The following is a 72,089-nucleotide window of genomic DNA, read 5'->3' as shown; positions in this document are numbered from 1 at the left end:
TTCGCAGCAATGCAGGCTGCTATTCTCCCATGGAGACGATCGTAGAGATGCTGGATGTAGTCCTGTGGAACGGCTTGCCATGCCATTTCCACCTAGCGCCTCAGTTGGACCAGCGTTCGTGCTGGACGTGCAGACCGCGTGAGACGACGCTTCATCCAGTCCCAAACATGCTCAATGGGGGACAGATCCGGAGATCTTGCTGGCCAGGGTAGTTGACTTAAACCTTCTAGAGCACGTTGGGTGGCACGGGATACATGTGGACGTGCATTGTCCTGTTGGAACAGCAAGTTCCCTTGCCGGTCTAGGAATGGTAGAACGATGGGTTCGATGACGGTTTGGATGTACCGTGCACTATTCAGTGTCCCCTCGACGATCACCAGTGGTGTACGGCCAGTGTAGGAGATCGCTCCCCACACCATGATGCCGGGTGTTGGCCCTGTGTGCCTCGGTCGTATGCAGTCCTGATTGTGGCGCTCACCTGCACGGCGCCAAACACGCATACGACCATCATTGGCACCAAGGCAGAAGCGACTCTCATCGCTGAAGACGACACGTCTCCATTCGTCCCTCCATTCACGCCTGTCGCGACACCACTGGAGGCGGGATGCACGATGTTGGGGCGTGAGCGGAAAACGGCCTAACGGTGTGCGGGACCGTAGCCCAGCTTCATGGAGACGGTTGCGAATGGTCCTCGCCGATACCCCAGGAGCAACAGTGTCCCTAATTTGCTGGGAAGTGGCGGTGCGGTCCCCTACGGCACTGCGTAGGATCCTACGGTCTTGGCGTGCATCCGTGCGTCGCTGCGGTCCGGTCCCAGGTCGACGGGCACGTGCACCTTCCGCCGACCACTGGCGACAACATCGATGTACTGTGGAGACCTCACGCCCCACGTGTTGAGCAATTCGGCGGTACGTCCACCCGGCCTCCCGCATGCCCACTATACGCCCTCGCTCAAAGTCCGTCAACTGCACATACGGTTCACGTCCACGCTGTCGCGGCATGCTACCAGTGTTAAAGACTGCGATGGAGCTCCGTATGCCACGGCAAACTGGCTGACACTGACGGCGGCGGTGCACAAATGCTGCGCAGCTAGCGCCATTCGACGGCCAACACCGCGGTTCCTGGTGTGTCCGCTGTGCCGTGCGTGTGATCATTGCTTGTACAGCCCTCTCGCAGTGTCCGGAGCAAGTATGGTGGGTCTGACACACCGGTGTCAATGTGTTCTTTTTTCAAAAATGGTTCAAATGGCTCTGAGCACTATGGGACTCAACATCTTAGGTCATAAGTCCCCTAGAACTTAGAACTACTTAAACCTAACTAACCTAAGGACATCACACACACCCATGCCCGAGGCAGGATTCGAACCTGCGACCGTAGCAGTCCCGCGGTTCCAGACTGCAGCGCCAGAACCGCACGGCCACCGCGGCCGGCGTTCTTTTTTTCCATTTCCAGGAGTGTATATTCATCTTTTCGTTCTAAGAATGCAGTGCTTGTAGTTTTACCAGGAGATGATATGGTCCAAAGGCGTTTATTGTCCAAAGAGCGAATTGCACATAAGGTTTCTGAAAACAAAGACGTTCTATAGTAGTTGTCTTTATAGAGCACAGCCTGACTAACGACTTCTGGTAGCCTGATCACAGACTAAAAGCAGACTAACTGTTTTGGTGTGTATTCACTTCTGCAGTGTGTCCCAGAAATGTTGTCACAAACTTCGAGAGGTTGTAGAGAGTGTCTTGAGGAATAAATCGACGGTAGGAGCCCGTGTCCAGAAACGTCATCCAACAACGCTACAGAGCGCCGAAGTTACTGACGCAGGGGCCTGCATTTGCCAGCAAACGTGACTTTGTACGCTGACGGACCGTAGGTGAAACGTCTCACAGTTTATTTTTATTGTGGAACCGTCTAAAATCTATGTTTTTTAGTATACAGCAGAAATATAATTTGCAGTAGGAGACCCACGTCTGAAACCGTCGTCCACCACGGCAACAGAGCAACTCATTCATATAAGTCAACGCCTTTCTACATAGCAGCTATCGTCATCTTTTCCGCTGGCGATTGTGGCAAAGCAGTCGCGATCACTAAATGACACGTGTGCGAGAAGTTCCGCCTGCGGTCTGTCAGAGTACAATCACGTTTCGTGCTACAGGGGTGGCCTAGTGGCAGGTGCCAGCGCCTGTAGCTTCGATGCTCTGTTGCATCTTTGGATGACGTTTCTGAATACAGATTACAATCCTAGATTTGTTCCTCAAGACACCCTCTTCCACCCCTGAAAGTCTGTTGTAAGATTTCTGAGACACCCTATATATATAACAGATGACGTTTTTCCTGAATGTCATTTTTTTAAATTGGAGATTACTATAATATCCGGTTTTACAAACAGTAATAATCGAAGTAAACTTTTGTTTTTTTTCGTATATACAGAAATCTGTGAACAACAGCAGTAATAAAAATAGTTTCATGTAGTCATAAAATAATACTGTAAAATTTTAAGGTATGCCACATCGCAAAGCTAGCTTACACCGAGACTTTACACTGCCAGAAAGAAAAAAAAGGTAGTACGTCGTTTTAGAGGTTTCCAATTCACTCAAGACACCTGAACATTAAAACCTATAGGATAACCAAGATTTTGTACTGCAATTCATCCACATAATACTTCACAAAAATGTGTAATGATTCCAGAATGATATTTTCACTCTGCAGCGGAGTGTGCGCTGATATAAAACTTCCTGGCAGATTAAAACTGTGTGCCGGACCGAGACTCGAATTCGGGACCTTTGTCTTTCGCGGGCAAGTGCTCTACCAACTGAGCTACCCAAGCACGACTCACGACCCGTCCCCACAGCTTCAGTTCTGCTAGTACCTCGTCTCCTACCTTCCAAATTTCACAGAAGCTCTTTTTGCGAACCTTGGTAGAGCACTTGCCTGTGAAAGGCAAAAGTCCCGAGTTGGAGTCTCGGTCCGGCACACAGTTTTAATCTGTCAGGAAGTTTCATGTGTAATGATATTATAAACAAATTTGGAAAAGTGTACAGTTCCATAAATACTTAGGAGTGTAGCGTCGTTGTATCAAGACCATGAATTTAGTACTGTATGACCTTGGCCAGAATAAAAATGGCCAAAGAACGAGATGGAATCGTAAATTTTCGGTAAACTCTTGATGATACTTTAAGCTTTGTTTGATTTATAAGACCCATAATCCCGGTTTGTTACAGCTTCTAGCCCAAAAATATGCACTCATCAATTACAATCTAGCTTCAAGAGACTGGAAGAATGGTCTGCTAGAACATGTTTTAAAATATTCCCTGAGGGAAACAGTATGTATTGATTTCAATCGTGGTATTTCTGTTTTCAGTTCACCTGAACTAAAGATAAGTTACACTGTTTCTGGTTTTAAGGGCTCTGCGTGGATCCAGGTCTTTTTATTTGATAAGAAACTGATTTGCTTACTGTATATAAGCGAAAAAGAGCCGTTAAAGCATTTGACTTATGAAATGTTTGAATGGGAAGAACTAGAGGGCGCCTGATGCTTTCCGAAATGTATGAAATATTGTTCCTAATTATTTGCTGGATGAGAATCTCATGACATCAGCTACAATGGGTAGAGATGTATTACCCAGCTGAGGCATATAAAAATTTGCGCTGGACCGAGATTCCAACCCGGATTTCCTCCTTATTGCTACCGCCCACTTTACAACTTCGTCTGTCCGTGCACGCTTTCCGACCCAACCCAAACCTCCATATGTCACAGTCCACGTCCTACATCGCAGTCTTATGTATGTCTCCCTTTAAGCTTGCAATGTTACTTGATTCCTTCTTGGGGAGAAGTAGACCACTACAAGGAATCGAGGCCATTTTCATAGTTTTATGCCACGTCTCGTCGTATAAAATTCACATATGATTTGACAATCAGTAGCTATATGAAATAATGTTTCAAGTTATCCACTGAAGGTGAGACCGGGCATACGACAATAAAATTTTCCGCGATTCCTATTTGTGGTGTCACTCTCCAAGCAGGAATCAATCAAGTAATGCTGAAAACTTAAATTGCGACGCACGTAAGACTACGATATAAGGACGTGGACCGTGACATATGGAGATTTGGGTTGGGCCGGGAAGCGTTCGTAGATAACTCAATTGGTTAAAGTTACCACTCGCGGTAAGTGGGAAATACGTGTTCCAGTCTTGTCCGGCACAAATTTTCATATGTCAGTGGGCCACTGCAGCTGATGTGATGAAATTCGCATTCATCAAACAATCTGGAATAATACAGAGGCAATGATGGAGCTAATCATGATGCAGAATGCTATTAGACTTGCGAAGTGCAACAAGCTGCCCACTCAAGAATATGATTTTGTTCACAAAGTTTAATTTGAAATGAGCACCATGATTCATGCTGAACACTCTATAATTCTGATTGCTGTGGATAAGATTTAATGCGATTAGGTACTGAAATTCCTTATCTGCCCCGATTTCCACACTGCTCCGGAGGCAGCATGTGTAGTCATCACATAAAACAGTCCAGAATACCTAGGACGCCCTTTCCCAGTTGCAAAGACAGGCCAACTTGGTGACAGGCTCTTGAGCAGTAAAAGATGTGTGAATTCGTGGGAATGAGGTAGCTAGTACAGCAGCCTCTTGGCATATACCCTACCAAATGTAATCAAACGTGCTATATCTCCGTGGACCCTAATGACGTTGCTTAGAATTTTCGTAATGCCTCTATGGGAAAACGAGTAACTTGTCGTGATGTACACTCCTGGAAATGGAAAAAAGAACACATTGACACCGGTGTGTCAGACCCACCATACTTGCTCCGGACACTGCGAGAGGGCTGTACAAGCAATGATCACACGCACGGCACAGCGGACACACCAGGAACCGCGGTGTTGGCCGTCGAATGGCGCTAGCTGCGCAGCATTTGTGCACCGCCGCCGTCAGTGTCAGCCAGTTTGCCGTGGCATACGGAGCTCCATCGCAGTCTTTAACACTGGTAGCATGCCGCGACAGCGTGGACGTGAACCGTATGTGCAGTTGACGGACTTTGAGCGAGGGCGTATAGTGGGCATGCGGGAGGCCGGGTGGACGTACCGCCGAATTGCTCAACACGTGGGGCGTGAGGTCTCCACAGTACATCGATGTTGTCGCCAGTGGTCGGCGGAAGGTGCACGTGCCCGTCGACCTGGGACCGGACCGCAGCGACGCACGGATGCACGCCAAGACCGTAGGATCCTACGCAGTGCCGTAGGGGACCGCACCGCCACTTCCCAGCAAATTAGGGACACTGTTGCTCCTGGGGTATCGGCGAGGACCATTCGCAACCGTCTCCATGAAGCTGGGCTACGGTCCCGCACACCGTTAGGCCGTCTTCCGCTCACGCCCCAACATCGTGCAGCCCGCCTCCAGTGGTGTCGCGACAGGCGTGAATGGAGGGACGAATGGAGACGTGTCGTCTTCAGCGATGAGAGTCGCTTCTGCCTTGGTGCCAATGATGGTCGTATGCGTGTTTGGCGCCGTGCAGGTGAGCGCCACAATCAGGACTGCATACGACCGAGGCACACAGGGCCAACACCCGGCATCATGGTGTGGGGAGCGATCTCCTACACTGGCCGTACACCACTGGTGATCGTCGAGGGGACACTGAATAGTGCACGGTACATCCAAACCGTCATCGAACCCATCGTTCTACCATTCCTAGACCGGCAAGGGAACTTGCTGTTCCAACAGGACAATGCACGTCCGCATGTATCCCGTGCCACCCAAGGTGCTCTAGAAGGTGTAAGTCAACTACCCTGGCCAGCAAGATCTCCGGATCTGTCCCCCATTGAGCATGTTTGGGACGGGAAGAAGCGTCGTCTCACGCGGTCTGCACGTCCAGCACGAACGCTGGTCCAACTGAGGCGCCAGGTGGAAATGGCATGGCAAGCCGTTCCACAGGACTACATCCAGCATCTCTACGATCGTCTCCATGGGAGAATAGCAGCCTGCATTGCTGCGAAAGGTGGATATATACTGTACTAGTGCCGACATTGTGCATGCTCTGTTGCCTGTGTCTATGTGCCTGTGGTTCTGTCAGTGTGATCATGTGATGTATCTGACCCCAGGAATGTGTCAATAAAGTTTCCCCTTCCTGGGACAATGAATTCACGGTGTTCTTATTTCAATTTCCAGGAGTGTATATTGAGCTGCGGTCTATAAAATAAGAACCTGGAGCACCTCCTACCGAGCACTTAGACGTGACGAATTCTGCTGAAGACGTCTGCTAGTAGTATAATGTCGCATGACGCACAGCTTCCCTCTCAGACGGGAAGACTTGCAAGTTCGTTACGCTTGTGACGTACTGATTACAGTTCACCACTTTTCAAATAAGTGTACTTTATATTATAAAAAGAGGTCAAAATCCTAGTTATTAACAGAAATACTCTTAATTTGAGGTAATAGGGATTGAATGTGGTACCTTTTTCAAGATTTTTTGTTGTGTCTGACATTTAACCAAACTACTAGACAGTAGATATTAGCGTGTGCAGACGTTTGTTGTCTCACGCAGTTATTATGCAAGTTACCAGCCAGCCACCATTTCCAGGCACGCTTTTTCGTGTCTTTTTTGGTTTGGCAGTATCTCTTAAGACAGCCTGTCTCAATAGTTTCCGGTTTGGTGCGCTTGAGAGAAACTATGTCTGCTAATGTGAGAAAGAGTGGGGAGATAGAAAATGAGATCTTATCTAGCGTTAGGACTGTGTGTATTTTATATGTTTTAACCACATTCATGTCTTAAACTATTTGTAAGAGCGCTGGTAATCACGATGTTGACCATCCTGAACACACACACAGCAAGAACAACTACTACTCAAAATCAAATAAACTAAAGCAGATATTTTTATTCGATATTGGTATAATAATTAAAAAATTTTGAGGAACGGTTTTTTTTAATTATAAGCTTTTATTTCTGACAACGAAGTAGTCGTTCTTGTTGTTGTTGTTGTTTTTGTTGTTCTTCTTGTGATCTTCAGTCCGTCGACTGGGTTGAGGCAAGTCTCCGTGCTACTCTCCTTTTTGAAAGGCTCTTTATCTTCGAGTAACAACTGCAGCCGATTTCCTCTTGAATCCCCTTGCTGCATTCACCTCCTGGTCTCCCTCTTCAATTTTTACTACCCGCATTTCCCTTCAGCACTAAATTGGTGGCCCTTCGATGTCTAAGAAAGTGTTCAATCAACCGATCCCTGATTTTAGTCAAACTGGATCATGAATTTCCTTTCTCCACATTGCTATTCAGCATTTCCTCTTTAGTTACATGATCTACTCATCTCATCTTCAGCATTCTTTTGTAGCACCACATTTCAAAAGTTTCTAGAATCTGTAAATATTATGGCCCCAAATTACGTGTAATTGGAGGAAAGGGATATAATGTCGAATATCCTGAAAGAACTTGACAGTTTGTTGTTCCTTTTGGTCTTTGGTTTAGTTTTCATATGCAGATACTGGTAAAACAGTGTTAACCGAAATTATAGAGAAAAATTTATACCTAGACTGGGACAATATAGAGATAGGTAAAGAACTGTCCCTCTACTCTTGAAAGAAACTATCACTGAAATTCTAACTCAGGATGAACAAAGAGGGATTTGAAATCTCGAGTATGTGTCCTGTGTCTTACCATCGCTCCACCTCACCCAGCAGGAATCTTCAAGATCTACGAAGAAAAAGAAAACAGAATTTCTTCGATTTTGACACGTACATTTTAATTCGTGGTAGTATAACATGGAATCATTTATAGTATGCTCCAGCTGTCGCAGACGATTTGGATGCAGTGGTTCTCACGGCATGCTGTGTTTGTTTGGCACACTTTTTACAATATTTTTAAAGTTACCAGTCTTTCGAATAGTTGAATGATATAGATAATTCATACTAAACAGCAGTGCATGCCGTTCTGATGTACATTGCAGTGTCCTTCAGATATGCTTGAATGTCTGAAAGACGTTGCATAATACATTAAAACAACACAGGCGCGGCTTTATTATTTCATGCTTAATGACTGCGCTTCGATTTTAACCATACGCCTCTTCCTGTGCGAATAATAGGATGTAGACGAAAGTGATGACATATGGAAGTTAGGGTCAGTCTGGGCAGCATGCTCGGGAGGCCGAGGCTGGAGCCGTCACGGTAGCTCAACTTGTTCGGTCAGAGGGTTAGCCGACCTCTGTAGTAAAAAAACTGAGTGAATGGATCAACGATGAACTTGAACGGGTTTCATGGTATGTCCGCCCCAGAAAAGTGCAACGAACACTAACGAACAGAATGAGATCAACATAAATAGGCGGTGGCATTAAAGGCGGCCGCTCGAGTCAAGCAGAAGATACGGGTCCGAGTCCCAGCCCGACACAAATTTTTATTGTCTTCAATGCATAGTGCAGCCAAAGTTTATATATTCACAAATGTTAATGTGATTCTTGTAAGGAGATAATTCAAATAGTAGGTTGGAAGTCATCAGTCGGACACTGGGAAATGCATTTTGTATATAAAAATGATCAATTGCATGCAAAACAGTTGGACGGGCCACAACTGAATATAGCTGAAGTGCATGGGACTTACATCAGGTCTTACAACCAGAGAACAACAAGCATACCCAAATAAAAAAAGAAAAGGACGGTGTGAATGGGCCCAGACTTGTCTGATTGGAGACGGTATATTGCAGAAATGTTGAGAAAAATTATCTGGCAGACATTCTAAGAAAGGCGCCGCCCATCTCGTAAGAACCTTCTTAGAAATCTTAAGGAACCGTCTTTCAGAGAAGACATTACGAATATTCTGCACACCTACGTATCCATCCCGTAGAGACTGAACAGATAAAATGAGGCATATAACAGCACTCATAAAGATAATACAAGCAGTCATTTTTTCCAAGTTTCATCTGTGAGTGGAGCAGGAAGAATTATAGTGTACCAGTAAACCCAAACTTCCTGATTATTTAAATACTCGAATTCCCATGTGTAAAACAGCTCCAAACCTGTGATTAAAAATGTTCAAATGTGTGTGAAATCTTATGGGACTTAACTGCTAAGGTCATCAGTCCCTCTTAACCTAAATTATCATAAGGACAAACACACACACACCCATGCCCGAGGGAGGACTCGAACCTCCACCGGGACCAGCCGCACAGTCCATGACTGCATCGCCCTAGACCACTCGGCTAATCCCGCGCGGCAAACCTGTGTTTAGTTTAGAGATGATTAATGTATTAAATACTTGACGTTGAGCATGTAAGCGAGATAATTTTATTAGTAGTTGCTAAGTGCTCACATAATCGAACGCTAAATGAATATAGTCTGGGTAATTTTGCGACCCGCTTTAAGAAAAGTGTAGTTTTTCACTCATTTTACTCTTCAGGACGTCGTTAACTCCTGAAATAATTATCGTACAAAATGGTTCAAATGGCTCTGAGCACTATCGGACTTAACATCTCAGGTCATCAGTCCCCTAGAACTACTTAAACCTAACTAACCTAAGGACATCACACACATCCATGCCCGAGGCAGGATTCGAACCTGCGACCGTAGCAGTCGCGCGGTTCCAGACGGAATCGCCTAGAACCGCTCGGCCACAACGGCCGGCCTGTGTCGTACTATGATGTAACTTTACGGAAACATTCAGTGCTTTACGTGGATACCGTCTCCAAAATGTTCAAAATGGTTCAAATGGCTCTGAGCACTATGGGACTCAACTGCCGAGGTCATTAGTCCCCTAGAACTTAGAACTAGTTAAACCTAACTAACCTAAGGACATCACAAACATCCATGCCCGAGGCAGGATTCGAACCCGCGACCGTAGCGGTCTTGCGGTTCCAGACTGCAGCGCCTTTAACCGCACGGCCACTTTGGCCGGCGTCTCCAAAATGTGTTATGAATAGAGTTAATGTCAAAGAAATCATTGATTAAACTGTCATGCATTATGGTGAAGTTTTACTGCATGAACAGCGAATACATAGTAAGAGACGAACTTTTTTCTTTTCGTCATTTTGTGAAGAATTTCGATGATAAGAAGTTCATAAAGGTTTGAATTTGTGAGTATAGTTTGTTGTGGGGACTTGCTAAGAGCTCTGATTTGCCATACTATATGAACGTAGGCCGGTGTAATTTGCGCGCCCTGATTTGCGCTGTATCTAGACATATACACAGTTTCCAACTGAAATAGTTGTCTTATTTAGTTAATACTTTCACATTATATTATACCTCTTACTGAGTATATTATGACAGCATATTAAATTTTTCATTTTGGTCAATAATTGTATGGAATATTGGAAAAAAATTTTCTTTTGTCCGTGAAAGTCATTAGGAAGACAATCTGCAACTGGAGTCGTGTACCGTGCACCGGGTTAACGTTTATTAATAGAGATGTTTTAATAAAGTGAATGTTGTGCCATTTGCTTCATAGTCTTAAATTAGCCCCCTTTATAGCTCATTTGTATCCAGGATCGGCCGGCCGAAGTGGCCGTGCGGTTAAAGGCGCTGCAGTCTGGAACCGCAAGACCGCTACGGTCGCAGGTTCGAATCCTGCCTAGGGCATGGATGTTTGTGATGTCCTTAGGTTAGTTAGGTTTAACTAGTTCTAAGTTCTAGGGGACTAATGACCTCAGCAGTTGAGTCCCATAGTGCTCAGAGCCATTTGAACCATTTGAACCATATCCAGGATCTCTCGCGGATCATTCCGCGTGACTAGAAGAGAGGCACTTCATTGTTGTTTATAGAAAGGATAAAAGAATGAAAAAAGAAAATTATTGCTTTAAAAATGCGTGCTGTATTAATATGTTTCTATTATTACTACTGGTTTCAGTGATATAATTTCTTCTTTTCGGTATGAAAAAATACTAATATTATTCACATGTCAATACAGTTACTGACATAGGAAACCACACTTTAATTGTAGGCTCTTCTTAACTGTGCACATTTAGCAGGATAATAAATGCTCTAACATAACAATCAATGACCTATTTCGTAGCAAGAGATAAGTAATCGTCATATAGTGAGCATACAGACAGAGCTGATCTGCTTTGTCTGCGTGCTCACGATCAGTTATCACTTACTATCTTTGCGAAGCCGTTAATAACAGCCCTAGCAAAATATTACCACAACGCTTTCCTAAAAACCAACATTGTAATATATGTAAACATTACCGGTATAACAAAAAATATTTTCAGAAACTTGTTTAGAGAAGAGGTGGATGGTGAGTCCTACGAAACAACAATAATATAAAATTTTACAACGAACTGATTGTTAAATAACAGGATTTATGCAGCAGTAACCAGGTATTTATGTAGGGAGGTTAACTTGCTAATATAGAGGAGTGTCGTATGTTTTACTAACTGTTTTTCAATTATTTATATTTATCTAGCTAGGTATGCAATTCGTAATAGTCCTAATAGGATGACAGATGTAAAATGAAAGTACATATAATAGGTTACGTGCGTTACATACATAATAATATCTTATTATAGGTTAGTGTCAATAAGTTGTAAACTATACACATCAAAAAAGTTCTCCATCACCCCAGTTCCCAGAACTCCTGAAGATAGACGTTGACTGTGGATATTGTATCACAGACACAGTACCTTTGACTCTTCAGAGATGGCACTAAACCCGCCCAAAGATGTAAACAACCATGCATGAGCAGCGCTTATTAGACGGAGGGGTTCCAACAGCCGATCAGTTCCAGTCATTCCACCAGGAGGGAGGTACACGGCTCATGTTGTCTGTAATTCAATCATGCCTAGATGGTCAATACCGCGGTTCGATCGCGTCCGCATTGTCACTTTGTGTCAGGAAGGGCTATCAGAAAGGCAAGTGTCCAGGCGTCTCTTAGTGAACCAAAGCGATGTTGATCGGACATGGATTAGATACAGAGACAGGAAATGTGGATGGCATGCCTCGCTCAGACCTTCCAAGGTCTACTACTGCAGTGGATGACCACTACCTACGGATCGTGCCTCAGAGGAACCCTGATAGCGACGCTACCATGTTCAATAATGCTTTTTGTGCAGCCACAGGACGTCGTGTTACGACTCAAACTATGCGCGATAGGCTGCATGATGCGCAACTTCACCCCCCGACGTCCATGGCGAGGTCCATCTTTGCAATTACGACACCATGCAGCGCGGTGCAGTTGGGCCCAACAACATTCAGGATTGGCATCACGTTCTCTGGACCGATGAGTGTTGCATATGCCATGAACTAGACAATCACCGAAGTCCTGCTTGGAGGCAACGTGGTCAGGCTGAACGCCTTAGACACACTGTCCAGCGACTGCAGCAAGGTGGAGGTTCCCTGATGTTTTTGGGGCGGCATAATGTGGGGAGGACGTACGGCGCTGATGGTCATGGGAGGCGCCGTAACGGCTGTACGATATGTGAATGCCATCCTCCGACCGATAGTGCAACCATATTGTCATCATATTGGTGAGGTATTCGTCTTCATGGACGACAATTCGCGCCACTATCGTGCACATCTTGTGAATGACGTCCTTCAGGATAACGACATCGCTCGATTAGAGCGGCCAGCATGTTCTCCAGACATGACCACTATCGAACATGCTTGGGATAGATTGAAAAGGGCTGTTTACGGACGACGTGACCCACCAACCACTTTGAGGGATCTACGCCGAATCGCCGTTGAAGAGTGAGACAATCTGGACCAAGGGTGCCTTTATGGACCTGTGAATAGTATGCCACGACGAACACATGCATGCATCAGTCAAAGAGAACGTGCTACTGGGTATTAGAGGTACCGATTTGTACCGCAATCTATACCACCACCTCTGAAGGTTTCGCTGTGTGGTGGTACAACATGGAATGGGTGGTTTCCATGAACAATAAACAGGGCGGGAATGATGTTTATGTTGAGCTCCATTTCAGTTTTCTGTACAGGTTTCGTAACTCTCGGAACCGAGGTGATGCAAACTTTTTCTTGATGAGTCAAAGAATTGTAAGTAAACGAAGTGCTTTAAGAATATGAACAAGAATTAAATTTGATATTCAGGCCACAGAATTCAGTGCTTTTCAAACCTATGTTATACATACGGAATGTCAGAAACGCTAGTTCACAGCTTAGTTTCTGTTATGTGCATTGCTCACTAGATAGTTCAGCACATCGGACATCTAAGAAATGAATAAAATATTGAAACATTTCCTTACAATATGTACAGATGAAGGCTATGAGTCCATCAATGGTCCGTGATAATTAATAGCTAAATTGTCTTTACACAAACTACTGAACTTGATAGAGATAAGGTACAGTCACTGGCTAGCTTCAAAGATTAATAACATAGTACCGGCTATTTTCACTGACAGTCTTTCCAGATATGGCACGAAGCTCCTTGAACGACGTCTCAAAAACACTTGCTCCCGGAACAAGTGAATGCGCTGGCGGGATGTTTAAATCTAACGTCCTGCAGTTGTCAGCGGCGCGCCGTGTTTGGTTGGCTAAAATACCTTAGATACCGTAGTAACCACTGCCTCGTAATTTACTATAAATGTACGAGGTTGGCACGTTTAAACTTGATATAATCTGTCAAGTACTTATATAATTGATACATAAAAAAATTTCAGTTATTTTGTGTGCCAGAGTTGGAGCAACCGATATTCATCGGGTCTTCGTAGTGTGCTGAACAGTCAGTGTAAACTGACAACAGCTAACGAATATACACTATCTAGAGACAGCTGACGCCACTTACTTCACCAAAAACACTGAAGAGCCAAATAAATTGGTACACCTGCCTAATATGGATTAGGGCCCCGCGAGCACACAGAAGGGCCGCAATACGAAGTGGCATGAACTCGACTAATGTCTGAAGTAGTACTGGAGGGAAATGACACCAGTAGGGCTGTCCATAAATCCGTAAGAGTACGAGGGGGTGGAGATCTCTTCTGAACAGCACGTTCCAAGGCATCCCAGAGTTTGATTACGCATGCCTATAACAGCTTGTTGGAGCTTCAGTGTATATGTAAGTTGTTTCTGTCCCGGCCAAGGAAATCATTGTCCTAGAAAGGTAGCAAAGAGTCTCGTGTTTGCGGCCAGGTTCTTGCTGCTACCAAAAGAGGAATTTACTAAATGTTGTGTTTTACTGTTTTACTCTTGTATGCGAGTATGGAAAGTAATTGAGGAAACCTGGGACAGGCACTTATCCTGCTGCTGTCGAATAGTACGAAGAGGATCACCGAGCTTAGCATCTCATCTGAACGATGGATTACCTATGTTACATGCCACTGCGGAAATGTTTCGCATTTAATACTAAACATTCTGCGCAGTCTAATGACAATAAACTGATTGCTACCATATCTCTTGCTGGAGCAGACCAAACTATGGATATAAAACTATTGCCGGCCGGAATGGCCGAGCGGTTCTAGGCGCTACAGTCTGGAACCGCGCGGCCGCTACGGTCGCAGGTTCGAATCCTGCCTCGGGCATGGATTGTGTGATGTACTTAGGTTAGTTAGGTTTAAGTAGTTCTAAGTGCTAGGGGACTTATGACCACAGGAGTTGAGTCCCATAGTGCTCAGAGCCATTTTTTATAAAACTATTTCTGAAGACTGTAGGATTGTGACTACTTTCGTAACGAGCACTACATCACGTGCATTCTTCTGGGATTTTGAATTCAGAGTCAAATTGTCTACTGCTGCATTCTCAAAACATTGAGTATCTGAAAAGCGCTATAATTAATGTCATACTGTCGTACGTCAAAGTTCCCGCAGCGAGGAACTACACGCTATCCCTTTCAGGCAGCTGCCGCGCGTCATTTGTAACAATACTCGAGCTGACAAGGAAATGCTGATGCTGTTGTACTTGACTGTGTTTGAAGAGTTTGGTGTGACATCATCAGTGAGAAAGTGCGACTACACTCGTATGGTAACATCCCGTACTCTGAACAACACACCGCCATAAAGCCTGCATGTGGATAGACAGATATCATCAAGATAAACGCGCAAGTTAAAAGAACAATAACTATAGACACTTTTGAACGGAAGATGAGTTCTATCGACTAACGTGGCCTTAAAAACACTAAGAAGAGAACTCCTTACCATGGAAACACTTGACGACGAAGAACAAGTTGGTAGATGAGGAGTTGCGGAACCTAGCGTCTCTTAGACAATGACGTACTTCAGACAGAGAACTACACTATGCAACAGAATTAAAGGATTCCTTTTTCGGAACCCCGTGATTGCGGCGCGTAAGTTTCGAGTTTCGTTCCAAAGCTACGACCTTCCTCTCCAACGACCCAAAAGCGTGGCGTCCTGCAACGTCACGGTCGCAAATGGGTTCCAATTGTGTTACATCCACAAGAAGGTGGAGATTAACATTATTGGCAGTGTAGATTGTATTAACTGAGAGCGCATATGAGAACACACAGGCAAGTTGGAATGTTCTGTGTGTACTAGTGTTTCAGATCCACAGTTTGCAGGTAGTAGCCAATAATCCCCGCCCATACACTGAGACTTAACCAGTGCTGACGGTTCGCTGACACCGTACCATGGAGATTCTCGGTAGCCCACATGTGGCATTTGTGAAGGCTGAAGATACCACACCTCTTAAACGTAGCCTCATCATCTGTAAATATGATGGATGACAGGAATCCCAGGGCCGTGGTGGCCTCTTCGACGTACCAGCTACAAAACCGTGGTCTCGGAGGCTAGTCCGTAGGTAATAAGGTCTGGACGCGCTGTAGATGATAGGAATAGTGACACTTTCCGTGGAGAATGTTCCAAACGGTCGTCTGACTTACCCCATGTTGATGGACCACCTGACTGGTGCTGATATCGGTTTGATATTCTGTGGTATTCAAAAGCTTTATCCCCACCGCGAAGTGTGTGTAACTCCCTCGGAACGCATTTCCGGCCATACGTCAATTCGATCTTTTTTTGCTCCTTTCCTCCCAGGGATCATTTTATGCAGTTTGTTCCCATCTAGCAAAGAGACCTTGCATACATATCAGATTGTCTCGAAGACGTTTGGCGAACCTAGTACATTATAATGTACGTAAAATGTCAAAGAGAACCGATAATAACTTCGGGTAAAACCAAAGAAAGCATAACAGAATCGCTAATGTGCTCACTAAACATAAATATTTTACCAGATGGCGTCATCAGCCCTTTCTGTTTACTCTCTATCGTTTCATTTGTCTACAAGACACAGTCATAGCTGTGTTGTTGTGCAGGAATCTGTTACGACGCAGACTGTATTTCCATTCGATGTACCTATACTGAGTATCGCTCTTCCTATACCAGCTTCACTGTAGAATATTATCCATAATAAAGAAACAACCCATTGTGTCTGATTACATGATCAGTGGTATATATGTGCAGCTTGCCACAGAGTTAAGACTAACGCTACATATAACTGAAACACTACAGATAATCGAAACTAGTAGCAGGAAAGATGAATGGAAGAGTTAAATTTGTTTAGAGGGTTCCGAGGAAATATTGTTCATTTGTCATGGAAATCACCTAGAAGACAACTCCCACTCTCTCTGGGACAGGCCTACTGCTCCAGCGTTGGGAATGGTGACAGCATCTCACAGCACGTATTCAAAGGCCTGCTGCTGTAATTGCACATTTTGAGTCTAGCCCATGCATAAATACGAAAGGGAGGTTAAGTGAGCATATGCCGAAGAAAGGTGATCTTATTTTCACGGGTTGCTAATTTGAGACAAATGATATTCGAGGAAACTCTGCAACAGTTCTACTGCACCCATCGCTTATCTCACGATGCGGCATGATAATACGAAGACAGATATCAAGGCATGTGCAGGGTCACATACTAAGTCATTTTTCCTCGCTCAACCTCAGATGACATGTGCTAGGAAACTGCTAAAATTGGAACAAATCATATCACACGAATTACTGTACGTTTTCATGTGAGTATATACGTAGATGTAGGCGTAGAGATCCTCCCTTGGTTTTGAAATCTTTATTCGAGGCGCAAATGGAAAACGAGACTGTCAGTGGCATATTAAAATACAGCGAACCTAAATCTGTTCTTATTTCCAAATCTATAATGACGTTATGAAATACAAAATATCTTACTTGGTCCCAATTTTTCCTTCGGACGTTCGCATTATCGCCATGAGCAGGATTTATGGTGGCTTGTTGTTCTGAGAATAGGATTTGCCATACGAGTGTGGTAGCACTTTCTGATTGACGGTGTCACTCTAAACTCTTCTTAACTCAGCCAAACACAACAGCATCAGCATTTCCTTGTCACCTGGAGTCTTGTTGCAAATTATTCGTAGAGTATACTTTCTTGCTGTCGTGATCCTCGACTGTAGACAGTATCGCATCCATACATATAAAAATGTATGGCTGTATGTACGCTCCACATCTCTTCCTAAACTACTTTCAACCAAACTTGCTACACATATCCCTTACTTTCTGGAAACAAGCGATATGGTGATAAAAACCACTAATCTTCTATTGGGATGAGGGTGATGTTCATACATGTGTGGGAGACGAGGTGATGGACACACATAAGGGGAAGAAGGAGGCGGACAGAGAGACAGGTGAAGAGGAGATGGACTGATAGGAGACTTGAATACACAGATACCTGGGCAACGCCTAGTACTCAGCTAGTCAATCAATCCGTCTGCCTATCTGCGCATACATAATCTGAAGTCCCCTGGCATAATTATGTCAGTATATTCAGGCTGATCGCAGGAACTACTGTAGGGGTTTTGATACTGGTTTCACTAATAGGTAGACTCATTTACGAGGAATGTTTGTGCATTTAATTTATAGATATTTCTTGCAAGTTGGCTGATGAAGTAACATCCCTCCCCACTGTGAAAACTATGCCCTTGCCAACCATCTTACGGAAAGTAACAGAAATCGTCGGAAATGCGGTAGGTCGTAAGGCCTGGTGAAGGTGTCAGGCAGCGTTACTTGGCAAATGGAGCCTCGTACTGATGTTGCGTGGCGTGAGGTACTTCGTATAATGTTGCAAAGTGAAGGGCCTTTGTACCAATGTTGCACGGTGGAGAGGGCTTCATACCAGTGCTTCATGGGAAAGAGTACTTCTCACAATTGTTGCATGGATGAGGATGCATCCTACAGATGTTACATGGTGGAGATGTGCTGCAGATGGTGCTTCGTGGCGATGTTAAACTGCGTAGGATGCCTCGTAACTATGGTACTTGTGGAGGGTGATTTTATGTGGCACACGATGGTTTTTAGTGATTTTTAGTGGCAGAGGGTGCTTCATACTGATATTTCATAACAGATAGCGCTGCATACCGTTGTTGTGTGGCAGAGGGTGCTCCTTACCAAGTTTGCATAGACCAGAGTGCTACGTACTGATGTTAGGTTGGAGGGGGTGCTTCTTAGATATATTACGTTACGGAGGGTATTCATATAAATGCTGCATGGTACATGATGTGTCACAATTTTATGCGACAGAGAGCGCTTCGGCGTAATGTTACACTGCAACGTGAGGTTCATACCAGTGCTATCTGTCGAATGGTGTTTCTTACCAATTTCGTGGTACAGGGTGACTCATAGTGATGTTTTATGACAGAGGGTGCTTCGAAATAATGTCGTGTAGCAGAAGGTGTGTCATACCTATGTTTCGTGGCAGAGGGTGCTCCACATCAATGTTGCATGTAGGAGAGTGCTTTGTACCGATGTTCCTTGGCACTGTATGCTTCCTATTGAAATTGAGTGGCAGTGGGTATTTTATACCATGTCGCAGTGCGAAGGGTGGTTCATATCAATGTTGCGTGGCAGAGGTTGCATCCAACCAATGTTTCATGTAGATGAGACTGCATAGAAACGTTGTGCGGCAGTGGGAGTATGATAGTGATGTTCCACAGTAGAGGGTGCATCATACTAATGTTGCATAGCGGAGTTTGCTGCATAATTCTGTTGCATGGCAGAGTGTGTTCCATACTGAAGTTACATGGCAGAGAGTACTTGTACGGATGTTGTGTGCCAGGGGGGTGGGGAGGGGGGCGACGACTGCTTTCTACTATGTTATAAGGTGGAGTGTACTTCATACCATTATCGCCTAGCAGAGGGTGTTTCGTACTAATATTACATAACAGATGAGGCTTTGTACCGAGGTTTCATGGCAGAGGGTGCTCCATACTAATGTTGCGTCGCGTACAGTGCTTTGTACCAGTTTTACATTACACTCAGTGGTTTGAACCAATTTTGCAGCAGAGGGCTCTTGATACAGATGTTGGAAAAAAATTGTGTGTGAAATCTTATGGGACTTAACTGATAAGGTCATCAGTCCCTAAGCTTACACACTACTTAACCTAAATTATCCTAAGGACAAACACACACACCCATGCCCGAGGGAGGACTCGAACCTCCGCCGGGACCAGCCGCACAGTCCATGACTGCAGCGCCTTAGAACGCTCGGCTAATCCCGCGCGGCAAATGTTGGAGGGCAGAGGATGTTTCGATCACGTTGGAGGGTTGAAGATGCCCTGTACCATTGTTGCGTGGGAAAGGGTGCTTTCGAACAATGTTTGTAGCTACTGATGTTGTGTGGAGGAGGGTGTTCTTTTGCCAATTTTATGTGGCAGAAGTTGCTTAATAATGACGTTTCGTGGCAGATGGTGTCTCATTCCAATGTCTGCGTGGCAGTGGACTCTTTGTTCCAATATTGCATGGCAGAGAGTTCTTCGTATCAATGTCAGCAGGCAGAGGATTTTTCCTATCGATGCTGCAAGGCAGAGGGTGCTTCATACCATTTTTGTTTTCAGAGTGTACATCTCACCGACGTTGCGTGGCAGAAGGCGCTTTATACCATTGCTATGCAGCAGATGTTACTTCGTAGCGACGATACATTGCAGTATGTCACGCTGAACGATTCTCTTCAGTCGTCGTTGGTACCGTTATTGCAGGATCTTTTTCCTGTGGCAGCGATGTCGGAGATTTGATGTTTTACCAGATTCCTGATATTCAGTGCACTCATAAAATGGTCATACGGGAAAATCTCCACTTCATTGCTACCTCGGAGGTGCTGTGTCCCACCGCTCATTCACCGACTATAACACCACGTTCAAACTCACGTAAATCTTGATAATCTTTGTTTTAACCTACTAGCAGCTGTATAATCTTCATCACAGGGTTGGTAAAAGGAACCAGTTATTAATTTATTCCGATTGTCAAGTATGAACTGAACTCATACTAACGCAGAGGATCTCTCTACTTCAGTTTCACTGCAGGATAAGTTACTTCTGCAGCTACAAACGCTCCACAACCAACTATGTTCCATTTATCCTTTCTGAACACCATTAGGTACTTCGTACAAATTTTGTCTGAGCTCACTTCCGTTTTAGGCAGTTTTCAGTACCTATAAAGATTTCAGCTGCAGTGCATTATGTTTGCATTTGGAGCACTGGTTCTTTCCCATCACAGCTATCACATTTTGCGACTCTGTTACTGATTGTTCCTACTTCTACCCTCGCCTTGTGTTTGGGCTGCATGCTTTGAGAGTGAAGCCCGTTTTGTATTTTCCCGAGGCACTCTAACCTAAAATACCGCAGAGTCCACTTCACACAGCCACCCGCTGTCCGTGTAGCCGCCTCCTGTTTGAAATGGACGTCTGACCTATTAATCAGAGTCCTGTACCCTATCACCCTGTGGTGTTCGTCTTGTTATACAGAACAGCCGCGTCAGTCTAATAGGGTATTCCAGCTTGATGCAGATAAGAGAATCTATTTACAAAAGTGAGGCATTGTGGAGAAAAATTTAATCTAAAATTGATACTTCTCACACTTGCCTATATGTGGCTGGACCGATCCAACATCCGGAAGGCGAAGCACGTGACAACCAAGGTTGATTCACGATTTAACTACAGTATCATTTCTGCTTACATTTCTGTCCGAGCCTTGAAAAAAAAGTTAACGTCAGAATTTTTATGTATTTGTAATACAGGGAGCTGAAATATAAATAGTGGTAAAATATAGCTTCGCTTGATAAGTTTGTCATCATACTCAGTTGCGTTACTAACAGCAGCAAAAAGGAATCACAGAATAACGTGTCATAAACAATTGCTTAAACATTTATTGAGGCCATTAAGTGCTCGAAATGGTCACCGTCTACTGCAAAACACATTTTCAGTCGTTGGCGCCAAGACGGCTGGACAGACGGAAGATATTCCTTCGATATCCTCGGACATGCTGCAACAATGTGATATTTTACTTCCTGTTAGGTCATCGGGAGCTGTACATAGACATCATCTTTGAGTTTACCACAGAGCAAAAATGTCCACTGGCACCAAATCAAGGGATCAGACAGGCCAACAGATAATGCCTTCACGATCTGTCCAGCGACTACGAAAGGGTTCAAGGAGCGCTACCCTAGCCACAAACGAGTAGAGCTGGTTATCCATTGTGCTGATACCACTTACATCTACGTCTATCAAGTAGAACTTCCTCTGGTTCAGCGGGTAGCACTTCGGTAAAAAATTGTACAAACATTTTAACCGTAAAGGTACATTCGATGAAGTAAAGACCATTCACGTAGTCTCCAACAATCCCGCACCAAAAGTTCATTCTTTACTACTTCTAATTTTCGATCTGCCTCAGCTAACACGGATTCACAGCGGCCAGTAATGCATTTCTCTTCCTTGAGATTTCAGTGATTCGTAAATGTAGCTTCATCGGTATACAAAATTCTCTGAAGGAACAATCTTTTGTTCTGGTGTCGCGCCAAAACCGAGCGACATTTTTCGTTGCGTCTACTCCAATCCTGTTGGTTAATCTGCTGATGAAGTGACTCGTGATACGGCTGGAAGTGGTTTGCTTCTAAAATGCGAACAATACTCGACTGACTTATTCCAGAGGCACTCGCAGTTACATTCTAAACAAGAAGTGGACTATGAGCAAAATGTACTAGAATGTATTTCGTTCGCTCCACTCGTTGCAGGTTTGCTCCTAGCTCTGCTTAATATTGCGGCGCTCTTCCAATAACAATTTTCACACATACGCTGAGTTATCATTCCTTTTGGGATACCCTGGTGTGTACAAATCAACAGTTATCTCTGTATCCGCCGTAAAGCAGTTTCATGTCTAGTTTCTCTTGGTTTCTGAAACACATTTATTTTTCAAAGTAGCCACCACTCGACACAAGTAAATGATATAGACTGAATCTAAGCTACATTTTCTCTGTGTCCCTTTATGACGATATCGCGGCAGTGCAACACTCTGTTTTCCTTTTATACGACGTGGCGTATTTCGTTATATGGGTATGAAATCACGAACTTCCACATAATAAAGCAATAACTTTTATGATCAAAACAGGTAAATCGTAAGTTCTAAGTATTGTTGTTTCTCCGGAACTGGTAATGGAATTTTGGAGTGCAAAATGCCGCTGAATCCTTCTCTTGGGGAACTACGATACTAGGAACAGAATTTACTACAATTCCACTTTAGAAGCGACGTTGATAGCGATATCTCAGTAATTAATGTAGTTGTGTAAGTGAATACTCGTAGTTTATTGAGTACTTTCTTTCAATTGATCTGGGTGAAAACAGAAGGACAATATCTCAAACTGTTCTGCAAGTAGAGAAATATCTATATATTTCTATGGCATTTCTGGGTATAAAAAAGCTTTCAACAATATGAAACCTGAAATGATTGTTTGTAAAGTACAAAGAAAGACGTACAACTTACTGATTCTACAATAACGATGTTGGAGTAATAAAAGCGAGAAAACCACGAAGAAAAAGAAAAACTCATACTAAGCCCAGTTTGCAACTTAGCTCCACTATTGCTTAATTTGTGTCTGAAAAAGTAGTACTCGAAACGAAATAAAATGTGAGATCGATAATAAACGACCAAGGAAGTATTTACGAGCGCTAAGTTTCAGGATGCATAACCCTTCTGATAGCAAGTAAAGACGACTTAGAAGAGCCTTGAATAGATTGATAAGAACAGCTAACATATGTTCGAATGAAGCTAACAAAAGAAAGAACAATTCGTGAAGAGTTGTGAAAATCGGAATGGTGACACGTTGAATATCAAACATAGAGAAGGTATAGTACAAGAGGGGAACAGCTTAAAGTTCAAATAAGGAAGCCATAAAAGCGAAGTGACACTGGGGAGGTAAGCTCCGTTGGGGTTAATAGATTTACTGATGGAAAAATTTCGACAAAATTTTAGAAGCGAGTTTCTGTAATTATAGATACGTATATACTGACTTGAACTGAGCCACGTGCAAAAGAGAGAAGAGAGCAAGGAACCAGTTAATATGGAGCTTTTGAAGTATACTAAAATAAAATAAACGAGTAATATATGAATTGAAAGGTTACGTACTGCAAAGAACAAATTAGGAAAAAGTCTACGGAAAATTCTTTCCAGAAGAGAAGACAGATTACTGTGGTATTTATTTTGGCATCAGTCACAGTTAACGTGATTTGGGAAGGAGCAGCTGGAGAGGGAAAACTGCAGGGAGGACACAGATAAAAATTTAAGAAAAAGATTGGCGAGGACGCCGGTTAAGATGCACGGGAATCAGCAGTTCAGGCTGAAAACTTTAGTGTCGGACAAAGATGGGAATCGGCATCGCAGAGATTAAAAGATTAGCAAACAAGAGAAAGGAATGGGTTATGACATAACTCGATTCAACAGATTGACGACTATAAGATACCACGTGTTAAACGAAAACAAACGCTAAAATAAAAGAATGGAAGTTGTTGTTCAGATAGAAGCCTCATATTAACTTTCTTTTTATTGTTAATGACGAGGAATAAACTTTGTGAACCGCATCGTTCCATTTGCACTGTGAGTCCTATGTTCGATAGTCTGTTCGATAGATTAATGGCAGCGGCAGGAGCACTGCTCGTTCGTTGGAGTGGTCTATAAATCGAGAACTTCTCCGACAACTTTTGAAACCCTTTTCCTAATTCTCGTCGCTCGTTACTTCATCAAGCACATTTATAATCACGCTTTCTTCCAATTACGTCATGTATTTATTCACCGAAAGAGTCAATCTACTGTCGTCTTTTATGTTCAGTCAAGCGCCACCCATGGTTTATGAAATTCAGCAATGAAGGACAAACAATAGCTGAGACTAACAAGTTGTCAACGACGAAGCACAAGTCTTCCCTAAATATACTCCACTGCGAGCCAAGTCTGTTGCTGAACTAATTCACCAGCAATTACAGTATTCCTCCAGTAAGTAGCTAAGCGATAACCAAATTAGCATGTAAGTCTTGGTAAATAAGGTTCGACCAATACAAAAATGGTTCAAAGGGCTCTGAGCACTATGGGACTTAACATCTGAGGTCATCAGTCCCCTAGAACTTAGAACTACTTAAACCTTACTAACCTAAGGACTCACACACATCCATGTCCGAGGCAGGATTCGAACCTGCGACCGTAGCGGTAGCGCGGTTCTAGACTGAAGCGCCTAGAACCGCTCGGGCACCGCGGCCGGCCGACCAATACACATTGTTCGAGGTGGAATTTGCCAGTAAGCGCAAACACAGGTTTTGATGACGGTCTGAGCTAGGGACTCGGCCCATGGAACAAGTCAAACACCGTGATGTTGGTAGTTGAGACACACCCAGCATGTCACTGCCCTATAGCTCATTCAACGAAGACCAGATAATGTCGATTACGTGAAAAATTATTATACCTGAAAATTTTTGTATATTGGTAGGGCAGAACCTCATGAACAACATACTAAAAATCCTGTTCGTTGAGGTGAGCCTGGGGGTGTGAAGGACGTGTGAAATTCACGTTTTTAGGTTTTTCTTGAATATCTCGAAAAACGTGGCATCTAGCGAAAACGTTTTCCAGTTCAAAATGAAACTACAATAAATTTTCTACAGAACAGATGCTACTTGTCTTTCCCCTGTCTTGTAGTTTTCGCGTTGGAGGGGATGGAAGAACCGCAAATTGTCAAAAATAGCATTTTAATGATAAAAAATTCATGTTTATATTTTTATGAAGTGGTGAAGAACAAATATTAAATCTGTGTATCGCATCTACGTGCAGTAGAACCGTTTGAAGGCATAAATTGTGTTCTGTGGGTGCATAAGGGTGTTAAGACGAGGGTGAAGTTTAGAAGCGTGAAGGAAGGTAGGTCGCCAGATTGTGGTCACGCACTTCTCTTCTCCATACGTCTGTAAACTCAACAGCGAGTAGGCAATTCCCAATTCTCTCTATCGCACTACGTCACAAAACGCAAATATCCTATTTCATAAAACTGTACCTACCCTTCTGTCTCTCGCCTTATGAATCACAAGCGAAACAGTGTGCAAACACTGTATTTCCAACAAAGCGTGTTAATACTACATTTAATATAGATACGGGTTGCCTGTAATACAATCGCAAGGATAGCACACGCACAGATTCTGAGTAAATCTCTGCACACTGTTCGACACTGCTACGGGAGGAAAGCGATACTTACGAGGGGACCTTCTGGGAGGTGCATCGAGTTATGAGCTCCCACCTCTCCTGCTTATAGTGTGGGTAGGTACCATCACACAGTAAAATTTTAGGTGCCAATGCGGCCACGTTTTTGAAATATTGCCTGTTAAAGTTTGGGCAGCTCTTTATATACAGAAAAGTTTCACTATTGTGGCAAGTGAGCGAGTAGCCGACGGATGTCATGTGACGTCCGTAACGACCAAACACAACGATCAATAAAAAAGGTGGCGACCCTGGTTCGAGACCCATCTATGCTACTTTTGTTTCCTCTTTTTTTCAAATGCCTGTTTTAATTTATAATTAATCATGAACATTCCGCAAGGAATTGATTAAAAAGAATTACAAGCCTCTCTGTAAATCAAAATTACAAATTGAATGTCACATTTTGTTTCAATGTTTTGCGTTTTTTTATTTTAACAGGAAATTAACCGTAATGTAATTTCTTGAAATGTTTTATTATTGTACAATTTGCTTTCGTTGTATTTTTAATTTTGTTCCGTTGAGGTAGGGAGTATTAAAAAACCAACGAATGAAGGATTAAAAATGTGTTTCATTTAAGGGAAAGTTAATTGATATTTCCAGTATTTTGGCGAGTACATTCCGACGGATGATACTTGTTATAAAAACAATCAAAACATTTGTACTTTCTACACCACGAGCATTGTACGAATACACATTCATTTTCGCCGCAATCGCATCTGTATTTTCTCAAGACCGCAGGAAACGTCACTGCATTGACGTTATAGAATACTTCTTTTAGCGATGGATCTAGCATCGTGAAAACAAAAATAGGATAGACGGGTCTCGAACCAGGGTCGCCTAGACGAGAGTATAGTTCGCTTACCACTCGGCTATTCGCTCACTTGCCACAATAGTGAAACTTTTCTGTGTATAAAGAGCTTCCCAAACTTTAACAGGCAATATTTCAAAAACGAGGCCGCAATGGCGCCTACAATTTTAGGGCGTGATAGGTACCTACCCACACTACAAGCAGGCGAATTGGGAGCTCATAACTCGATGCACCTCCCAGAAGGTCCCCTCATTAGTACTCCCGCACGGCTGTTATAGTGTTCGTTCGGGGAAGTCAATTTCGTCCATCACAAGTACTGCTCGCTTTTCAGTTAACAGAGAGACTATACCTCCCCAGTATTCCCTGTCCAATTATGTTATGTAAGTGGACAAAATAACTTCACTGATCTCGGATTTATGAAGTGGAGCTATTTTCAATTTACCTCTTCAGATACTGGGAGACTTGAAGTCGGGTAGTTGCATTTGATACCCTGTAGCTGCAAAAAATATTGCAGCCATTTATATTGAAGATAATAAAATCGACACTGTCGAATACATACTCACGGCATGTTACGCTTGGGGCAGGCATTTCAGTGTGGTAAGCCGCTGACAGCTGCAGTTGTCAAGCTTCTTTACAAAATAGCTCATTTGACAACCGCAGATAAATACTCGCATAAAAAAATTAAAGTAACTCCATTATATAAACACGAGCTCGGTGAAGTTATTTTCTCCATTCACGGGAGAGAACAGGACCGGAAATACTGGTGAGGTATAGTACGTGAAATGAAAAACGAGCAACGCTGATGGTGGTGAACGTTGCCTTTCCCACGGAAACACTGCTGTTGCCGTACAGGATGACTCTAGCATTGTAGGACAGTGTGCAGAGATTTACGGGAATTCTGTTCACATGCGTTTCTTGCGTTAGTATTATTAGTATCATATTTGTATTCCATGTAATGTTAACGTACTTTGTGGAAAGTAAGCAGTCCCGAGCATGTCTGCTCAATGCGTCGCCAGTGATCCATAACGCGAGCTGCAGAAGTATCGGCAAAACTTTGTGAAATATCAAAAAAATGGTTCAAATGGCTCTGAGCACTATGGGACTCAACTGCTGTGGTTATCAGTCCCCTAGAACTTAGAACTACTTAAACCTACCTAACCTAAGGACATCACACACATCCATGCCCGAGGCAGGATTCGAACCTGCGACCGTAGCAGTCGCACGGTTCCAGACTGCGCGCCTAGAACCGCGAGACCACCGCGGCCGGCTGTGAAATATCCTGTACTTGCTTCTTGTGACGTATTGCGGTAGAGATTATGGGGAATTGCCTGCTCTCTCTTCTCTCTTCATTTTGTAGGCCTGTAAGGAGGGAAGTGCATAACCATAATCCGGTAGCTTAACCGTTCCTCTCGCTTTTAACCTCCTCCCCCCCCCCTCCACTTTCAACGATGTTACATCCCCAAACACAATTTATGCCTTAATAATGTTCTACTGTTCTGCTACACAGATGTAATATATCTTCTTCGCCCCTTAATACAACAGATGTGGACAGAACATTACATATCAGTAGACAGGTTGATTTTTATTAACGGTTAAAAAGCTCTGAAGCGACATAGATGATAGTAGGAATAAAGCGCCGCTTCATCGACAGATAACGATCTTACCTCAAGATTACTGAAAAGCACATCCGTTGTCGCGTTACACACTTGGTCTCTTTCCATCCTCCACTGACCCTTTCCTCCAGGGAACCACAGGGAACTGATCAAGGCCACCCACGGGATCACCCAGACATTTGTGTCATGTAACATAAAAATAGCGGGAGTCCCCTCTCCACATTCCCCTCCCCCTAATCGTCTTACATATCTGGGACACTTGTGTGGGAGGAGTTAACCTGCAGATGGATAACCAACATAGGCAGAAGATGTGTCTATTTGTAAATAACAAGTTACATCACTCTAGGCCTATTTGTTAATACAAAAATTACGTGTCACCATCAGAGGCCACTCTCAGACAAATATGTAAGTACTCTCAATTTTTATGTATTCTACCACAGTCTTCCCAGTTTTACATATTTTCCACAATTTTCCTACTTTGACTAGATGCACTCTTTAGCATAGGGAGAGGTTTTGCCTGTTTGTTTATAACGAATTACGTCACATTAGCTCTGTTAATAATAATTTTACGTGGCACCGGCTGAGATTCACCTAGACAGATATGTAATAAATTACGGCCAATGCTGACCTTCCTTCTAATTATATTTATCGTATGGTCGTTGTGCACACAGCCCTCTATGGAGTCGCCAATCAATAAAATTTTGCCTAGCTAGGCATGTGCAGCGTATTTTAAGTACAAAATCAAAATACGGCCAATGTTGACCTTCTTTGTAATTATATTTATCATATGGTCGTTGTGTACACAGTAGTCTATGGAATCACCCGTCAACAAGATATGTAAGTACTCTCAGTTTTACATACTCTACACAGTTTTGCACAGTGTACCCAGTTACAGGGAGCGAAAGGCTACTTACAATTTGTACAGAAACCAGATGGCAGTTATAAGAGTGGAGGGGCATGAGAGGGAAGTAGTGGTTCGGAAGGGAGTGAGACAGGGTTGTAGCCTATCCCCGATGTTATTCAATATGTATATTGAGCAAGCAGTAAAGGAAACAAAAGAAAAATGTGGAGTAGGAATTAAAATCCACGGAGAAGAAGTAAAAACTTTGAGGTTCGCCGATGACATTGTAATTCTGTCAGAAATAGCAAAGGACCTGGGAGAGCAGTTGAACGGAATGGACAGTGTCTTGAAAGGAGGATATATGATGAACATCAACAAAAGCAAAACGAGGATAATGGAATGTAGTCGAATTAAGTCAGGTGATGCTGAGGGAATTACATTAGGAAATGAGACACTTAAAGTAGTAAAGGAGTTTTGCTATTTTGGGAGCAAAATAACTGATGATGGTCGAAGTAGAAAGGATATAAAATGTAGACTGGCAATGGCAAGGAAAGCGTTTCTGAAGAAGAGAAGTTTGTTAACATCGAATACAAATCTAAGTGTCAGGAAGTGGTTTCTGAAAGTATTTGTATGGAAGTGAAACATGGACGATAAATAGTTTGGACAAGAAGAGAATAGAAGCTTTCGAAATGTGGTGCTACAGAAGAATGCTGAAGATTAGATGGGTAGATCACATAACTAATGAGGAGATATTGAATAGAATTGAGGAGGAGTTTGTGGCACAACTTGACAAGAAGAAGGGACCGGTTGGTAGGACATGATCTGAGGCATCAGTGGATCACAAATTTAGCATTGGAGGGCAGCGTGGAGGGTAAAAATTGTAGAGGGAGACCAAGAGATGAATACACTAAGCAGATTCAGAAGGATGTATGTTGCAATAAGTACTGGGAGATGAAGAAGCTTGCACAGGATAGAGTAGCATGGAGAGCTGCATCAAAACCAGTCTCAGGACTGAAGACCACAACAACAACAACAACTACAACAACAACACCCATTTCCGCGAATTATGTGTCCACTTCTCGTCGTGTCGTGCCACAAAGTCGCGCCACAATGGCGCCTCACGTCGCTTCGCGTCACAATGTCGCATCGTATCCCGTCGACGTCATGATGATGTCAGCATGGCCATGGTTCATGTATCATTACTAGTGTATGACATCATAGTGTTAGAAAGGAACACGTTGGAAGAAACAGTGGCATTATAGAGAGTTCTATAAGCCAAAGACATTGTACAAGAAATATCACCCTAAGTTACTGGATTATGTGACGTCATAGAAAAATTGTGATGTCTCTAACCAAAGATACTCCAGTTGTAGCACATCTCGAGAGAGAGTCGTTCAGTATTTGCGACAACCCCAACGTAAGTCATGTCGCTTGCTGGAGGGTATTTCACATCCCACAGACTCTGACGTGTGGGTGTTCAGTCACGAACACCACTGATCGTGGACACTGTGCTTAGCAGTTAACGAGAATGTTGCGGTTGATGCGTAGCATTGATAGCCGTGAGATCTCCCGTTCGCGGTAATAAAGACAGACACCAAGACTTAGGTGGAATTATCAAAGACCGTTATACGCATAGGTTACAAGGAACTCCTTCCCCGTCTTCACCCGATAATACCGATACGGTATGGAACTCCACGCAATCATTTAGTAGCTGTCACAAATGACGCTCAATTGGCCAGGGAGAGAGCGTTCCGCCACAACGAAACGTGCCGTAACCTATGGCTTTCCAGATGAACACTGCTAACAGTTTAAACGCCAAGCACTCCCCTCCCTGCCCATTCATAATGTCTCTATATAACACCTAGACACGTACATGATAATTAGAGAAAAATTGTGTACTTGTTTTGTTGCAAACCGTTTAAGGGTCAGGACGATCCCTCCCCACCGAGTTCCTCTCTCAGCCAGAAACATGCTCTCCTTCTCGTCCCTCCAACCGTCATGCTTTTGAAACTAGCGGGGGGAGGGGGGGGGACTCCATTCTCAGCCAGACGGCCTCCTAGGTGGAATGAAGACCCGTAATAAAATAAACGGTGCAATTATATGCCTCATTACTATAAGCCTCGTGGTGTTGTGGTTTAAAGTCGGAAAACTGGTTTGAGCAACTCTCCATGATGCTTCTCTGTCCTGTGCACGCCTGTTCCTCTCCGTGTAACTGCTGCAACTTATATCCTTCTGCATCTGCTTACTATATTCATCTCTTGGTCTCCCTCTACGATTTTTACCCCCCACGCTTCCCTCCAGTACTAAACTGGTGATGCTCTGATGTCTCAGAATGTGTCCTACCAACCGATTCCTCCTTCTAGTCAGGTTGTGCCACAAATTTCTTTCGTCCCCAGTTCTATTCAGTACCTCCTCATTAGTCACGTGATCTACCCATCTAATTTTCAGCATTCTTCTGTAGCTCCGAATTTCAAAATGTTCTATTGTCCTCTTGTCTAAATTATTTATCGTCAATGTTTGACTTCCATGCATGGCTACATTCCATACAAACACCTTCTGAAAAAAAATTTCCGACACTTAAATCTACACTCGATGTAACAAATTTCTCTTCTTCAGAAAAGCCTTTCTTGTCATTGCCAGTACACATTTTATAACCTCTCTACTTCAGCCATCATCAGTTATTTTGCTGCCCAAACCATCTTGTACTTGAACTGTCTCATTCCCTAATCTACACTCCTCGAAATTGAAATAAGAACACCGTGATTTCATTGTCCCAGGAAGGGGAAACTTTATTGACACATTCCTGGGGTCAGATACATCACATGATCACACTGACAGAACCACAGGCACATAGACACAGGCAACAGAGCATGCACAATGTCGGCACTAGTACAGTGTATATCCACCTTTCGCAGCAATGCAGGCTGCTATTCTCCCATGGAGACGATCGTAGAGATGCTGGATGTAGTCCTGTGGAACGGCTTGCCATGCCATTTCCACCTGGCGCCTCAGTTGGACCAGCGTTCGTGCTGGACGTGCAGACCGCGTGAGACGACGCTTCATACAGTCCCAAACATGCTCAATGGGGGACAGATCCGGAGATCTTGCTGGCCAGGGTAGTTGACTTACACCTTCTAGAGCACGTTGGGTGGCACGGGATACATGCGGACGTGCATTGTCCTGTTGGAACAGCAAGTTCCCTTGCCGGTCTAGGAATGGCAGAACGATGGGTTCGATGACGGTTTGGATGTACCGTGCACTATTCAGTGTCCCCTCGACGATCACCAGTGGTGTACGGCCAGTGTAGGAGATCGCTCCCCACACCATGATGCCGGGTGTTGGCCCTGTGTGCCTCGGTCGTATGCAGTCCTGATTGTGGCGCTCACCTGCACGGCGCCAAACACGCATACGACCATCATTGGCACCAAGGCAGAAGCGACTCTCATCGCTGAAGACGACACGTCTCCATTCGTCCCCCCATTCACGCCTGTCGCGACACCACTGGAGGCGGGCTGCACGATGTTGGGGCGTGAGCGGAAGACGGCCTAACGGTGTGCGGGACCGTAGCCCAGCTTCATGGAGACGGTTGCGAATGGTCCTCGCCGATACCCCAGGAGCAACAGTGTCCCTAATTTGCTGGGAAGTGGCGGTGCGGTCCCCTACGGCACTGCGTAGGATCCTACGGTCTTGGCGTGCATCCGTGCGTCGCTGCGGACCGGTCCCAGGTCGACGGGCGCGTGCACCTTCCGCCGACCACTGGCGACAACATCGATGTACTGTGGAGACCGCACGCCCCACGTGTTGAGCAATTCGGCGGTACGTCCACCCGGCCTCCTGCATGCCCACTATACGCCCTCGCTCAAAGTCCGTCAACTGCACATACGGTTCACGTCCACGCTGTCGCGGCATGCTACCAGTGTTAAAGACTGCGATGGAGCTCCGTATGCCACGGCAAACTGGCTGACACTGACGGCGGCGGTGCACAAATGCTGCGCAGCTAGCGCCATTCGACGGCCAACACCGCGGTTCCTGGTGTGTCCGCTGTGCCGTGCGTGTGATCATTGCTTGTACAGCCCTCTCGCAGTGTCCGGAGCAAGTATGGTGGGTCTGACACACCGGTGTCAATGTGTTCTTTTTTCCATTTCCAGGAGTGTAATTTCCTCAGCATCACCTGATTTAATTTGACTACATTCCGTAATCCTTGTATTGATTTTGTTGATGTTCATCTTATATCCTCCTTTCAAGACACTGTCCATTCCTCTCATCCAAGTCCTTTGTTGTCTCGGACAGAATTACATTGTCATCGAAACACCTTAAGGTTTTTATTTCTTCTGCCTGAACTTCAATTCCAACTCCAAATTTTTCTTTACTGCTTGCTTAATAAACAGATTGAATAACATCGGAAATAGGCTACGACCCGTTCGCACTCCCTTCTCAACTACTGTTTCCCATTCGTGCCCCTCGACTTTTATGACTGCCGTATGGTTTCTGTACAAATTTTAAATATCGTTTCCCTCCCTGTATTTTACCCCTGCGCCCTTTAGAATTTAGAAGAACGTATTCCAGTCAACATTGTCGAATGCTTTCTGTAAGTCTACAAATGCGATTAACGTAGTTTTGCCTTTCCTTAACCAATCTTTGATGAGAAGTCGTAGGGTCAGTATTGACTACATTTCTTCGGAATACAAACTGATCTTCCTCGAGGTTGGCTTCTATCACTTATTTTCATTCTCCTGTAAAGAATTCGTGTTAGTATTTTGCAACCGTGACTTATTAAACCGCTAGTTCGTAAGTTTTACATCTGTCAGCACCCGCTTTCCTTGGACCTGGAATTATTATATTCTTATTGTAGTCTGAGGGTATTTCGGCTGTCTCATACATCTTGCCCATCTGATGGAAGAGTTTTGTCATGGCTGGCTCTCCCAAGTCTATCAGTATGCTTGTTTCGATGTAGGTCTTTCAGTGCTTTGTCAAATTGTTCACTCTGTATCACATCTCCCGTCTCATCTTCATCTACGTCCTCCATTTCCATAACACTGGTCTCAATTACATCTCCCTTGTACAGGCCATCTATATACTAATTCCATCTTCCTGCTTTCTCTTCTTTGCTTAGGACTGGTTTTCCATCTAAGCTCTTGATATTGGTACATGTGGTTCTTTTTTCTCCATAGGTCTCCTGTAGGCGGCATATCTTTTTCTTCTAGAGATATATGCTTCTAAATCCTTGTATTTGTCCTTTAGCCATTCCTGCTTGTCCATATTGCACTTCCTGTCAGTTCTATGTTTTAGACGTTTTTATTCCCTTTCGCCTTTTTTATACTTTTTCCGTTCATTAATTAAACTCAATATCGTTTGCTTTACCCAAGGATTTCTACTATCCCTCGTCTTTTGACCTGCTCGATCCTCTTCTGCCTTCACTATTTCATCTCTCAAAGGTACCAATTCTTCTTCAACCTGTATTCCTTTCCGCTGTTCTTGTCAATTGTTCTCTAACACTCCCTCTGAAACTATCTACAACCTCTGGTTCTTTCTGTTTATCCAGGTCCCATCTCCTTAAATTCCTACTTTTTTGCGCTTTCTTCAGTTTTAATCTACAGTTCATAACCAATACATTGTGGTCAGAGTCCACATCAGCCTCTGGAAATGTCTAACAATTTAAAATCTTGTTTCGAAATCTCTGTCTTACCATTATATAATAAATCTGATACCTTCCGGTGTTTCCAGATCTCTTCCAGATAAACAGCCTTCTTTCATTATTGTTAAACCAAGTGTTAGCTATCATTAAATTACGCTCTATGCAAAATTCTGCCAGGCAGTTTCCTCTTTCATTCCTTTCTCCCAGTTAATATGAACCTACTATTTTTTCTCCTCTTCTTTTTCCTACTATCGAATCCAAGTCCCGCATGACTATTAACTTTACGTCTTCCTTAACTATGTGAATAGTTTTTTTATCTCATCATAAATTTCTTCAATCTCTTCATTATTTTCGGAGCTGAAATGCTCTGGTGGGTGTGGGCTTCGTGCCTGTCTTGGCTACAATAATGCCTTCACTATGCCGTTCGTATTAACTTATCCGCGTTTCTATTTTTTTATTCATTGTTAAACCTACACCTGCTTTACCTCTATCTGATTTTTCATTTATAATCCTGTATTCATCTGACCAGAAATCCTGTTCCTCCTGCCACCTAACTTCGCTGACTCCCACTATATCTAACTTTAACTTACCCGTTTCCCTTTTTAAATTTTCTGCCCAGTCGAGTTATCACATCTTACCATTACCGGATAATCCACTAAAACAACAGGGTGAACATTAATTAATCCGAAAAATTGGAGGGATGGATTCCTGACTGGAAACGGAGGAAAAATGGTCCTATGAACAAACGTCGAGAAAAGCATTTTTGCCATGCGAGATGGTGCAGACGAATGACAGTTCCTCTGACCATGTGCCGTGTGTTCTTTGTGTGTTGCAGGCTGTGTCATGGGCTCAGAATACTGTAAGCACCAGAACTGTCTGGTATTCATAGTAGGAACAGACCGAGACGGTGTTTGTGTTCGGCTAAGCAGATGGAAAAGGCAGTACGGCTATATCAAATCAAGTGTCCCCACTGACACCAATCACATCACACAACATTTCAAGCCCTTCTTGTGCGTTTGTTTGATCACAGGTCCTCACAGACAGAGGAATGTGCAGTGAGGCGGAGGACTGTGAGTACACAAGATGTTGACGACCGGGCTCTACAGGTTATTGATATGAACCCTAGTATACGTCCCAGGTCAGTGGCCCGCCAACATGGTGTAAGCCAAAGTACGATTATGTTTATCTTGCATGACTGCCGCTACTGCCCCTATCACATGCAACGCACAAGGAACACACAGCACGTCGTCGCTTGATGATGATGTTTGGCGTCTGGCCGGCAGTATTTTTTTGCATTTCGTTAGAAAAATACGTTTTTACATTGAGGTAAGATTTATTAATTTATTTATCAGTCTTCCTGTCCCCGCTGCTTTACTGTTAAGTTCAGTACCACAAAAATCCACCGTATTGCGTCACAAGCAAACGAATGTAAGTATCCGAATTTCGTCGTTTCCACTAAATGACCTAAGTTGTCTTTACTTAATAATGTTTGTAAGAAAAAAAAGGGACAAAAGGAAAGAAACACATAATAAGAATATACACTACTGGCCATTAAAATTGCTACACCAAGAAGAAATGCAGATGATAAACGGGTATTCATTGGGCAAATATATTACACTAGAACTGACATGTGATTGCATTTTCACGCAGTTTGGGTGCATAGATCCTGAGAAATCAGTACCCAGAACAACCACCTCTTGCCGTAATAACGCCCTAGAGACCCTTGGGCATTGAGTCAAACAGAGCTTGGATGACGTGTACAGGTACAGCTGCCCATGCAGTTTCAACACGATACCACAGTTCATCAAGAGTAGTGACTGGCGTATTTTGATGAGCCAGTTGCTCGGCCACCATTGACCAGACGTTTTCAATTGGTGAGAGATCTGGAGAATGTGATGGCCAGGGCAGCAGTCGAACATTTTCTGTATCCAGAAAGGCCCGTACAGGACCTGCAATATGCGGTCGTGCATTATTCTGCTGAAATGTAGGTTTTCGCAGGGATCGAATGTAGGGTATAGCCAGGGGTCGTAAAACATCTGTAATGTAACGTCCACTGTTTAAAGTGTTGTCAATGCGAACAAGAGGTGACCGAGACGTGTAACCAATGGCACCCCATAACATCACGCCGGGTGAAACGCCAGTATCGCGATGACGAAGTCACGCTTCCAATGTGCGTTCACCGCGATGTCGCCAAACACGAATGCGACGATCATGATGCTGTAAACAGAACCTGGATTCATCCGAAAAAATGACGTTTTGCCATTCATGTACCCAGGTTCGTCGTTGAGTACACCATCGCAGGCGCTCCTGCCTGTGATGCAGCATCGAGGGTAACCGCAGCTACGATCGCCGAGCTGATACTCCATGCTGCTGCAAATGTCGTCGAACCGCTCGTGCAGATGATTGTTGTCTTGCTTGGCTGCACGATCCGTTATAGCCCTGCGGATAAGATGCCTGTCATGTCGACTGCTACCGATACGAGGCCGTTGGGATCCAGCATGGCGTTCCGTATTACCCCACTGAACCCACTGATTCAATATTCTGCTAACAATCATTGGATCTCGACCAACGCGAGCAGCAATGTCGCGATACGATAAACCGCAATCGCGATAGGCTACAATCCGACCTTTATCAAAGTCGGAAACGTGATGGTACGCATTTCTTCTCCTTACACGAGACATCACAACAACGTTTCACCAGGGAACGCCGGTCAACTGCTGTTTGTGTATGAGAAATGGGTTGGAAACGTTCCTCATGTTAGCAAGTTGTAGGTGTCGCCACCGGCGCCAACCTTTTGTGAATGCTCTGAGAAGCTAATCCTTTGCAAATCACAGCATCTTCTTCCTGTCGGTTAAATTTCGCGTCTGTAGCACGTCATCTTCGTGGTGCAGAAATATTAATGGCCAGTAGTGTACTTGGTTACTGCATGGACAATAATTTTGTAACTTTGAGGCCGGCCACGGTGGGCGAGCGGTTTTAGGCGCTTCAGTCCGGAACCGCGCTACCGCTACGGCCGCAGGTTCGAATCCTGCCTCGGGCGTGGATGTGTGTGATGTCCTTAGGTTAGTTAGGTTTAAGTAGTTCTAAGTTCTAGGGGACTGATGTCCTCAGAAGTTAAGTCCCATAGTGCTCAGAGCCATTTGAACCATTTTTTTGTGACTTTGATGTTAACAACAGATACATTTACAAAAGGTGTTCGAAATTTGCAACGTTGGATCGCGCTCATGTATTGCATCTCTCAATCATCCCTCCACGCCAAAACTCAATGACAGCGCCTGCGACGACGAACATCATCTGGTGACGTCACGTTTTCAACATTTCTCATCCATTTTGGGGGTATTTCCCGACATATACGATCCCATGAGTGTTATATTAAATTACTTGTCTCGTCGTCATCTACGACGCTTCGGGGTTTTTCTTAACGTTAATAAGAATCACCCTGTATATACGAGCGAAGACGGCTGTAGTACTTCCAGTGTGGTCCCTGTGGGACTTAGTGAATGCTATGTGCAGTGAAGCTAATGGAAGTGGATCAACTTGCGGATGACAGGATGAAAATTTATGTTGGACGGAAACTGTGTCCGTATGGCCGATGCAGTTAAGGCGACCGTTCCAGAGAAGCAGAGCACCCGGATTCGAGTCCCAGTCCCTATCCGTCTTCTCCCTTCCCTCGCTGTTCGTCTCCTCCTGCCTTCTCTCTCTGCTCATCTCCTCCTCTTTCCTTTTTCTGTCCGTCTCTTCCTCTTACTTCTCTCTGTACACCTCGTCATCTTCCCATTTCCTCCTACCCTCTCTTTTTACATTTCCTCCTCCCCCTCTCTCTAGCCATCTCCTCCTTCCCCCTGTCTCTCTGCCTCTATTGTTTTCATCCCTTCTCTCGCCACGATGTCACCTCCACCCCAATAGGAGCCTGGTGGTTCTTACCGGCACTGCATTTCTTTCCAGATCGTAACTACCATACAAGTGTATGTGTCAAATTTGGTTGAAATCGGTCAAGGGGTTTAGGACGAGCTTTTTACTAGTGACTTTGGTCACGTAAACACATTTCAAATATATTTCACATATATTTAACGTATTTCACATGTATTTGTGCACATATTTCACCTGTATTCTTAGCAAATTACTCCCTGCAATTTCATCTTCACGTTGGTCAATATCTGTGACATCGTATCTCGTGGCCTGTGTCGTACAATGAGATAATTTTGCAGGTACATCCAGTGCTATATGTTGTTACTGTCTGTGAAATGTATTGTGGATAGAGTTAGCAGTAAGGAAGTAATAAACTAAAAAGTCGTGCACGATGTGTCAGTTTTCCCCACAGCTCAGTATTTGACGTATAAACGGAACTATGTGTAGTAGTAAAGAAGTGATATATTAAATCGTGAATCACGATACGACAGGTTTTCACGAATGTCGGTATTTGACATAATATCTCTTGAACTGTGTGTAGTACAGTGAAACAAAATTTTGCTGGTACATTCAATGGTATATATGAATACTGTCTACAGAATGTATCGCGAAAACAGTTAGTAGAAAAGACGTAATAAATTAAAACTTGCTTCGTGCGGAATTTTTATTCATGAACAGGGAAAAAGTTGTAAACGATAAACTTTTTTCCTTTCATCGTTTTGTGGGATTGTCAACGAGAAAATTTTCGCAAGGTTTTGATATTATATGTAAAGTTTGTTGCAAGTGAGTAAGTGCTCTCATTCTCACACGTTGGCTGAATAAAGTATGGGTATCCGCAAGTCATGGGCAACACAACTTTCACCCGTTTGGTAGGTACGTGGTTCTTATCCCCCAAAGCGATTCGTTCCAGACAATAAGTGATATGTGTATCGTAGTTTAGGAGAAGATGTAGAACATATATAGATACTTATATAAGTACAGTCATTTGTATAATAATATCTATAGATTGTTGCAAACAGGATGTACATGGCGAATTAAAGTCCCCCGCCCCTGTGAAAACGATGCCATAGCCATGTAAATGTGATCGGCGAGCTCATTCGGTTTGCAGTACCTCGTGCGGCCTGTCGATGCAATCAGACTACTTTACGTGGCAGTGAGTGCTCCGTACAGACATTGTGTGGCGGAGGCTGCTTCGTACAAGAGGCAAAGTGTGCTTTACATCAATGTTTCATGGCAGAGAGTGCTTTGTACCAACGTTCCGTGGCAGAGAGTGTTCCATACCTACGTTGCGTGGCAGAGGTTGCTTCATATTCGTGATGCGTGCCAGACGTTGTGGAGTACCATTGTTGCCTGGTAGAGGTTTAGCAATGTAGCTTGGCAAAGGGAGCTGCATAACCATGTCTCGTGGCAGAGGTTGATGCGAACCGACATTGTGTGGCAGAGGGTGCTCCATACTAATGTTGCATGGTATAGGGTGAATCGCAATCTGTCGTGTGGCGTAGAATGCTCTACACCATGGCACAGAATGCTTTGTATCGAAGCTGTACGCCAGAGGATTTCGTGGCAGAAAGTGCTCTGCACGAATATTGCTTGCCAGAGGATTCTTCGTAAAAATGCTTCGTGCTAGAGGGTGTTGTGCACCGATTTTGTGTAGCACAAGGTGATTCACACCAATTTTGCGTGGCAGAGTGTGCTTCGTACCACTGATATGAGCCACAAGGTATAGCGTGCCGATATTGTGAGGCAAAGTGTGCTGCGTACTATAGTGTGCCGTGTCGTGGAGAGTGCTCTACACAAATGTTGCATGGCAAAGAATATTTCCTGCCAAATTTGCGTGGCAGAGCTTGCTTCGTACTGTTGTTGCCAGGCAGCGGCATTGTTGTACAACTGTTGTGTGGCAAAAGGTGCCACGCAGCTACGCACGAGTGGTGCGTGCCAGAGTGTGTCGTCTACTGATGCTGTGTATCGGAAGATGCTTCACCCGAATGTAGCGGCGCAAAGGGTGCTTTGTGCTATGTTGTGTGTCATAGGCTGCTCTACACAAATGTTGCATGGTAGAGAATGATTTGCCCGAATTTTTGTGGCAGAGAGTTTTTAGCACCGATGTTGCATGTCAGAGGGTGTGTTTAGCGTTGCACGTCAGAAAACAACGTACCAGTGTTGCGTAGCTTAGGGTGCTTCGTACCAATGTTGCGTGGCAGAAAGTGCTTCGTAGCAAAGTTACATTGTGAAATACACGAAAACGTCATACAGAAAATACGAGGGGCATTCAATAAGTAATGTAAACAATTTTTTCTCAGTTAAATTATTCCCACTTCAGCCCCTATAATTCCGTGACGTTCCGATAGGTGGCGGCGCTGTACGTAGCTTTCAAAATGGTGTCTGTAACGGAGGTGCGCTCAAAGCAGAGAGTGTCATTAAGTTTCTTTTGGTAAAAACAAGAGCATCGCAAAAATTCATAAATGCCTGCAGAATGACTTCTAAGTTCTGACAATGAACTAAAGAAGGGTGAATCGTAGGGCGAGGCGTCTTTCATCACTGCAACAAGATCGCGCAGACGTGGCCAGCAGCACACAGCTCAGTGTCCTGCAGTTTTAGAACGTGCGGACACTCTCATGCGAGGTGATCTACAGATCATAATCAAACACATCGCTGCTCGACTGGACGCATCTGTTGGTAGTACTGACACAATCGTCTACCAGTTGGGGTGATCCAGCGTATGTGCCCGCTGGTGTCTTCGCCGCCTAACAGAAGACCATAAAGACCATAGATCTTTCGTTAAGAATCATCTGTGCGGAATTGATAGCACGTTACGAGTCTCACCGTGACAATTTTTTATCGAACTTCGCTACAGGCGATGAAACGTGGGTTTATCACCTCGAACCGGAAACAATGCGGCAATCCGTGCAGTGGCGCCGCACCACCTCTCCTCCGAAGGAAAAGTTCAAAGCCGCACCATCACCCGGTAAATTCATGGCGACTGTCTTCTGGGACTCTGGAAGTATTGTTCTGTTTGATGTCCTCCCTTATGGTGCAACGATCTACTCTAAAGTGTACTGCGCTGCCTTCAGGCAATTCAGGAAACGACTTGAGCGTGTACGTCGCCACAAAAATGCAAAAGGACACCTCTTTTCCCATCACGACACAACGCACAACGCCTCACACAAGTCTCTGCACCAAGGAGGAGAGCACAACACTTCACTGAACTCTTCTTCCTCATCGACCCTACAGATCGGATCTCCCACCTTCCGACTTACATCTGTTCGCTCCAACGAAGGGTGCTCTTCGCGGGAAGCAGTATGTGGGTGATGGGGAGGTTATTGACGCAACAAGATGTTTGCTCCGACGACGACCAGTGGAGTGGTATAATGCGGGCATACGGGCCCTCTCAGTAAGGAGGCGTTAACACGGTCGCACTGAACGGAGATTATGTTGAAGGACAGGGTTTTGCACCCAAAAGAATGAGCAATAATATGGTGCATGGAAATCTTGACTAAAACCAACCTGCTTTCAGAAAAAAAACACGTTGCGTTAACTGGACGTAGCTCCCGCCAAACTGGCACTTTCGTTGGTTGAATCAGGCTGCCCGGTAACTGACAGCTCCCGTCATTGGTCTGATATGTCACTCTAAATCCCAATTAAATTTGGAACAGGCAACATTAATGCTTCCTGAGAACTCTCCTGGTGTGCACTGCTTAAATTGTCTACGTTATATGAACGTGACGATATTCAGTAACCTAACGTTCTTCTCTGAGTTTATATCATAGTCCTACGCAGTGGTCTACGCCAGACAAATCGTCTGGCCGTAGATAATTAGTGCTTAGTAGTGTGTCTGCGAAGCTGGGGTGGTTTCCTAGTTACATTACATTTGTAGCTCTGGTTAAGACTAGGCTATGTCCTCTCTGAAATCTGAGTTTTTCATTTAATTATTGAAATATCAATTCTGAAGAGGTATCAGTTACCATGCTGACAGCTTTCTGCGACTCTGATAGTTAACTAATTAACTTTATTTCTAATGGAGAGTCTATTGTGCTTCTACATTTGCGGAGTTTCGCATTCTTATCATAGATGTACTCTGATGTATTCGGCGAATACGGTGCTTAAATGAATCAATATGTTCTATGTGGAGCTTCAAAAGATGGTTTCTACGAAAGCTGTTTATGGCGAAGAGTGGAAATATAAAGTTTTTACAGGTATTACTTGAAAATTTCACCACAGACTGTACTGAAAAGCGAATCTCTGTTCAGATTTTTGAGTAAATATTCATATCGTCAATATGACTCTAATTTTATTGATAATGTTTATTATGTGTAGCTTTGTTGCTGTAGAAAATAAAATGATAGGAGCTGCTTTATTAATCGTTAATAGGAAATTTTACCATTGGCAGCGGATTCCCCAGGAAAGCAGAGGTGGTGATATAAAGGAGCATTATAAACAAAATCCATCGAATTTCTTTAGTACAGCTATTTTATTACCTAATGTAAATAGGTAATTAAGATTGTCTTAAGGTTTATCCTTCACTGATCGTCAGCAAGACAGAAAGGTATATCTGCAGAATGTTCGATGATCTTGGGAACGTTCAGCGGAATTAGGACCCAGGAAAACATGGCATACTGTTTGAGGCGACACTTCCACCCGTTTACTAGTCATGTATGAAATGGGTTCCATGGGGATCGGCAATTCCGTGCACATAAAGCTAAAAACCGTAATTGACATCGGAGAAACACATAATAATACGTTGTAGGATCACGTTTCTGTACCCTTGAGCACTCAAAATGATGTTACATTTGACAATACAATTCGTGCCGAAATTATCAGTTCGTCATTATCATGTCATGATCTTACATGCAGATATTTTGACGACTTCTTGATCCATGTCCTCCAGACGTAAATGTATCTGTTCTCAGGCTCAACACAAAATCAGTAAATTGTACATGTCTGTATTTGGTATGTTCTATTCATCGTTGTCCTCCATCCAGTCTCCTGTTTATTTAGTTGTGTATTTATCGTAAAACTGTCCAAAATCTTGATATTACAGTTTATGACTGACCAATGACATTTTATTCCTTATGCTCAATCTGTCCAGATCATCTCATCTCCAGGTAACAGATTTCGATAAATTACTTTTGTGAGATATTTTCCATGGTCCCTTGTAGCGGCGTGATTACTGTCTCCCGACACTGAGGATCCCTAGAGCTGTAATAATGCATCCTGACCGCATGTATTAGTTACGTGTATATGTTTATGTGTCTGGATGAATGAAACGACCTTTTTCGTAATTCTATAGTGAGTCTGACGGCATGGGGGGGAAGAACGAAAGATGACAAATTCATCAGAGATGGGGCACAAGTTCGGATTCATTCCACCATGTGCCTCAGACGGTATGGTTCAAATGACTCTAAGCACTATGGGACTTAACATCTGAGGTCATCAGTCCTCTAGACTTATAACTACTTAATCCGAACTAACCTAAGGACATCACACACATCCATGCCCGAGGCAGGATTCGAACCTGCGCCGTAGCAGCAGCGCGGTTCCCGACTGAAGCGCCTAGAACTGCTCGGCCACAGCGGCCGGCTCTCAGACGGTATAGGGTCACCACGTAAAACCAAAATCTGCATGGCCCGAGGGGTATTTTAACCGCCCTCCATCTAATGTGAAACTAATTTTATACCAATGCGTCACCTCACTCAATATCACCTCTTGGTTTCCACTGAGACAGATCTAGCAATATTCCGCAGATGTATTATTATGTCTTCAGTGCACGCTTAATTGTTTTCATCGGTGCATCTCAAATTATTGTTGTCTTCTTCTATTAGGGATACTTCTTTTCTTAATGTTTTTATCAGTAGACAACGTTCAGAAGAAACAACAACATCTGTATACTTTTTCAGGTGACCCAATGGCTGGCCAAAGAGTTTACAATAGTTTTTAACATTCCTGAATATATTGTACTAACTTTTTTGTTTTAGGTGAATATGTTGACAAACTCATTTGCAGCGACTGACTGTTTCACAGTTGTATTACAGTGGTGGAAGTCCTCCAAGAATTTACTGGTCTAGTCAATAGTAATTGACAGTAGTTAAGCTTTTCCTTCAGTATTATGAAAATAAAAAAAAATATTCATCTGACAGTGTTGGCTGGGAAAAGCCGATGGGAAGATAGAACAGCCTAATCGGAGATGGTTTTCTTCCTCCGCGTACGAAGTATCTTTGGGAGATGAGTCTTACGATTATCTGTGGACTGTAGATGACTGTAATGAACGGTGTCTATAATCTGCCGTCATGGTCGTGTTATATCATGGCGACAGATGTGAGAGAATCAAACTCGGTGACGCCACAGAGCTGCTCCTCTCTAAAAGCAACAAAGGCTCCGCCGAGCTGAGACTAGTACGGTTATCACGTATTCTTGTCTCTCTTTATGTCCACATACTTGATAATCCAGACTGGTGGAAGAAGTTTACACAATTTTTAATTGTCTCTTATCTCTGCAGTAACTCCATTATAGTTTCTACTGCGCTGCGGCTATTCAAACATACAGTCACATCGGCGATCATGGACCCTGAAGATCATGCGCCAACAATACAAAGTTCCTCCATAGACCGCGATCTCGGACATTTTGAATCCATTTCTAATGGACATCTAGTTCTTGAAGGTCCTATCGCTTCCTTAGTCTTCCAATTGGATTTTTGCCAGCAGGTTTATCCGTAGACACAGCTTTGGCCCAGAAAGTGTCTAGCGTTCTGGCAATATACCCTGCCGGACTTATTCTCCGCGCTTTCGTTTTCTGCCTGATGTTCGGTCGTTACATCAGTTCGTAGAGTTGTTGGCTGTTTTTACATTTCCAGCTGTTCTCTTCGTGGATTGGTCCAAAGAGCTTTCTCACGATTTTTCTTTCAAATATCATCAAGTTCTCTTCGTCCTTTTGATATTGCTTAAGGTTTCTGTTCCTTATAACAACACTGGTACTATCACTGGTTTACAGCCCTTAAGTCTGGTCTTAAGTGGCAGAATTTTTGATGAAATTATCTACTTCAGACTGAAATAAGTGTTATACCCACTGAAAATACGTCATTTAATTTCCTGTTTTAAGATGTTATGCCTGTTAGACCAGGTGCCAAGGTACAGGTATTTAAAATTTGCCACAGTGGCTATGTTCAATATTCCTACCTGTAATGGGAAATTCTTAGGGGCTTCTCTCGGTACTTCTATCATTACAGTCTTCTCCACATTAACCCACAGTTCAGTCTTACTGGCAAGTTCGCTACAGCTTCTGCCATCTATTACTTTGATCGCGCTATGGCTATAATGTTGTCTGCATGTACCAATAACTGTGTTCTTCCATTCATCTTCGCTCCTTTGCCTTCTCTTTTCGTTTGACGAATTACTTTTTTCAGCACTCCTCTCCTGTACGTCTTGCCCCTGGTATTTCACCTTGGCTTTTTTCTCTGTTGTAGGCACCTTCACCAAGTTAATCAACTTCGTTTGTATGCCAAGCATGCTCAGGATGTTGCTCAAATGGCTCTGAGCACTATGGGACTCAACTGCTGAGGTCATTAGTCCCCTAGAACTTAGAACTAGTTAAACCTAACTAACCTAAGGACATCACAAACATCCATGCCCGAGGCAGGATTCGAACCTGCGACCGTAGCGGATGTTGCTCATATTTAATGTGCATGTACTGTTATAAACCTATGAGAAATGCACACGTGTTACCAGAAACTGATATTTGGATTATCAGCACTTCTCCCAGTTTTGTCTCATGGCAAAAATCTGATCCACAGCTGATCCTCCCTCCTGAAAACCTGCCTGCCTGAAAACAACTCCAAAAATATCTTCCATAAGTGGCTTCAGCTGTTCAAGAATTATTAGTAATTTCACTTTGCACGATACATTTAGCAGAGATACACTTCTGTAGTTGCCACAGTTCCTATTGCTGTTCTTTTTGCCAGTGGGATAACGGTAGCCATCTTCCAGTCTTCTGGGACCTCCTCCTTGCTCCAAATTTATGAGATTATATATATCTTAATTCCCCCTCCGAAGTGTTTCACCCCTTGCCTTCAACATCTCTACTGTTATCCTATCGTCCCCAGGCGTCTTATGATTCTTCAGTTTCTTAATTGCTTTTTCTACACACCGTTGCTCAGTTCAGTTTCACATTTCCTTACAACCACGGGAATACTGGGTAGACATTCTAGGAATCTTCAGTGTTCAACTAGTCTTCAGAACATTCCCACTAACTTTCTAGAATTCTTTCCTGGTATGTAAGCACATTTCCATCCTTACCATTAATACACATATCAAAAGAAGTTTTGCATCACCTCGGTTCCGAGAGTTCCGGAACCTGTATAGAAAACTGGAATAGAGATCAACATAAACATCATTTAAGCTCTTTTTATTGCTCATCAAAACCACACATTGCATGTTGTACCACCATACAGCGAGGTCTTCAGAGGTGGTGGTCCAGACTGCTGTACACACCGGTACCTCTAGTACCCAGTAGTACGTCATCTTGCATTAATGCATGCCTGTATTCGTCGTGGCATACTATCCACAAGTTCATCAAGGCACTGCTGGTCCAGATTGTTCCACTCCTCAACGGCGATTCGCCGTATATCCCTCATTGTGGTTGATGTGTCACGTAGTCCATAAACAGCCCTTTTCAATCTGTCCCAGGCATGTTCGATAGGGTTCATGTCTGGAGAACATGCTGACCACTCTAGTCGAGCTGTGTGTACAGCAGTCTGGACCACCACCTCTGAAGATCTCGCTGTATGGTGGTACAATATGCAATGTGTGGTTTTGATGACCAATAAAGAAAGCGTAAATGATGTTTATGTTGATGTGCATGATGGCGGCGCGAATTGTCATCCATGAAGACGAATGCCTCGCCAATATGCTGCCGATATGGTTGCACTATCGGTTGGAGGATGGATTTCACGTATCGTACAGCCGTTACGGCGCCTTCCATGACCACCAGCGGAGTACGTCGGCCCAACATAATGCCACCCCAAAACAGCAGGGAACCTCCACGTTCTTGCACTCGCTGGACAGTGTGTCTAGGCCGTTCAGCCCGACCGGGTTACTTCCAGACACGTCTCCGACGATTGTCTGGTTGAAGGCAAATGCGACACTCATCGATAAAGAGAACGTGATATCAATCCTCAGCGGTCCATTCGGCAAGTTGTTGGGCTCATCTGTTCCATGCTGCATGGTGTCGTGGTTGCAAAGATGGACCTCGCCATGGGCGTCGGGAGTGGAGTTGCGCATCATGGAGCCCATTGCGCACAGTTTGAGTCGTAACGCGACATCCTCTGGTAACACGAAAAGCATTATTGAACATGGTGGCCTTGCTGTCAGGGTTCCTCTGAGCCATAGTCCGTAGATAGCGGTCATCCAGTTCAGTAGTAGCCCTTGGGCGGCCTGAGCGAGGCATTCCATCTACATTTCATGTCTCTCTGTATCTCCTCCATGTCCGAACCACATGCTTTGGTTCACTCCGAGACGCATGGACACTTTCCTTGTTGAGAGCCCTTCCTGGCATAAAGTAACAATACGGACGCGATCGAACCGCGGTGTTGACCGTCTTGGCAGGGTTGAACTACAGACAACACGAGCCGTGTACCACCTTCCTGGTGGAATGATTAGAAATGATCGGCTTTCGGACCCCCTCCGTCTAATAGACGCTGCTCATGCATGGTTGTCAACATCTTTGGGCGGGTTTAGTGACATCCCTGAACAGTCAAAGAGACTGTGTCTGTGATACAATATCCACAGTCAACGTCTATCTTCAGGAGTTCTGAGAACCGGGGTGATGCAAAACTTTTTTTGATGTGTGTAACTAACGGCTCTTTCATCTGACCGTTTTTCATATGTATTGTACTCTGAAACGTTTTCCTGTTATCAAATGCCGGTCGGGGTGGCCGAACGGTTCTAGGCGCTACAGTCTGGAACCGCGCGACCGCAATGGTCGCAGGTTCGAATCCTGCCTCGTGCATGGGTGTGTGTGATGTCCTCAGGTTAGTTAGGTTTAAGTAGTTCTAAGTTCTAGGGACTGATGAGCTCTGAAGTTAAGTCCCATAGTGCTCAGAGCCATTTGAACCATTTTTTGTTATCAAATATTGCATTACCTTCTGTGTTTCATCAGTCATGTTGGTCATGGATTTTCCTTTCTCTTATTGCTTTGGCACTCTTCCGTCGTCTATTTGTGAAGCAAAGAGTGCCAACACAAATTAGGGCATCATGAATTAAATTTCCCCTGACTTCTCTTCATATGTAGTACAGAATGGTCCTTCAACAGAGTCACAGACTAATCTTCTTGTGAGAAGCGGTTCCCTCTCTGGTTACTTAGACAATGACGGGATATGAGAATATAATACTTCTCGTTTCTTTTTCCCCTTCTAGGTATCTTAATGTGAACCAACCGTTAAACTCTAGCCATTCTTCGCTACTTCGCATAACGGTCCTGATTATTAGTGTGCCTTTGACAAATATATACACTCCTGGAAATTGAAATAAGAACACCGTGGATTCATTGTCCCAGGAAGGGGAAACTTTATTGACACATTCCTGGGGTCAGATACATCACATGATCACACTGACAGAACCACAGGCACATAGACACAGGCAACAGAGCATGCACAATGTCGGCACTAGTTCAGTGTATATCCACCTTTCGCAGCAATGCAGGCTGCTATTCTCCCATGGAGACGATCGTAGAGATGCTGGATGTAGTCCTGTGGAACGGCTTGCCATGCCATTTCCACCTGGCGCCTCAGTTGGACCAGCGTTCGTGCTGGACGTGCAGACCGCGTGAGACGACGCTTCATCCAGTCCCAAACATGCTCAATGGGGGACAGATCCGGAGATCTTGCTGGCCAGGGTAGTTGACTTACACCTTCTAGAGCACGTTGGGTGGCACGGGATACATGCGGACGTGCATTGTCCTGTTGGAACAGCAAGTTCCCTTGCCGGTCTAGGAATGGTAGAACGATGGGTTCGATGACGGTTTGGATGTACCGTGCGTGCACTATTCAGTGTCCCCTCGACGATCACCAGTGGTGTACGGCCAGTGTAGGAGATCGCTCCCCACACCATGATGCAGGGTGTTGGCCCTGTGTGCCTCGGGCGTATGCAGTCCTGATTGTGGCGCTCACCTGCACGGCGCCAAACACGCATACGACCATCATTGGTACCAAGGCAGAAGCGACTCTCATCGCTGAAGACGACACGTCTCCATTCGTCCCTCCATTCACGCCTGTCGCGACACCACTGGAGGCGGGCTGCACGATGTTGGGGCGTGAGCGGAAGACGGCCTAACGGTGTGCGGGACCGTAGCCCAGCTTCATGGAGACGGTTGCGAATGGTCCTCGCCGATACCCCAGGAGCAACAGTGTCCCTAATTTGCTGGGAAGTGGCGGTGCGGTCCCCTACGGCACTGCGTAGGATCCTACGGTCTTGGCGTGCATCCGTGCGTCGCTGCGGTCCGGTCCCAGGTCGACGGGCACGTGCACCTTCCGCCGACCACTGGCGACAACATCGATGTACTGTGGAGACCTCACGCCCCTTGTGTTGAGCAATTCGGCGGTACGTCCACCCGGCCTCCCGCATGCCCACTATACGCCCTCGCTCAAAGTCCGTCAACTGCACATACGGTTCACGTCCACGCTGTCGCGGCATGCTACCAGTGTTAAAGACTGCGATGGAGCTCCGTATGCCACGGCAAACTGGCTGACACTGACGGCGGCAGTGCACAAATGCTGCGCAGCTAGCGTCATTCGACGGCCAACACCGCGGTTCCTGGTGTGTCCGCTGTGCCGTGCGTGTGATCATTGCTTGTACAGCCCTCTCGCAGTGTCCGGAGCAAGTATGGTGGGTCTGACACACCGGTGTCAATGTGTTCTTTTTTCCATTTCCAGGAGTGTATTTAGCCGACAACCACACGACGACACGGGTGTGAAGTTTCGGTTGTCACCCATTATCTACAGTTTTCACTCTTGGAGGGAATGTGTAATATGAGCCCAGCCAGTCAACCTAGCGAAAAGAGGATAAAAACCTGACTGAAGAACGCGGAATCACTTCCCAGTGTGGATAACGTTTCTTGTTTTTCCCTAAATCAATTTGGAGATGAAACTACGTTGCATGAGTCCAGTTCCTGGACGCTATCTAGCGTAAGTGCATATTATTCACCAGTGATCATGTATTGACCAATAAGTCACTGAGAACGTGAGAAAACAAATAAAAATTTAAGTCATAACTACATCTATATCGTTACTCCGTAAGCCACCTGACGGTGTGCGGTGGATAGTGCTTCTCGTACCTGTCGCTGATTCCCCCTTCCCCCTTCCCCCTTCCCTCTTCCCTGTTCCATTCGCTAATAGCATGTGGGAAGAATGATTGTCTGTAAGCCTCTGTATTAGCTCTAATTTCTCGGGTTTTCTCGAAGTGGACATTTCGCAGTACATATGTTAGGGGAAGTAATATGTCGTTCGACTCATCCAACAAAGTACCCTCTCGAAATATTTATAGTAGACCTCTCCGTGATGCGAAACGCCTGTCTTGCAGCGTCAGCCATGGAGTTCGTTGAGGCATGCAGCTCTTCTTGGACCTTCTCTATCTCTCCTATCACTCCTACCTGATAAGGGTCCCAGGTTGATGAACACTACTAAAGACTCGGTCGAACAAACGCCTTCTAAGTCACTTCTTTACTGTATGGATTACACTTCCTTAAGATTCTTCGTATGAATCTCAGTCTGGCAGCTGCTAAAACAGTTGTTAAACACGTTTCTTCTATTAAGAGAGGTTACTAAAGACAGGAAGAGTATCATTTTCGAATGAACATATAGGCTTCTGAACTATCACAGTGATATTATCAGAGTTACATGTGGCATAATTTAGTAAGAAGTTGTAATATGAGAGAGCTACCGCAATCTTCTCACTTGCAGTGAGACTGGAAGAACAGTTAGCAACATTAAACATTCTCTCAATAATTTAAAATTCATTCATTGAGATGGAAAAGACTTGTTTTACACTTGAATAAAAGGAAATGAGAAGAAGATGAGAAGGAAGAGGAAAATTTGGAAATGTAGGATATTTTGTCAGGTGCCTACTTTGACTGATTTCCTCAGCATCCTCGGTCAAATGGTTCTGGAACTTACTATAAGGGCCACCAAAATACGGAGAGCTTAGACTCCGGGAAGCACGTTCCACGAAAATGGATACAGCTCGACCGCTGTGAATGAGGCGTTTGAAATTCCAGTGCTGTGCTCACCGCAATGAGACGTGGGCCAGCGCTTAGCTCTGAGACACAACACAGATAATCACCGCTGTGTTGCCAGACATTTGTAGAATTCATGTCCTTATTTATTCTACAGGAGTTCTGGCTTCACTTGGATGATGCAGAATAGCAACTTGAGTGGTACAGAACAGCAACTTCACTTGAAGGATGCAGAATAGGCTTTATACTTTCGTACTCTTGTTTCACGCCTGGTTTTAGTGGTAACCTGATATTCGCTGTCTTGAGCATGTGCACTTGTACGGATAGTTCTCAAACAGAATTCGTATTTATAAGATCAAAATCGTTAAAAGTGTTAACCTGTTGTTTGGTTTTACTTGTTTTTGCTGCCAACAACAAGGGTTTCCCAATGTTTACATACAGGAAGAAATGTTTCTCCGTTTTGAAATATAGCCTTAGGATTACTTTACACTAAGTTTGCTTTGGATTTCTACCATTTATGTGCATTGATGCCCACATGTCTTTCATGTGAACGTTTCATTTTCTCTTTGCTCATGTTTGTCGAGTAACAAGCCTTGACTTATACCACGACCTATCTCATGAAATAATTAGCTACATCTTTGTGCCCGCCAGGTTTGCCTTTGATCTTCTAAAATCGTCGGTATTATTTTTCTCGTCATGCTATGACCATTGAGGCTCACGGGGCTACAGAAGGACAATGTTATTCTCTGGTCCGGTCCATGATCTCTTTATCTTATTGTTTACTTCGTTCTCACTGTGCTTCCATACTTATTTTTTAACGAACACTAGAAATTATCCTATAACTTATCGTTACTCCTTTTAAATATCTCTCTTTAAACTATTCTGAAATGAACTTACTATATAGACCAAATGGTGAGAAAATTTTCCAAGACCCCGCTAACAAAGGAATGTGAAAACTCAGGACGATCTAAGAAGTGTGTCTGAATGACTTCGTCGTCAACGGGATGTTCTACTCCAGTCGTCATTTCTTCCTTTTGAAGCCTTGAATCTCAAGCTGGTGTTTCTAACGGATTCAGATCATTCACTTTAGAACGCTGTGGTAAATCTCGTCTACATCTACAAGGATACTCTGCAGATCACATTTAAGTGCCTGGCAGAGGGTTTATCGAACCACCTTCACAATTCTATATTATTCCAATCTCGTATAGTGCACGGAAAGAACGAACACCTACATCTTTCCGTACCAGCTCTGTCGTGGTGATCGTTTCTCCCTATGTAGGTCGGTGTCAACAAAATATTTCCGCATTCGAAGGAGAAAGTTGGTGACGGCAATTTCGTGAGAAGATTCCGTCGCAACGAAAAACGCCTTCTTTTAATGATATCCAGCCCAAATCCTGTATCATTTCTGTAACACTCTCTCCCACATTTCGCAATAATACAAAACGTGTTGCCCTTCTTTGAACTTTTTCGTCTCTCGTATACGGGGTTCTCATCGATAGCCTTTCGTATTATAGATAGCCAGGTTCTTTATGTACTCTTATTTCATTTCTATTTTTCACACCTTGTTCCTCAGTGTACCTCATGCCCAGTAGCTATGAGAGTCTCAATTCTTTGAAAACTGCTCTGGATTGTTTTTATCTTAATCAAGCTATCTTTGATGTTGGTCGTATATTTATTTTTATAGGTGTACGAATTTTGCTGCTAACATTTAAATAATTACTATTTTAAAGGTTACTAATAAGCGGTTTTGGTCATCATAAGTATGTGTTAAGCGTAAATGGTTGACTGAATGTGATATTCTTCCAAGATAAACGGCAAAATCGTGTGTATTTGCCCTCACGTGAACTCACGCAATTTTGGTCGATTTATATGTGCGCAAACAACGGAAATCCGTGTGTTGTAAGCTTCCTAAATAGTACTTTTAACAATGAGTTTGCGGTATAATGCCTGATTAATATGGGTGTGGCCGCAATATAGTGGAACAGGGAGCGGCATGTGAGGTTTTTGGATTAATATTTCACTGGGACAACTATATTCGGTTATTCGACAGGTAACTTAGTAAGGCTCTTCAGTGAAACTATATGTTATGCAGAAGAGATACAACAATCGCTGAGGAGGAGAAAAAGATCTGTACACTCCACGCTGAACTGTATAGCACGAAACATGAAGTAGATAGGTTGAAGGGAGACGGAATTGACGGAACATGGTAATAAACCAAGCAAATAATGAAATGTGAACAGTTCTACAATCTCATGTACGATAAATTTTCATAATAATTTTCAGTTGTTACTAGAAGTATAAACGTGAGTAACCTCCACTAATATATACTGAGGTGAAAAAAGTCATGGGAGAGCTAAAAATATCACGTCGGAACTCCTTTTGCCGGGCGTAGTGTAGTAGCTCGTGGCGTGGACTCGACAAGTCTTTGGAAGTTCCCTGCAGACATACTGAGCCATGCTGCGTCTGTAGCCGTCCGAAGTTGCGAAAAGTAGCCAGGAGAGGCGCTGCGGGCGATGTAGTGCTGTTAGCAATCGCACTCGCCTCTGTCATCTGCTGCCATAGCCCACTAACGTCAAATTTCGCTGCACTGTCCTAACGGATACGTTCGTCGTACGTCCCACATTGATTTCTGCGTTTATTTCACGCAAAATTGCTTGTCTGTTAGCAATGACAACTCTACGAAAACGCCGCGGCTCTCTGTCGTTAAGTGAAGGCCGTCGTTTACTGCGTTGTCTTGGTGTGACGTAATGCCCGAACTCTGGTCTCTCAGAACACATTGTGGATTTCAGAATTCCCTAACGACTTCCGAAATGGAGTGTCGCATGCGTCTAGTTCCTACTGCGATTCCGTATTCAAAAGCTGTTAATTCCCGTCGTGCGGCCATAAACACTTTGGAAATGTTTTCACATGAATCAGTTGAGCACAAATGATAGCTCCGCCAACGGACTGCCCTTTTATGCCTTGTATATACGATACTACCGACATACGTATATGCGCATATCGCTATCCTACGACTCTTGTCACCTCAATGCAATATAAAGTTGGGTGCAGAAGCCTGGCGGAAGTGAAATTAAAGTCCTGTCGGAAACCAAACTGTCATGGCAGGGATATAGCCTAGTAGCTGCAGGACAAGTTACAAACAGGTTCTCAGATCTCAAATACTTTGAAGTGTCATTGCATGAGTTTCAGAGGTCGTAGCACGCTGACCAGCTAAAAGTATAGTGAGTACAGTATTACAGATGACCCGGCTGCAATAATAGCAAAATCTGTTGGTGCAAGTGTGACGTTGATAGTCTGACATTGCCATGACCATCTGTAGAGGGTGACATTCGTGTAAACCTAAATCTAAAATTGTACATGTGTGACTAGGGCCTCCCATTAGGAAGACCGGTCGCCAGGTGCAAGTCTTTTGATTTGACGCCACTGCGGCGACTTGCGCGTCGATGGGGATGAAATGATGATGATTAGGACAACACACACCCAGTCCCTGAGCGGAGAAAATTTCCGACCCAGCAGGGAATTGAACCCGGGCCCTAACGATTGACAGTTTGTCCCGCTGACCACTGAGCTACCGGGGGCGGACAACCTAAAGCTGAGTGAGTACGAATAGGTACGTTCGCTGTACTCCTTGCATATAAAAGATGGAGTAAACAACAAGCTGGTTTACAAATAATCAATGTGAGAACTGGGTGTCTGCCAGAGAATCTGTTGCTTTAAAAAAATTACAGTGGTCGATGGTAACGTTTCAGCCACTCACGTCACAAGGGTGAGAACGAATTGTTCCAACTCTACTGCTACAGGCAGGAGAGGGTTTAATTAGGTTTCTATGTATGCTATGTAGGGTTAGCCTAGCAGAAGCAATCATTTCTAATGCTTGGAGGACGGTGAGGACTGTTTTCAGTGCAAAGTCAGGGAGAATGGATTACCAAGGCCAGGGATATGAGCTAGATCAATATGCCCTCTTATCTTCTACAGACAGAAAAACTGGTTCATGTGCACGTTACGGAAAGGAGGCTAAGATTACTCTAGCGAATCGTGTGAAACAGCACTTCACCAATTTGTTGGTAAGGTGGAAAAATCACTACACTTTCAGGAAATTGCACTCCACATTTCTTGGATATCGAGGGGGCTTTTAGCAATAAGACTTTCGAATTCATGGTTACAGCTGCAAAGGAGCATGACAGTCAGACTACCATATGTAGGTGGATTACCATGTTGAGCATAAGAAACTTGGGCCAAAGCGGCCGAGTGGTATCTAGGCGCTACAGTCTGGAACTGCGCGACCGCTACGGTCGCAGGTTCGAATCCTGCCTCGGGCATGGATGTGTGTGATGTCCTTAGGTTAGTTAAGTTTAACTAGTTCTAAGTTCTAGGGGACTGATGACCGCAGAACTTAAGTCCCATAGTGCTCAGAGCCATTTGACCATTTGGAGAAACGTGGGAACCACCATGATGAATGAAGAAATGATGATCAACACCACCAGAGGCTTTCCACAAGGAGAGGTTTTGTCCTCACTGATGTGAACCTGAATGAACTCTTTGAAGAGCTAAATACTAGAGACAACTTTGGCCAAGGATACGCAGAAGACACAGTTATAATAATACTTGGCAAATTCGCTATTACTGTGAGACCTATGGCACAATTTGCAATGAATATTGTGTAAAACTGGTGCAGGAAACAGGATCTAAGGATAAGCCCCAAGAAAACTGTTGTAATACCATATAGAAGGAAGCATATCCCGCACACGTACTGGAATCTTGAGCTTCTCAATGAAACCCTACTTGTAGAGAGGATAACGATGGATGCGAAACTCTCTTGGACCCTTCACATAAAACATGTACGTTCCAAGGTGAAATATAGTCTTATTAGCACCAGAAGAGTTTGTGGAAAAAACTGGGGTCTAAACCCTGAGAATATGTGTACTGGATATACACCACTGTAATAAGATCTGTCATAATTTATGGGTCTACGATGTTGTAGAACAGAGTAGAACAGAAGGCGGCAGCTAAGGATCTTGGCAGAGACTGTTCACCTTGACCATAACACTCCGAATTAGCAGCACAGTCACCGCTGGGATGGAGTCCATGTTGGAGAGGCCCTCATTACTCCTTTGGGTTAAAATGGAGGCAGCGGCAGGATCATACGGGTGAAACACTGGATATTTAGGGGATAGGCAAAATAATGTGAACACCTGTACTTACTTGGGAACGGTTTATTAATTAGGCGTTGGACCCCCATTTGCCCGTAATACAACTGCGATTCGTCTTGTAATACTGGGATATAATGATTGTATAGTCTCCAGTGGAATGTTATGCCACTCTTCGATCATAGCCTCTTCTAACTCCTGTACTGACGAGGGAGGCGCAAATCTGCTCCTAAGTCTGCGCTGCAATACCGCCCACAAGTGTTCGATAATGTTCAAGTCCAGGGACTGTGCTGCCTAGGGAATATGCCCCAGTTCAGTTGCATGCTCCAGCCTGTCCTGGCTGTGTGAATGGGAGCATTATCGTCCTGAAACATGGCGTCACTGTTGGGGTACAGCATTTGAATCATGGGGTGCAACCTGATCAACTAAAATGTTCACATAATCGTCAGCTGTAACACGACCTTTGAGAGTAATGATGGGACTAGCAGACTACCATGGTAAGGCTGCTCAAGCTTCCACCTACATGCTTAACCGTTGGAATCAAGCAATAAGGGTTATACGCTTCTTTTGGCGTTCTCCAAACCTCAACCCGGCCCGATGTTAGAAATAACGAAAACGTTGACTCGTCGGACCATAACACGTGGTTCCACTGATCAGCCGTCCAGGATTTATGCTCTTGACACCACGCTTTACGCTTCTTTGCGCTGGTTGTCGTCACTAATGGTTGCTGTATAGTAGCTCATCCATGAATATTCGCTTTATGGAGTTCTCGGCGGACAGTATGGATGGATACGGAGTCTCATAGATGATTATGGAGCACTGCAGTCACTTGAGCCATCGTAGTCTTCGTGTTAGTGTACGACAATCTCTGTCATATAGTTTTGATTTGCCGCCACTATTACGCTTACACGATGGCGTCTTTTCATGTTTTGTGTAGGCTGTCATGACTGTTGAAACAGTTACTCTTCGAACATTCAATAAGTTGGCTGTCCTGTTTGCTGATTCTCCAGCTAATGGGGCCCCCACAATCTGCCCTCTTTGGAACTCTGTTAGGTCTTTCATTGCACGTCGACCTCGGCCTCTGAATGCAAATACGAAGTGTGTACTACTAGTAAACAACCTGGACTGGTATCTTGTCCGTACTGAACACGCGCACGCGCGACACGTGCCTCACTTGCGTTGTTGACCATCAAACACAACCATCCCATTACTACCACTGTTCACATTATTTTGCCTATCCCCTGCAACTGTATGCCCTTAGGATATCCTCATTCCCACAACAATGTAGGGAATGTGGTAAGTATAGGAACAGTCGTGGAGATGCCGGCTACCTATACAATAATTTCCACTTTCTTAAATAAACTTTTGATGTAACAATTGCAGCTAGGGAGAAATGAAGAACGAACCACGTCGCAGTGCGGGAGGCACTCTCTTGTTTACTGACGGGTCGAAAACAGCCGCTGGAGCCAGCGTATACGGAGTAAAGCCTAGTCTATAGATCGCAATCTCTCTAAGGAAGCTGGTCACGGTATTTCAGGTGTAAATATGTGCTATCGAGGTGTGCATGGAGAAGAATTTGCCTACGTGCTACAAAGACCGCAAGATCTACATTTATTCAGACAACCAAGCACCTCTAAAATCTCTTTCAGCCCCTGTAACGGGATCAAAGATCGTTCCAGAATGCTAAAAATCCTTAATGAGGCTAATGGAAAGCAGCGGGATAAGACTGCTGTGTATCCCTGAAGGCTCAGGAATGAGAGGCAATGAACAAGCTCCTAGGCTAACCAGTACACGTGTACTGTAGTGAAACAGTTCAAAAATGTCTCTAAGCACTATAGGACTTAACATCTGAGGTCGTCAGTCCCCTAGGCTTAGAAACTACTTAAACCTAACTAACCTAAGGACATCACACACATCCATGCCCGAGGTAGGATTCGAACCTGCGGCCGTAGCAGGCGCGCGGTTCCGGACTGAAGCACCTAGAACGGCTCGGCCACAGCGGCCGGCAGTGAAACAGTTCCTAACAGTCAGTAAGGTGATGGTTAAATCAAAACTACGAAACTGGACCAGAAGGCAGCATGCAGAATATTGGACTACGAGCCAAAAGCAAAAGCATGGCAAGCTAATGATGCCAAAGTCATGTTTTAAGAGAAATTCTGTAATCTTAGGCTTGAACAGGAGACAGAATAAACTCATAGTAGGGCTAATGACAGTTCCATGGGAACTTCAAGAAATTTCAAAGCACGATAGATACAGAGAATGAGGCCACATTGTGTAGGCTGTGTGAGGGTGATGAAACAGCATCATACTTCATCTTCCAGTGCGAAGAGGTTGGAGATCAAAAGACACAGATATTCGGGTTATCAAGTCCTGAAGATACCGTGTCTAATAAAGGCCCAATAAAGGGCCTGCTACAACTGTCTCACTGGTTGGCTTTACTAGAGACACAGGGAATGAACCCGAAAAATAAACTTCGTTTTGGTGTGGGCAATAGTGGGCTAGACTGCTGATGTTTTTATCTCCCTCTTCAAATCAAATCAAGCAGTATGCCTAAGAGAGAAAATAATAATTGATTATAACAACTGCTGCAGAAGATGGCCATGAAAACAAACATATACACTGATAAGCCAAAAGCGAAGATATGGGCTGCAGATGGGGAAATCCATTCAGATAAGCAACTTTGACAAAGGGTAGATTATTATTATTTTAGCATTTCAGTACTATTAGAGAACATTATTTCAAAAATTACTACCAAGGATTAATTACAGTTGCACATATGGTCATGGTCCAAGGATTAATTACAGTTGCACATATTGTCATGAATAATGAATAAAACAGTTACATAGATGTTACATCAAAGTGCATCCTTATACTGATGTCACATTGAGTAAAACAGACAAAGGAACTATTTGAGCTAAGTATACAGAGAAAATCGATGTTTGTGTTACAATGACTTCTTCAGGTCCACTTCCTTTTCGGATTTTTCTTGTAAACTATGTTTATGGAGCATAAACGTTCTTTGTTTACAAAAATCATTATCTATTGTCTCTGGCTTCGCGATGGAAGTCCAAAATTTCCAAGGAAGTGAGGTTCTTCTGGGGACTTCGCTCCTACCTCGGCACTAAAATCGCCAAGTATTAAGGAAAATGTGGTGATTTTTGTATTTTTTGCTGTTTTCAGTTCTTCATAAAACTGTTCTAGCTCTTTATCGGTTGAAGTGGAAGTACGCGCGAAGGCACTAATTATTTGGAGGCTAACTTTAGCTTTCAACTTAAAGACCACGTAGATCACTATGTCTGATATGAGCATGGTCCTGGAGATAAGATGTTTCTTTATGGTGTGAACTGGCAGAGCTACGCCGCCGATGTGCGAGTTTGCGTTCCATTAATTTTGAAATAGGAGGTGCTCAGACTTGAGGATAGTAGTCTCTTCGTCTTTTAGCCTCGTCTCTCTGATACTGAGTGCGTCTCATTTGATGTTATGCAATTCATGTTCCAAACGGGTGACATGATCTTACAGTCTAATTGTGAGAACATTGTATGCTGTATCACAGAAAGATTTTTCAAGTTTTTCCAGTTTCCTTTTCTATTATTTTGTTGTTTAATTTGGCGAGTCAGATTTTTGCTTCCCCAACCCACCCCCATAATCCATGGGGCAGACTGACCTTTCACTGCATGAGTTTGAGTCTCCATGTCTACTTGCCTGGGTATGCTTGTTTTAAAGTTCGAGTTTTTCATTTAGGAAAGGTTTGGACAAGATCTTCTCATGCTGGTCGAATGCAAGTTGAGAAGAGATGGAATGATGTATGGGAATTCGAAGGGAGTTGGAAGGATAATGGTTTGAGGATATGTTCCCCTCAGGATATGGAGGTAAGGAAAAACAAGTGCTCATATAGTGCCGGATCGCCATTCACTGAGATGATCCTGCTCCCACCAGAACCATGAGAGGGAACCACCTACTTCCACTCTCACAGTTCGTAATACATGATGGAAGTCGCAGAGTGAAGCTAAATCGATATATGGGTTTTCACAAGGAAATTTTATAGGCCGTCTGCTGCTCTGAATCTCTATGAACGATTTAGGAGACAATCTGAGTAGCCCTCCTAGACTATCTGTAGAAGATGCTTTCGTTTACCGTCTAGTAAAGTCACCAGAAGATCAAAATGAATTGCAAAATGATTTAGACATGATGACCGCGTTGTGAGAAAAGTATCATTTGAACCTAAATAATAAAAACAGTATTGTCATCCGTATGAATACAAAAAAGTGTTAAATTTCGGTTAAATGATAGGTCACACAAATTTAAAGGCTTTCTATTCAACTAAATGTGTGTATGCCTTTGTTGAATGAAAAATTCCGTCTGCGGTGTTCGGCCGCCTGCTGCAAGTCTTTTTGTTTGACACCACTTCCTCATCTTGAGCGTCGATGATGGCGAAATGATGATAAGGGCAAAACACACACACACACACACACACACAATCCCGAACGGAGAAAATCGCCGGGAATCGAAAACAGGGCCACGTGATCGAGCGTCAGAAATACTAACCTCAAATCCACGAGCGGTTGAAAACTAAATATACAGGGGTTATAATTACGAGCAATTTAAATTGGAACCCCGAAACAGAAAATGTTATGGGGAAGAGGAACCGAAGACTAAGTTGTATTGGCAGAGCATTTTGATGAAATTACAAATCTACTAAAGATACCATCTACGTTGGCTTTTCCATCGTCTTGTGGAGTATCGGATCCGTACCAGAGACGGTTCTAAGAAGACAACCAAAAATTTCAAAGAGGTGCAGCTCGTTTTGCATTAGGGGTGACACTGTTACGGATGTGATAAGCTAGTTAGGGAGACAGTCCTTAAACATAGGCGTATTTTGTTGAAGCGAGATCTTACCTCAAAATTCCAATCACCAGCCTTCTCCCACGTCGGCCAAAATATTTTGTCGTATCCCACCTACACAGGGAGATCGTAATAACGTAAGAGAAATGAGAGCTTGCACGGAGGGATTTCTGCGTTCATCTTTTCCTGCGTGCTAATCAAGATCGGTACGGTTGATAAATACTCTGAAGGTGGCTCTTGAACTCTCTGCCATACATTTACGTGTGAATTACAGTTATGTATATGCAGATGTTCTACATCTGATGAACAGAAACAGAATGAACGTTTCTATTTTATATAACCCACATTGCTTCCTGGCACCACTGACAGTCAGTAATACACTCCTGGAAATTGAAATAAGAACACCGTGAATTCATTGTCCCAGGAAGGGGAAACTTTATTGACACATTCCTGGGGTCAGATACATCACATGATCACACTGACAGAACCACAGGCACATAGACACAGGCAACAGAGCATGCACAATGTCGGCACTAGTACAGTGTATATCCACCTTTCGCAGCAATGCAGGCTGCTATTCTCCCATGGAGACGATCGTAGAGATGCTGGATGTAATCCTGTGGAACGGCTTGCCATGCCATTTCCACCTGGCGCCTCAGTTGGACCAGCGTTCGTGCCGGACGTGCAGACCGCGTGAGACGACGCTTCATCCAGTCCCAAACATGCTCAATGGGGGACAGATCCGGAGATCTTGCTGGCCAGGGTAGTTGACTTACACCTTCTAGAGCACGTTGGGTGGCACGGGATACATGCGGACGTGCATTGTCCTGTTGGAACAGCAAGTTCCCTTGCCGGTCTAGGAATGGTAGAACGATGGGTTCGATGACGGTTTGGATGTACCGTGCACTATTCAGTGTCCCCTCGACGATCACCAGTGGTGTACGGCCAGTGTAGGAGATCGCTCCCCACACCATGATGCCGGGTGTTGGCCCTGTGTGCCTCGGTCGTATGCAGTCCTGATTGTGGCGCTCACCTGCACGGCGCCAAACACGCATACGACCATCATTGGCACCAAGGCAGAAGCGACTCTCATCGCTGAAGACGACACGTCTCCATTCGTCCCTCCATTCACGCCTGTCGCGACACCACTGGAGGCGGGCTGCACGATGTTGGGGCGTGAGCGGAAGACGGCCTAATGGTGTGCGGGACCGTAGCCCAGCTTCATGGAGACGGTTGCGAATGGTCCTCGCCGATACCCCAGGAGCAACAGTGTCCCTAATTTGCTGGGAAGTGGCGGTGCGGTCCTCTACGGCACTGCGTAGGATCCTACGGTCTTGGCGTGCATCCGTGCGTCGCTGCGGTCCGGTCCCAGGTCGACGGGCACGTGCACCTTCCACCGACCACTGGCGACAACATCGATGTACTGTGGAGACCTCACGCCCCACGTGTTGAGCAATTCGGCGGTACGTCCACCCGGCCTCCCGCATGCCCACTATACGCCCTCGCTCAAAGTCCGTCAACTGCACATACGGTTCACGTCCACGCTGTCGCGGCATGCTACCAGTGTTAAAGACTGCGATGGAGCTCCGTATGCCACGGCAAACTGGCTGACACTGACGGCGGCGGTGCACAAATGCTGCGCAGCTAGCGCCATTCGACAGCCAACACCGCGGTTCCTGGTGTGTCCGCTGTGCCGTGCGTGTGATCATTGCTTGTACAGCCCTCTCGCAGTGTCCGGAGGAAGTATGGTGGGTCTGACACACCGGTGTCAATGTGTTCTTTTTTCCATTTCCAGGAGTGTAGTTCTAATAATGACAACTGCTTTTGGACGTTGAAGGCAGTGTGGCAGTGTGGGCAAAAACTACCAAATTAGAGAGTTTTTACAGCCTGCGATAATTCCACTCCTTCAGAAGACTTAACATGTCGTATTTTAACAGTACAATGACTGGCAACGTGTGGGGAGAAACGTGTAAAGCTTGTTTGCTGGATGATGGGTACTATTGGTTCCCTGGTCCGCATATTCAACTAGAATTTAGTCCATCGAACAAAGACATACTGAATTTTCAACCGTTAGAAATTCTGGAATCCTAAGTATATTTAGAATACCTACTATGTGGTATAAAGATCACTTCAGTCACATGTCTCCTTTTTGCTGCAGTTTTGACACTCTATGGCTAACGTTACCTTAAATGGCAGGAACTGGTGATTCTGATGACAAATTGTACTAACCGTGGACAGAGGGAAGGAAGAGTGAACCCCGTGGTATTCTGTTTGATAAATGGTTCGCTCATTCTTAATTTATATTGCACCATATGCTAACCGAGACTCGTTAATGAAATCAAATCACCTTATGAATGTATTTGAAACAACTGGTATGGCCAGTGTAATGCAGCGATATGAGCCTGTGTCGACAAGCATTCGAACCACTTAGTTTATTCGAGTTAAATGGGCAGCCTAGGCAACGTCAACCCATTTTTCCTGAGATATGTAAAATCAATCAATTTCTTTTTTCCAGTTCCGTTTGAGAATTCCTTATTCTGTTAATATTTCCTTTCTGGTACAGTGAATGAGAAAGGAAATATGAAAAATTATCTCGAAGCTAGTCTTTAACATCAGTTGTTTAATATATTTCAAGATGTGAAAGATTTTCCAACACCGAACACTCACTGGAAATATCCTGCATGACAAGGGTCCTTAATAGTCTGCAGGTTGACACCTAGGGTTCCATCAGTGGCGCCATCCCTATCTGGTGAAACATTCATACACTCGCCTCCATACGACGCATGACCAGAAACGGGAGGGTCTTGCACCTGTCCGAAAGAGATGTGGCGTGTTCCAGCCCGAATTAATGGAGTGCTCTGTTAGTTCAGAGACAAAGACAAGTCTTCGTGCCGGCGCAGACGTACGGCGTGGTGCTGGTGGAGAGATTTTGCACTTTTCAGGCGAGTCAGGAATGGACTTTTACACTATTTGAAGTGTATATGCGACTTCTAAAGGCTGATTTGCATAGCTGGCGACGTGTAGTCATCTTATTTTTAAAAACTGAAACCACAGTAATGGATTTTCTTAACAATCTTTTGGAGTTTCTGCCAATGTATTTTCGTGTTTATTAGTGCAGGACTGAGCAAAGTTTCTATGAGGTGAGAACGTGCAGGATTTGTTGTGGTATGCCCGTGCTGAATTAATTTTTTTAATAAAAAAGGATTTTTTTCTTCAGGTAGATGGATGGTTTGGCTGTGCAAGAATTGGGTGCACTCGTACAGAATTTTGTGGGCTAATTTTTGAAGTGAATTTTAATATGCGTTTCTAAATGAATTTCACTCTACTTAGTTCCCATTTAAAAATTCATTTGTTTTTAGAGCGATTTTTGCTTTCACCCGTCAGAAAATACTCCGTTCCTCCTCAGGGGGTACTCATTGTCAGGTTGAGAATCACTGGTCCTGGAATGCCAGCAATTAAAACTGACCAGCACGGGCGAAGGATCCAATGGCTCCAAACTTGACACTCTACATGGGCCTGGTAGGATATGGGATAGCTGCTTTGATGCGCATTTCTAGTCTCATGCAACAAGAATATGATGGAATGTTGTGTACAGGCGGTCGAGTGGTCACGACTTGGGAGTGGGTGTCCAGGGCTGATGTTAAGTGGTAGAATACGAAATTAGGTCAGATAAAGAGAATATATTTCAAAGTACTGGATACAAGGGGCGCGTCTAAGGTATTACTTGACTGGCTGACATTTTGTACAGTTGAACTCCGTGGTTTTGTTGACACTTCTAAAAGGGTCAGCCATTTGGTAATAACCTGTTCTACCTTTTACTTTCTTTCATTTTCTTAATTATTCACGATAGCACACGGGTGACAAGACACTTCACAGTACTCAGGTACTAGAACAGCTGTCCTTCATCTGCATCGGCATAGTACTTCTGGGAGCAACAATGAAAAAAAATTGTTGTTTGAGCTGAAATTAATGGCAAATCAGAGAACTAGCATCAATTTCTTGCGAATAAGCCCACCAGTTCGGTTTAAACCAATGAAGAAATCTATACAACAGAATATTCGTAACAACAACCGCGAATTTCTCATAATTACTACGAGATGATCGAACATCTTCAGTTCGTAATTAATCCGCAGTAACGATACCCTTTGATCAGTTTAGTCTGATGACACGGTTACTGGATGAGCAAGGGATAGTACGAGGATGAAATGACTAGAGGTAATAAATACACTACTGGCCATTAAAATTGCTACCCCACGAAGATTACGTGCTACAGACGCGAAATTTAACCGACAGGAAGAAGATGCTGTGATATGCAAATGATTAGCCTTTCAGAGCATTCACAAAAGGTTGGCGCCGGTGGCGACACCTACAACGTGCTGACATGAGGAAAGTTTCCAACCGATTTCTCATACACAAACAGCAGTTGACCGGCGTTGCCTCGTGGAAAGTTGTTGTGATGCCTCGTGTAAGGAGGAGAAAGGCATACCATCACGTTTCCGACTTTGATAAAGGTCGGGTTGTAGCCTATCGCGATTCCGGTTTATCGTATCGCGACACTGCTGCTCGCGTTGGTCGAGATCCGATGACTGTTAACAGAATATGAAATCGGTGGGTTCAGGAGGGTAATACGGAACGCCGTGCTGGATCCCAACGGCCTCGTATCACTAGCAGTCGAGATGACAGGCATTTATCCGCATGGCTGTAACGGATCGTGCGGCCACGTCTCCATCCCTGAGTCAACAGATGGGGACGTTTACAAGACAACAACCATCTGCGCGAACAGTTCGACGACGTTTCCAGCAGCATGGACCATCAGCTCGGAGACCATGGCTGCGGTTACCCCTGACGCTGCATCACAGACAGGAGCGCCTGCGATGCTGCGATGGTGTACTCAACGACGAAACTGAGTGCACGAATGGCAAAGCGTCATTTTTTCGGATGAATCCAGGTTCTGTTTACAGCATCATGATGGTCGCATCTGTGTTTGGAAACATCGTGGTTAACGCACATTGGAAGCGTGTATTCGTCATCGCCATACTGGCGTATCACCCGGCGAGTTGGTATGGGGTGCCACTGATTACACGTCTCGGTCACCTCTTGTCCGCATTAATGGCACTTAGAACAGTGGACGTTACATTTCAGACGTGTTACGACCCGTGGCTCTACCCTTCATTCGATCCCTGCGAAACCCTACATTTCAGCAGGATAATGTACGACCACATGCTGCAGGACCTGTACGGGCCTTTCTGGATACAGAAAATGTTCGACTGCTGCCCTGGCCAGAACATTCTCCAGATCTCTCACCAATTGAAAACGTCCGGTCAATGGTGGCCGAGCAACTGGCTCGTCACAATACGCGAGTCACTACTCTTGATGAACTGTGGTATCGTGTTGAAGCTGCATGGGCAGCTGTATCTGTACACGCCATCCAAGCTCTGTTTGACTCAATTCCCAGACGTATCAAGGCCGTTATTACGGCCAGAGGTGGTTGTTCTGGGTACTGATTTCTCAGAATCTATGCACCCAAATTGCGTGAAAATGTAATCACATGTCAGTTCCAGTATAATATATTTGTCCAATGAATACCCGTTTATCATCTGCATTTCTTCTTGGTGTAGCAATTTTTATGGCCAGTAGTGTAGCTAATAGTGTACATGTAAGAGAAGTAGGCTGCTGTGTACCAGAGGGCAGTGGAGTGTGGTTGGTTGCAGTTGCTGAGCCAACGCGTGGGAGCGCCGCGGGCGTCGGCTGCCGAGTACTACGTGCAGAAGGCCAACCAGCTGCTGTGGCAGCACATGCAGCGCTTCTCCGTGCGGGACGTCCAGGAGGGCATCGCGCAGCTCAAGTGAGTCGCCGCAATCTCTCTCTGCATGTCAAGTATCTCCCATACTCAGCGCTCGTGACTACTTAAATCTGTGTCATTTCAATAGCTCCTGGCTAATATACAGGGTGATTTTGCTAAGTGATCACAAACTGCTGGAAACTGTGCCGGAGAGGCAAAGGAGAAAAATGGGTTATGTGGTCATATGGCCAGAAATGAGTTCCAAGAGAGGACTCCTCACTTGGAGGTGGAAATAAAAGATTTTTGGCAATGTAGGTTTCAATGGCTGAAAGCACTCATGACACACACCAGGTAAGTGCTAATGTTTTGTCTGTACTTATAGCTCCTCACTCAAGAGAGCAGTGAGCTGGAGCACCATTTTATCACGTTATCTTTCATACGTCCAAAGATACGTCTTGAAGCAGGAGAATTAGACTGCAGTAGTACAATAAGGGCTGTTGTAAGCTAAACAATGAGAGTAGCATCCTGCAGAGGAAATAACTGTTTGGCTAGCCACAAAAGTGCAATACACGCATGAGGTGATCCATCTCAGAATAAGACCGCAAACTAAGGTTGTCCAGGTACAGGCGTCGAGGTACCGAATGAAACCTCAGTTTAAGTAAAACATAGGTTGCTACTGCCTGAATACGGGCGAGTCTGAATCCAGTCACCGTATACGAAACGGATTTAAACACAACTGGTTGATGTTTTTGCATCATAATTTATGAGCAGTGGCTGTCACGGCGTTCAGCACTTTCCTGATAAAGTTTTTCAGTACACTTACTAAGAGAAAAAAAAGCGTCATCAATTGGAATTTTCTATAACTTATCGAGGCATTTGATTTCTGAAGTTTCATTGAAGGCACAAATCAGAATGCGAATAGTTTAGTTCTTATTCAAGAAACAGGATGCAGAAAGCTTCCCTAGACTGTTCGAGTAATACGAAGAGGGACGTAATATCATATTCTTGGGCAGAAATTACAATGAGGATCCAGCAGTGATCGATAAAACACTGAGGTGCAGAAGTGATTGGATACCATCCCAGTACCGTGTCGGACCTTCTTTCGCCCGTTGTAGTGCAGCAAGTCGACATGGCGTGGACTCATCAAGTCGTTGGAAGTTCCCTGCAGAGCCATACTGTCTTTGTAGCCGTCTATAACTGCGAAAGTGTCGCTAGTGCAGAATTTTGTGCTCGAACTGACCTCTCCATTATGTCCCACAAATGTTCGATAGATATCATGTCTGGCGATCTGTGTGGCCAAATTATTCGCTCGAACTGTCCAGAATGTTCTTCAAACTAAGCGCAAACAATTGCGACCCGGTGACATGGAGGGTTGACATCTATAAAAATTCTATCGTTGTTCGGGAATATGAAGTCCATGAATGGCTGCAAACAGTCTCGAAGTAGCTGAAGATAACCATTTTCCGTTCAATGATCGGTTTATTTGGACCGGAGGAACTAATCTATTCTATGTAAACACAGCCACACTATTATGTAGCTACCACCAGCTTGCGCAGCGCCTTGTTGACAACTGTGGTCCATGGATTCGTGTGTCTGCATCACACTCATCGGCAAGCGAACGACGTCGGCCACTGCGTTGTCCGTGGTAAGAGGTAATGCCTGAAATTTGGTATTCTCGGAACATTCCTGACACTGTAGACTCCCATACGTCAAGCTCCAAACTACTATTCTGCGTTGAAAGTTTGCTTATTCCAGTCGTGCGGATATAATCACGGCGAAAACCTTTTCATATGAATCACTTGGGTATAAATAACAGTTCCGCCAACTCACTGCCCTTTTAGACCTTGTGTACGCAATACCACCGCCATCTGTATACGTGCTTATCGCTACCTCACGACTTGTCATCTCACTGTAGTAGACAAAGTACTATTCTTGCTTTATATTAATGATACGCCTTTAATTTGCATCAAAACGCAGTAGTACTCCTGTTCACACGTGATACGTAGTTTATTCTGAAGCCGAGCAAAGTAGTGGCTGAAGATATTGTAAATGATGTTGTTGTGAAAGTTACTGGCAAATTTCCACAAAGGCTAGCTCTAAAATTGAAAAAAACGCAGATAATCCAGTTATACAGGGTGTCCCAGCTATCTTGTCCACCCAAAATATCTCTGGAACAATAACAGCTATTGGAAAACGACTTTCACCGGTATCAATGTAGGGCTGGGGCCCATGAATGTACATGTTTGGAAACATTCTAAAACGAAAGCATATGTTATTTTTTACACAAACTTATGTTTTTTTAAATGGACCTCCTATATGTTTTCTTCAGCAATCCATAGCATGACAAAGCACATACACAATGGCGTTGATTGCATCGCAATATTCCCATTACGTCCCGAGATATTAAGACGCGAAGTTGACGCTTGAAACACCCGATATGCGCTGCTAGCGCACGTCCTGAGGCTCAGGCGTGAACCCCATGCTGCCCGTAATCGCGATGTGATTGACATGCGTAATCACACTTCCATACTTATCAAGAGGTCCGAAACGAATAATACGGTCTGCTGCCGTCCTGCTGCGATTACGGGCAGCATGGGGTTCACGCCTGAGCCTCAGGACGTGCGCTAACAGCGCATGTCGGGTGTTTGAAGCGTCAACTTCGCGTCTCAATATATCGGGATGTAATGGGAATATTGCGATGCAATCAACGCCATTGCGTATGTGCTTTGTCATGCTATGGATTGCTGAAGAAAAAAATATGGGAGGTCCATTTAAAAAAACTAAAGTTTGTGTTAAAAAACACATCTGCTTTTGTTTTAGAATGTTTCCAAATATGTACTTTCATGGGCCCCAGCCCTACATTGATGCCGGTGAAAGTCGTTTTCCAATAGCTGTTATTGTTCCAGAGATATTTTAGGTGGACAAGATAGCTGGGACACCCTGCATACTATCAAAGATGTCTCACCTCCTGTTAACCTAGTATTATAGAAAAAAATAATAAACAGGGTAGAACGTTTAAGTTCTTGGTGTGCGGGCGTAACTTCTCACTTTGGCGAAAAGCATTCAATGTTCAAACGGAAGCAATTAGAATTATGTGTGGGCTTCATCACATCTTGAAGGAATCTCTTTAAACAGCTGGGGATATTAACCACAGCCTCAAGGTACATCTATTGGCTTAAGAAACTTGCTATCAACAGTACATCTGAGTCTGAGTCTAACAGAGGTGTCAGCATTACCCGTCGTTCAGTCTAAATTTGGCTCAGAAAGTGATGAGACATACCTATCCATTACGTTTGCTGCCTTGCGAAAGAGGTAATGGACTCCCTGCAACGTTCCGTCTCATTACACGCTAATGATAGGATACCAGCAGCACGAGGGGCTTACCATCCCACGCATAGGCTGCTGTTAACACCATAACACACACGTATGCTTTTTAAATGGTGCCGTCACTGGGAAGCATTGATTATTGATGAATGGGGTCGCATTGTGTTCAGGGATGAGGTTCCATTCTTCCACTATTTTGCAGTGACACAGAGGGGTTACTCCTAGCGTCAAGGGATGGGAAGCCATCGGTTACGACTTCAGAACACAACTGTTAGTAACCGAGGGAACTCTGTCGGCACAACGTTACGTCACGACATACTGCTCTCTCATGTGCTACTGTCGTGTAACAGCATCATGGTGCGATTTTTCGACAGGATAATGCTCGTGCATAGATGGCACGCGTCTCTATTAACTGTCTGTGTGAGGTTGAGGTATTCCTGCGGTCAAAAAGATGCCCAGATCTGTCCCCGATGGAACGTGTGTGGACCCAGTATCCAGCATACCAAGGATCAGTTACAAAAATTGTGGATCAGCTTACCTCAGGAGAGAATACAAAGGCTTCATGACACCCGTCCCAATAACTGATATCTAATTCCCTGTAGATACCATACAAAACCACGGTAAACATGAAAGTATTATGTGATTGAGATTATCTACATGGAATATTTTCTAGGAGAGTGTTGTGTAAGCACGTAAGAGTTATCTGCTCTGGTGTGTTTGACGAAGGAATGCCCATTCCATACTGTCCTGTTCTTTCCTGTAGTTTTTGTGATGTCTGCAGCGTACTTTCAAGAAGAGGTACGATGTGTACTGACAGTTCTCAGTATGCACACCGTTATTATGGCTACAAGATCACAGAAACTCATCAACAACGGTTCAAAAATGGCTCTGAGCACTATGGGACTTAACATCTATGGTCATCAGTCCCCTAGAACTTAGAACTACTTGAACCTAACTAACCTAAGGACACCACACAACAGCCAGTCATCACGAGGCAGAGGAAATCCCTGAACCCCCGGGAATCGAACCCGGGAACCCGGGCGTGGGAAGCGAGAACACTACCGCACGACCACGAGCTGCGGACACTCATCAACAATCGTGCTGCTATTGTAGCACTAGCACATGCCAGAAACTGCGCAAAAACGTGGTGTGTCTATAGCAGGAGTGCAATATATTCTTCATCGCCAGAAGACAACGGGTTGCAGTAAGGACCTACCACTACGAGGACGACTTCTTAAAACAAATAATAATGATGAAAAATTTCTCAGAATTATTGGAAGGAGAAATACGTACAAAGCAGCAGCACAAATTCGTGCAGTATTGGTACAACTGAAGAAGAAAAACATATCGGTTGCAACAGTAAAAATGAAACAGATGGATACCGGCTTGAAAGGACCTGTGGCAGACACCCATAAGTAAAACGAAGAGACTCGAATGAGCTAGGAAACGTAGTAAATGGACACATCAGGATTGGAAGTAAGTTTTATTTACAGATGGATCTAAATTCGAAATTTTTGATACCAGAAGATGTGCATTTGTTTGTCCATCTGAAGGAGAAAAGGTGGCCCAGTTAAA

The sequence above is a fragment of the Schistocerca nitens genome, chromosome 3, assembly GCF_023898315.1.
Source record: "Schistocerca nitens isolate TAMUIC-IGC-003100 chromosome 3, iqSchNite1.1, whole genome shotgun sequence".
Lineage (NCBI taxonomy): Eukaryota > Metazoa > Arthropoda > Insecta > Orthoptera > Acrididae > Schistocerca > Schistocerca nitens.
Note: the sequence above shows the minus strand (reverse complement) of the source record.